General features: G+C 41.2%; 2 protein-coding genes across 2 annotated transcripts; one reads left to right on the forward strand and one right to left on the reverse strand.

The window, feature by feature from the left end:
• Positions 1-38256: 38256 nt before the first annotated feature.
• On the reverse strand, positions 38257-45001 carry CMPK2 (cytidine/uridine monophosphate kinase 2). Its single transcript, XM_067294608.1, has 5 exons — positions 44414-45001; positions 44162-44276; positions 43155-43356; positions 41252-41485; positions 38257-39592 (listed from the first exon to the last, which is right to left on the reverse strand). The coding sequence occupies exons 1-5, from the start codon at positions 44999-45001 to the stop codon at positions 39472-39474; spliced, it is 1260 nt and encodes a 419-aa protein (XP_067150709.1). The 3' UTR covers positions 38257-39471.
• A 7291-nt stretch (positions 45002-52292) lies between these two features.
• On the forward strand, positions 52293-57456 carry RSAD2 (radical S-adenosyl methionine domain containing 2). The gene is made up of 6 exons (XM_013955027.2): positions 52293-52656; positions 52794-52955; positions 53348-53577; positions 54649-54798; positions 56666-56698; positions 57282-57456. Exons 1-6 carry the CDS (start codon positions 52293-52295, stop codon positions 57444-57446), a joined length of 1104 nt encoding a protein of 367 aa, XP_013810481.2. The 3' UTR covers positions 57447-57456.
• Positions 57457-72089: the final 14633 nt, after the last annotated feature.

Raw genomic sequence — 72089 nt, forward strand, 5'->3', positions numbered from 1 at the left:
CGTATCCAAGGACACCGGTGCAGCTGGGAATGATACATCCTGAGAAAGTACAGATAAACTAGCAGAAGCCAGTGGGAACCAAGGTTAAGGGCAAGACAGCTTTTCTAAACAAGTAGCAAGGTACAAGGCATGACCGCTGCATGCGTGATCGGTGTAATGACTGGCTACCTGTGACATAATCTGCATGATGATTGGCCTAGCAAAGTGTGTCTGTGAAACCGCTGAAGCAGCTAACTTTTTAAATATGCTCAGAAATAAACAATAAATGTCTCAGGACGCAAACCCTCCTGAGTCCAAGCCATTCATCCGCCACACATCTTAGGGGCCAGAGACATACGTGTGGGCCAGGCAGATACTACAAAGCATCCACAGGGGACCCAGGCCCTTTTGCAACATTAGCTGGAGAAAAAAGCGCTAGTGTGTCTCAAATGGCATAAATACCTCTTTTCAGGCAACTGGATGAAGCCCTGAGTATCTACTATGGGGTGAGCTGCATCACTTTCTAGACCCTACTGCCCATATTAACTAGATCTCATCAGCTGTGGTAGAAATCTACAAACTTACTTTGCCCATACATATCTATGCAGATACCTCATTTATAAATATTAATCTGGAGCTGAACTCTACCCTTTATTACTCTTATAAATCCAATACCCTCTCATACTGGTGGCAGGATCCTCAAGAAACATGAATAGTGCTCAGGGTCCATGTAGGAACCTGGAGAATTAGAGCCTTCAGCTTCTCGGAGAATCCCAGATTTAGACACCAGCACCAATTCACTTCCATATTAGCATCAAAACAATTTTGATAAAACAGTCTATTTTTATTTTTAGGTTGATGTTCTCATGTGGAGTTTTCACCTCTGTTGATAAATCTCACTGATCTCATGGCCATCTTTGTGATAATTAAATATTCATCATCTCCAGTTATTTTATATGACTTAGATTCATGATGAGAAAATATCAATGTCATATCTATAGAAAGCATGACAATAAAATAGAAAAGCACTCTGTCTGTTGAAGTTCTCAGAGGGAATTTTTGTATTGCTTGTTTACAGTAATCCCTTTTTTTTTGATGATTTTTTTTCAACTTTGGCACATACATAATTTATATTGAAAATATTGCTTTTTTATACTGGGAAAAAATACAAATGTATTTTTAAAATCTCACTATATTAAAGTTAAGGTATATATTTTTAGGTGCCAGAAGTGGGAAAGGTTTGTAAAAGAAGTATGTAATGCTGAGGTATACACTTTGTACAGTTTTATACTCATGTTTCAAGTACAGATTTGACACCATAAATTTAGTCTATGAAGAAGATTTTTTTTAAAAGCCCCATAGCAATTTAACTATTTTTCATAGAAGGAACTGAAGTCCTTTTCAGATCAGATTGTACGAGTTGTCTAAAGGAGAATCAAACTGGAAAGTGTAGTTGCCTTAAAGGTGAATATAATTTTAATGAAACAGGAAGCCCTGGATAGACTGTGTGTCCATTCTGATATCTCTGAGTATAGATTATAGAGTCAGTAGAGTCTTCCCAGATACTTTCATTAGAGGATGAAGCAAGCATCTGTTTGAGCTCCATAAAATGTGATCTCTGAAAATCTCAACCTTTTTTTTCCATGTGGGTAAAAAACAAAAGTTAAACAATAAAATCTGAAAGCTTGTAATTCAATACTGAGAACTGATTATCACAATGAAATTACCAGATATTTATAAATATTCTAGGCTTAGTTAGGAAAGTAATTGAAATGTTTTAGTGAGATCCAAGCTTGCATTTCCCTGGTTAAGCTGCTCAGCCTGCTAGTTTGAAAGGGAAAATACAAAGGGCAAGATTTTCACAACTGATTATAGCACTGGGAGAGTCACTTTGCATTTCCTTAAAAGGGGCTTGATTTTCATAAAATACTCTGAAACCTTTAACTGTCTCAAGCTGAGCACCCCAAGCTAAGGCAGGTAAATTTACAAGTCATTTTTTTTAGTCTCTCACAAGCGGTATATTTAAATTCAGTTCCACAGGAAAAAAAAAATCAAAGAGAAAAATCCAATTTGATCATGAGAATCAAGTCCTAGTGACTTTAATTATTGATAAAATAGATCAAACTCAGGAAGGATGCAACTGCTGCTGACATCTTTTGCTTTCATTCCTTGTTTGGGGTACCAAGGAAATGGTCTAACCTTGCTTGTAACATTATGTTTCATTCTAAAATTGAAAACAAACAACAGCCTCTGCTCTACAAAGTCCTCACCCACAGTCAGAAAAACAATAACTAGTTGGATTAAGAAATGGATTACGACACCCAGCATAGTCTGAATTGGTTAATTGGATTAAAATAGATTGAACTGGCCATTTGGATTAAGGCATAATCAAACTTCTCCACAGACAAAAGATCTGAGTAGCATGTTAAAAAAAAAAAGTGAGCAAGAGAGTGAGAGAGAGAGATTGAGAAAGAGAAGAGAGAGAGGGGAAAAAAAGAAAAAAAAAGATAAGGGACAAGAAATGTTTGTGGGGGGGAGGGGGCCACCCTCTTCTTCCCAGCTATTTTTAATGAAGGGCACATTATCTCCTTGCCTAGCAGCTGAAATAACACTGTGTAATGGAAATGAGCTCAGCAAAAGGGCTGTAGTCATTATAAAAGATAAAAATCCCTAGAAGTCTGTTTAAATGTTAATAAATAAAAAAGGATAAAAGAAGAAAGGAAGCACTGCAATACAATGTTACTCGCTATGCAAAACTTCCCAGTCTGTATTCCCTCCCCTCCACATTATTGATTTTTAAATTACGTTGTCTTTTTATTACTTTTCTCTAAATCTGTCACTGTAAGAACTGACACAAAATCTAATCAAACTGTAAGGAAACCATCAATTCTATCTAGTTATTCAGATGGTTAGTGAATAACATCACAGCCCCCTGGTCCTGTTCACAGTAATGAAATCAAGTCCTGGCCTGTGCTTTCTGATTATAAAGGTTCTGCCTTGGAAGAACTGCACATCTGAAGATAACACGTGTTTCGGGATATTGAGGAACAGGGTGGGAAAGAAACAGAATACAGACCGTCAGAAGCTATTCACCAAAACATTTCTGTATTTCTTATTCAGAGGTCTAGATAGAGATCTGCTTTTGAATACTTTCTCATGTAGGTACCTTTTCCACCAGCAACCCTTGCAAAAATATTTATTTTCAGAAGTTCATAGAGCAATAGAATCTATTCCTATCAATGTCCTTTCATGGAGTGTCACATGGACATGCACGAAAAAGTTGGACTATGCAAAATGCTTAGGCCCTTGCCATTAGTAATGTGAGTCAAGTCAAGTGCTTCCATCCACTCCCAGTCTGGAAATGCAGAAAGTCCAGGACCCAGAGAACTTCGCTGAACAACTGTGGTCTTCCGGGAGAGCCACAGTCATGCTCGAGCCTCAATGACTGGAGGTCTGCTCTATCAGGTAACTCCCTGTTACAGTGAGGGTGGTAGATGGGGCTGGTGGGAGGAAGGGCTTGGGCAAGAAGCAAGAGAGAAGAGGGAGGAAGATGATGAGGGCTGCCACAGCAGTAGTTAGGCTCCTAAGCATCCAGTCTCTCCCTGTATTTCATGTGGCCCATACAAAAGTAGTGAAATGAATAATTATTCTTCTGGTCTATTCTTAGCTGTTCGGTTAGAGAGGACAGTATTTTTCCTTTTGGGCCTTCTTGCACAGAGCCCAATTACCCTGGCTTTGCTCAGGTAGCAGCAGATCAAGTGGGTCTCTCAGTGATCAAAAGTAGCAAGATGGTCATGAAAACAGATGATACTTGAGATCAGACCTGTATATAAGTGTCACAAAAGCTCAGGACTATTTGAGCAATTTTTCCAACTGCAGAATTTGCCAAAGAAAAGTTTGTATTCAGCAGAAATGTGATGTGTATTAACTTTGTGTGAAAATCCTGCCTCCAGCCTTGACCTTTGCAGAAGCCCTGTCGTAACCTGGATAACGCTGCTGCAAAATACACTAGTGAAATTAACAGACTAATGAAGATAAGAAATAACCATAAACCATAATTATAAACATAATCATAAGTCAGTGTGTATTGTACTTTCCAATCACAATCTCTAAATTAGTTCGGTTCTGTTCAAATTTTCTATTTCATCATCCTTCTCAAGAAATTAATACATGGAACTAGTCAACAAGAAACTAAAACAAAAGTAAGATTCTAGTTGTAATTTTGTAAATATTCATAGCACAATTTCTGACCGAAACCAAACCAAACCAAATTCAAGAAATGTGTTTTCTGAACTGTGGAAGGAAATGAGAATCCATATGGGAATGTCTATCATCCTGTCTTCAACTTTCATTCTTATATTAATAAATAACTAGGATTTTATCGTTTCTTGATGACTAATTCCATGTATTAATTTCTTGAGAAATTTCTTTCTTTTGAAAGAGAAGGCACCTGTACTAGCCTTTTAAGAATTATGGAAGAAAGCTTTTTCAGGTGTCACAGAAGTACAGAGCAATGTTGCATTCTCTGGTCTGGAGCAGTTCAGAGCATGCCTCGGAATGTAACTTCTGCATGTTACCATCTTCCTTATAATCATGCAAAGGAACACATGCCCTTTTAGTGTGTTGTGGAAGGCTTTCAGCTTCAGAACCACATGGTTTGGAGGCTTTAAGACCAACCATTAAATTAATCTACTGCTTACCAACACTTACAGGATAGTACACTTCAGGGTAGAAGTCTCATTAACTCATATATATCAACAAGTTTTGATGTGCTTAAGTGATGTGCTTAACTAGTTTGCTAGGACTCTGTAACTGGTCAAAGAAAAATTAAATCTCTGTCCTTGCTGTGCTTTGCTATATTGGTCTGGCTGGGTATATCACTGCTCTACCTCCTTGACTGAACAAAATAAGAAGAGTAAAAGATTCATCTAGCATCAGAGTAATTACCAAACCAGCACCATAAGGAGTAATTCATAAAGCAATATTGGCTTTGACCCACTCTTTCTTCCCTCCTCTACCCCTCAGCGAACCTGCCTGTCGATCTGCAGTTTCAAGGTGTCAGAAATAAGCTTCTTCGTGCTAAAGTAACCAATTAAGTTTTATTGCTTTATTGATGCTGCAGATATAAAATGACTATGTAGAGCATCTGTCATAAAATGCTTGCTTAAAAATCCATTGTTGGAGACATCAGTACTCCAGTATAAAGATGAAAGGAAGATTTAAAACGCATGATGCAGATATGTGTTAGAAGCTAATTACATGCAGTGGGAACAGATACAAGGATGGCTTGCCATCAGCTGTGGATTGCATCTAAGATGTGGTTATCAGTGCTAAAATGTTTTCATAAAACAATCTTATGTGCTGTCGAGCTAGTCATTTTTCTATCATAAATTGTTCCTTCCAGTGATTTTTTTTTCCTGAAGAAAGCTCCATATTGGATTGAATTTTTATATCGTACAGAGTGGAATTATTTTATGGGGAATTCACCAGTACACACAATATTAAATGCTGGTCCTGAACAGGGAAGCCTATTGTCAGGAGCCATCTCTGATAACAATGACATTAATTTATAAAAATATAAAGAATATAAAGAATAAATTCAATGTGAAAAATCTATGGCCATATAAATCTATGATGGATGAGTTTGAGTTCAAATGAACACTGGTGAATAGAGCTGGACTGCCAATGTATTCATGTAACAGCCTATGACAAGAAAGTTTAGAAAGGAATGAGGAAATGATAGCAAAAAAAAAAAAAAAAAAGGGAAATGTGCCTTTTTTGACCATATCTTTTCATTTTAATATATGCCCTGCTTTTGCATTTTTCATGTGAAAGCTTAAGAGTCTATTGAAATTCTTTAAAAAGAGGTGCATATTGCCTATCAGATATAGTCACGCAGGCAGTACGGTAGAGTCAGATATACAGATTAGAGAATCTTTTACGTTTGGCAGCATTGGCCTTTGCATTGTTCTGTGTAGGCTGGACCAGTATTATCTTCTTAATTTGTTATTTCATAAATACTTAAAGCACTGAAACCTTAGAAAAGGCCCAAAACGAAACAAAAAGAAGCCCAAATAGTACTGCTGTTGTCAGTTTTAAAATGGCAAACTCAGAGTCCTAGAAGGACTGTAAAGTCCTGGAAAGTCCCTGGAAAGAGCAATTGTGTATGAGGATCATGTGCATAGGGACATGTTATCAATTCTGAATGATTTTCAAGAAGTAGTCTTGCTTGCTGCTAACACATCAGAGTGCTGCAAATCAGATGTACCCTCAAGAAAGGTCAGAGGAAAGATATTTTGAATACCATAAGATTCTTCTTCTTTTTATACAAAAGGCTATGCTTTATTGAAGAGGTTAGGAAATCTTGCATTGTAAAATCCGCAGTGCAGAACATTTTTACGGCACTGAAATAGGAGGTATGTTATTCACTACATGTGTAAATATGAAAGAACTGAAAACCTGTTCTAACTTAACATTAAAACACATTTTTCAGAGATCCAGGCATGTATCTAATAAATTCACCCTCTTGTTCAGGAAAACAAGGAGCTAGAACTAAGCATTAAAACCCCCTACCAAACCCGCCCAGACAAATATTCATTGATGATTTCCATTCTGTATTCTTTTTTCTTTTTTCTTTCCCCCTCCCATTTCCTTTCTGCCTCCCCTTCTTTCTTTTTCTGGTTCTTAATTACTAATTTTTTTTTTCAGTGTCAGGAAGGATGTTTTGTGGCAAGCAGAGAAAAAGATCTCTCTTTTTCTTTTTTGCCATTTGTTTCATTTATATATCAGTAGGCAGAAATGACTAGTTTAAAAATACTCCCTAAATACTGAAATTCAAAAGAATAAGAAAATTCCAACCTATTTGCTCTGATATGTTATAACATAATCAAACCTCTCCTCAATCCTTCTGAATCATTCAGTGCTTCACTTGGTCAAGCTCATGGCTAGAAGACTGGTGAGGAAATTGTTTTTATTTTACTATTATAATAATAAAATAATAAAATATACCATTTTTATTCTTTTATTTGAACATTCACTAATACCCACTGTGAGATTAATAATTGCTTTGCATCCACTTATCAGTCCTAACACAAAATTCCTCTTATTGATGCAATGAGCTTTTTAACCATCCCATATCTTTTAACATAAGAAAGAGGAAGCCATAGGAACTGATTCTTTACAGAATTTATTTCCCTTCTTGACATGTCAAGAGGATCAAATGCACATGCTAAATATCCACAGGTAATGTGGTTTACCCCAATCCTGTCAAATAAGATCACATAAATCAAGATTTACCAGGACCAGTAAGTCTTTGCAGCAATAATGGGAAAAAATAACTCTGATTGTGGAGAATACACAAGAAGTCTTCAAAGAACACATATCTGTAACTCTGCCCCATTCCCATCTGTCCACCAAGACGGCACTAATCACCGTTATCAAACATGTACCTGTGTGTACTCTCACTGGTTACATTTTCTTGGAGAGCAAAACATAGTTATATATAAACCTCTTCTTGAACACTCTTGTCCATGCTGAAATGCCCGGTTGTCTTGAAAGTTATTAAACAAATTGCAGTTATGTTTCCATGCACAGTTGCAGCTATAGCACTGTTTTTGTACTTTGAATATTATCCAAGTTAAAGTGATTCACACAATCTTCTTTCATTAGTGCTTTGCACTCTATAAATCATAAAACTAAAGTCACAACACAGCAACAGAGTGTATATTACAAACACTGTGCAAGTGCTACAGCCTTTCTGGTCCTGGGATAGCTTCTATCCAGTCAGCACAAAACATGGATATATCTTGCCATTAGAGTGCTTTAGGCAGGTTACATTTGTGAAGGTTGAATTCCCGGCTCAAAGGAGGCACTGGGAACGTGAATTAACCTACCCTATGCCTTAGTTCCTTAGCTCTAAGATGTGAATAATGATTGCCTCTCCCAAAAGGGTATGGGAAGTATATATCTGTTAATGGTTATATAAACTTGGATACCACAGTAATGAGGGCCATAGCTTGAGTTCTTTGTATCTTAATGTTTTTTTTTTTTCCTTCTAAACTTTTTAATATATTCCTTAGTCCCACCACCCTCTTGCAGTTCCTACAAATATGTCTCTATGTCATCTTGCCTCTTTGTTTACATGATGTATGCCAGTTCATCAGGAATTATTGCACAGGGCTGGATTCAGCCACTGTGTGGGTTGGGGTCAGGCTGTAAAACTATGGAACTGGGAGCATAATCACATGGTTTTAATGGGGATCAACTACCTCCTGAACCCTTCCTGTAATGGCAGTCTATCTTAAGATATGCATTAGTGAAGAAAATCAATTAAATTACCACCATTTAATGAGTGATTGCTTGTCAGACAAGTCAGGGTACCTGGCTATGTTTACCACAATTAAAAAATAAGCCATAAAGGGGATTAAGTAGATGCATTTCATTTCTGAGTGAGGCAGGCTGGGATTTCACACATATTCAGATACCAGTAAACAGTATTGATTGTTTTTGCTTGCACTCAGTCTTCCCCTCTGGACTAGCTACAAGTCACAAACAATAATCAATAATTAAACCCCTCCTTTGACTTCTTATTGAAGTAGACTAGGCCTAACCTTATCCCATTGTTCTTTCCCTCCCTAAAATATATTCTTATTTTGGACTATAGCTTAGTAGGAAATTGTTGAAAGAACACTGAAGAAAAGGAATCAAATTATTGCACCACAATTAAACATACATTTAGTCAAATATAAATTTAGTTCCAGTTAAGCTACATTGCATATTTCTCATATTGTTAAGGATCAGCCAGTGTCTGTACTGGTGAAAGGATTAGCTTTTAGTTTGAAAACTTCTGGCCTTTTAACTTTATAGTTTCTAGTATGTCTAAGGCCTCAAGCACTAAGAATTTTGTGAACATGCAGTTGCCAGTAGTTCACATTACGAAGTCAGCAGTAAGTGTCTTGCATGGCTCTGCACAGGAAATGTCCATAAATGATCTGGACTAAATTTCCCCTTTTCCTTCAAGAGGACTTCCAAGGTCAGAGTTGAGGTCATTAACAGGACAGTGTGGGGAAACTCACACTGTAGCTCTATCTTGTGTTTGCTGCTTGTGGATAAACAACAGACTTCACTCTAAAATGTTTCAGTCCATTAATCTTCATAAACACAAATATTTATAATTCAGTAGGATTGTATTAGCTCTGTAGACAGTGCCTCCCTGGTTTGCTTCCCTTTGTGCAGTTCATTAACTGTTTTAATACAGGCTCCAATTCCAAGGTGGGTTGTGTCCAATCTTCATCTATGTCTCCTTGTAAATCATACGTGCTGTATCTAAGAATGTAGGGGTCATTCTCATGTTTGTGAATTTTCTTCTGGTATTTAGGAGAACTTACTGGTTCCAGCTCTATCCCCTCCTTCCAAGGTTGACAAGACCAGAAGATTTCTAATCGCTTTGAAAAATGTGGGAACACCCTAAACTGTGCCAAGCACTCTTAAAAAAAAAATAAAAATAAAAAAATAAAATAAAATAAAAAATAAAAAGCTGGTCCTGGAGAATAGTATTTTTCAGGTTATTTTCATTTGAACAAAAAGGCTTCACTGCAAATGTGTGTCAGTATGACAATGCGCTTATGACCATATAACTGAGACACATATTTTGCCCATTGTGCTTATGTTTCAAAAATAGGTTCAGCACTCATATCTGCAAGGAATAATTTTTCATAATATGGAGCAGTAATAAAGATGCTGTTTCACTTGTAGAGCTGGTGTAACCAACATAATATCATATCTAATGGGGCACTGTCAACAATGAACCATCCATGAAAGAGCACATTCAGTGCTGTCACTTTCTAGGCAATTAGTTTCACCGTTTAAATTATTACATTTCCAGTAACACTATGGCAGTGACATATGCACATCAAGGAAAAACTATATTCTGGCAACTCTTCACCCATGCTAATTGCTTGCAGAGCTGTGGCAGAGGTGACAGAAGGAAAAAAAGGAAGGGAGAGAAGGCAAAACAACCCTGTTAAGTTATGAGTCCCTGATGAAAATGACTTAACAACCTTCTTAGTGAGCTGTATGGATATCAGTTTATAGATAGATAGATGCTGCATGCATTGATTTAATAGATATTTGCACAGTTAAATTACTGGTTTCACATCATTGACTAATAGATCAAAATTATCTAGTGCATTTTTTTTTCTTTCAGAAGATTCCAAACATAGAAAAGTTAAATTTAGCAGTGCTGAAGGGTAGTTTTGCTTACTTGCTCAACATATTGAAATAAACCAGTCTCTTTTCTATATATAACTAAGCTTTGGGATTTTACTAAGTACTGTCACCAGTGCAGAACAACAGCACCATACAGCTTACACCTTAGTGAAGGATTTTTTTAATAAACAGCAAGAATTTTACTCCTACCAGTTCTGTGAATCAGGCAAAACAGAAGTGTACTCTGGCACCATCTAGCAAAAGCACAAAGTAACTCTCATTCTTCTTGTTTCTGAGCTTAGACTAAAACAAGGATATGAAATAACTAAACTGGGAGAGAATTCAGAATATTGGTGTATATTTAAACACACTGTGCATCTTTTTGACACTGGTGAGAAGAATGCTTTAAGGATCCATTTATAAATATGTACCCACTTCTCAAATGTGTTTCTGTACTGTAATAGGAGAAAATAACTTCTTCTATTTCAGCACAATAGAATAGAATATACAACATAGAGCAAAGATTTATGCCTTTGCAGAATGAGGTTACAAAGCAAACTATAGTTTAAGTATACACTTCTGCTTTAATCTTACCTGAGATCACCAGTGAAGGAATATATTGATCCTCTCTTAGGAAAGGGCAATTCTGACAGTGATCTGTTCACTGGCCATGAAAAAGTCACCTGACTTTAATTTTCAGTACATCCATATGTACAATGGGAAAACAAGATACATTTTACAGAACTGTAGTGACAATACATTCTTGTACAATTACTAATTGTTCTAGAAGCATAAATTACATCATCAGATCTCAAGCAACTGTTTTTTTTCCTATTAATATTCTAATCTACAGCCAGCTTTCATGCAAAAGCTCAAACTTTTAAAGGCAAATGAGCAGCCAAAACCAAAGGACGAGAAAGAAAACCATTTTACCTTATTAAAGAGAGAAGCACGGCTGTTCTTGCTTTACCTTAGATACAGAGGGTAAGCTCCTCAGCTGGTGTAAATTGTGCTCCTTCCAGCTGGCTTCAACTGATACCAGTTTACATTGACTGAAGGTCTGGCCTGTGTTTTCTAGCAACTCTGACCTTAGAAATCCCTTTGTTTGAAGACGTTTTATGGAAACCTTACCTTCCAAACATTTATTTTTGAAAAACAGAGACAGTCACAGAATCACAGAATAGTTGGGGTTGGAAGGGACCACTGAAGATTGTGTGGTCCAGACCTCCTTACTCAGGTCAGGGAAGGTTATTTCATCAAATAACAAATAATTACTAACTTCACTAAATAGGGCTTTAGAAAAGTTAAACAGAATTAATCTGACTTTATACATCCTATGGTTTGGGCTCATGTTTTAATTTTGTAATTGCCAAATGACTTGTTCCATAAATACCTACTTTTCTTTAATTTCCCCCAATGCCACTTTATTTGCAATTTCTGATATTTGTTTGGGATGGTGTCTAAAGAGGTGGGATTCCTGAGCACTGGCAACTTACCCAGATATTTTAAAGCACCTGCTAACATTGGGAAAATCAGGAGAAAAATTTCTTAGCAAGAGGTTTCATTTTGAAAATATAAAGCTGTGTAAGTCATTTCAGACATAAATCAGTGACTAAAATACCCAGTATTTGTAAGCATGAAGTTTATTTTACCTGTTTATCTGTGGACTTTTTCTTGGACTTTTCTCCATTTACTCCAAAGGAGGGATATATTTAAAATTGTTTAAGGCTCATTCCATTTATTTTCCTATTCCTATTCTTATTTCTTATTCCTTTTTCTTTCCATAGCATCCTCTACAAAAACCTAACTTTTAGAAGATCTACTATAGAACTTAAATGCATTCAAATTCTCTTTAATATTTTCTTAATTAATTCTAATGCCATTGTATAATATCTATGAAACACTAACAGGAAAGAGGACATTTCTAATTTTCTTGCCTCTCTAAAGGGACAAAGGCAGTTTCTAGGTCTGAGGTATTTTCTTTTCCTGGCTTCTCTTAGTCCCTGTAGTACATACTGAGGCTACAAAGAACTAACTGCTTCCATCTGCAGGGTGTAACCTTCAAGATATGTTACAGATCTCTCAGCTATTTTCTAGGCCAACACATAAGTTGACAGAGACATATGTGAGCACATTGTGTTTTCAGTGAGGAATACACATCCATATATTGGCTCACGTGGAATACATAAACATATTCATCCATGACAAAGTGGACTCTTAGCAGTGCTCCTTTCAACATGAGGCTCTTCTCGAGGGCGGGATGTCCATGGCCTCCCCCAGGGATGCCAAGTGCCAAGCACAGCCTAATTCCAGATCACGCTGCAGCACTGAACATGGCTCATGGAGACAGCAGTACCCTGATGCAAATGACCATGCTATAAATTGCAGAGACCAGTATGACTCACATGCCTGGTCTGTGTTCCTGCCACCATTTTGTGGAGTCATGGGAAGACTCAGCCTAGGATCTCACAGAGATACCTAGTCACAACATCAGGTGATTATAGGTGCATAGCTTTTACCCAAACACATCTTTAAAAATAACACTTGGAAACATTTTTAAATCTGATTGCATTTGTTATTTAGCCACCTGCACTGGCTGTTCCATACAAAGAGAGAAATTTTGTTGGCTTCTTGACATGAGTTTAAAATATGTTTGTGAATGTAGCTATATGGGAAATGATTTGAAACTGGACCTTCTTCCATTCTGCTGGAACAAACCTTATAGCTTCAGGGTAAACCAAATGGAAGACATTTTATTTAAGCTCTGGCAAGTCTCCATGCTGCAATTTTTCACAACACAAAGTCATGATACACATATGCTGAAAAAGTTTACATATCCGAGGTCTTTATGCAGCACAAATGTCATAGTAATAATAAAATACATGGGCTATGGTTTAGGGCTGGGGTTTTTGCACCATGCCAAATTCCTCTGTAGGATGAACACCAGAGAAATTATATCTGGAAAAACAGTTTGATTATATTTAGTTGCATTAATAAGCTGTTGGTGTTTTCTTCTGAAACACCCACATGCAAATATTTGCCTTCATGTATTTAGATTTTTCTCTATCACCCCAAGCCTGTCCTAGCTCACTGCAGCTGTGTCCCCTCCAAGCTGTCAGACTCACATGTTAACTGGTATTTCATCAATTGGGCCTGAGCTGCATTTGTAACTGAGCCCCAAGGGGAAAAGCTAATGCATTAAACACAGAACATTAGCCTCCTGGAAGTCATATTTCCTTCAGAACTAAAGAAACATTCCTCAGTCAAGCTATACAAACCAGAAGCACCAAGATGGCATGGTGAAACTCATATTGTTCCTTGTGAATTTTTCATGAGTGTGTCTGCCTATGCATCTCTAACATCCAGCCAAAGTTTACTGACCTTTATTAATCCATATCCCTATAGTAAGGATGGAAAAAATAAAAATGATCTGGCCCTCCTCACCATTTGACTGAGGATATTTGATGTCAGGGTGCTTGTTTTCAGTTTAAAATGAATGGAGGATATTAGGGAAGAGTATTCGGAGCTGGGGGTGGGAATCAGGATGGATGGATGTTATTCTGCAAGTCCATAGCCCAATGTCTACAGAATCATGCAGTGCCGGAGGTAGTTAGTTTGTAGCTGCACAGATGGTCATGGATGATAAGATTTGCCTCAGGCAGGAGAGCTGTTCTTGCTTATTCTACTGAAATGCAGCCTTCAATATCTGTAGCTAAATTGCTTTGATTTTTTTTTTTATTGTAAACTCCTCAAGTTAAAAGGGTAAAGCTCAATTTACGAACAAGATGTCAGAAGGTGAAATATAAAATGCAAGCATCCCTTAACCTAGCTTAAATACAAATTTCAGAAACAATTTCATTTCAAATACATTTAACTTGCAAGCTTACCAATCGCATCATTTCCCATACAGTTCAAATCAAGACTCGGCAGAACTTTCTCATTAATGCATCAAATAATGCAGATGTCCTTTTTTTGCCCCCTTTGAAGTGACATATGCTTCAATTTATTTTTAATCTTCTAAGTGATGTTGTAAGTAAAGCCGCCCTGTGTGACATATGAAGTTACTATTTTCTTCATTGCTATGGATCTGGAGAACTCAGGCAGTAGTGGCTAAATCCAGATTGAATCAGGCTGTTTAACCTAAAAGCCAGTGAATGAAAGCCAGCATTTAATTGTAGGGACATATACAAAGGCAAATGCAATGAATTTGCTCCTTGCACTAAGACACAGAATACCCTAAACACTTAAAACCCCCACATCTGCACTTTTCTTTTACAAGTCATATTTTCACTGCCAGATGAAATCTGTCAGCTGTAGCTGTGTGGAACAACAGTGTCATCCAGTGGTTAGTTGGCTAACCACATACTTTTATTCCCTCTAGATTTTCCAAAGTGTGCATCCCAAGCCTGCTTGAGAGATGACAGCCTGAAAATGAGCTGGCATGAACAACTTGCCCTCTTCATCACATCTTAAGCAATATTTCACATAAGAGAATTGCTTTCTACAAATTCAGTGCTGGGAGAACTGGAAAGGATTCCCCTAGGAACGTGTTGGTCGTTTGCCTTTCAGGCATAAGGTATGCTGCACAACCATTTTGCTTCTGGTTAATACAAAGAAGGAAAATTTTCAGCTCTCACAAAGTTGTTTCTCAAAGGTTCAGAGGTCAAGACCATTTCAACTGATATATTTTTAGGATTCAACTCTAGAAAGCACCTGGGTTGGACTTTAAGAAGAATGCCCAGGGCTACCCCGAAGCATCCAAAACTAACATCCGTTCCTGCTCTTCTTGCAGCAGATTAGGGACATGAGGAACTGCAATCTGCCACTTCCCAGGGGGAAGGGAGGGATGGCAGGGGGGTGGGGGGCCTGAAGAGGCATGAAGACGTAAGGTGCTTTATTCTTTGCTTATGCAGACAGTAAGACCAGCATAGGACAGCTCAGGTACTATCCAAACACAAGTCCCAGCTCAGCTACAAGCACACTGTTAGATGCGACCGCAAGGCAATTACTATCTATCTGGCTTGTCTGGGCTAGCATTTAAATTTGCTGCTGAACCAGAAGCCATAGCGGACTCCCAGAAAAGCTTGTGCCTTATAACACAAGCATACAGCAGCCATGCGGGGTCATAACAGCAATCCAGCTAGCCAGAGGGAAGAACAGATGGGCAAGGTGTCATGCTGTTACACAGAGACACTTTGCTAACCTCACCCCGTTATCCAGCAATCTGCAGCTCGGGGGCTTCCTGAACCAGAGGCAATATTTTTGTGTGCAACAGCCTGTTCAGAGATTTTTGCCCTTTAGTTTGTCCAGTTGTTCGTTAAATCTAGGTAAAACTTCTAGATCACATGCATCCTATAGGAAGGAGCTCTGTAGCTTAAATATGTGTGTGAAGAGAACCAACTCTTTTTTTTTCTTTTTGACTCTATCACTGGTCCTTCATACTTCTTACACTGAAAGAGGAAATGAATAATCTCTCTCTATTCACTTTTTCTAGGCCATCATGGTGCCAGATCTCCACTCATTTGCAGCCTCCAGACTTGTATTTGATCCCAGCAGCTATTCCCCACCTTTGAGTTTTGCGGACCTTCTTTGTACCTTTACCAGCTCTATGACATCCTTTAAGAGACAGAGAGGCAGAAGTGCAGATAATATTCATGATTAAAGACTGCATTTTTGGCAATGTTGAAACTTCTTTCATTTTCAATAAAAGAAATTTAACATTAATCGTACAGCTTTGTTTTTTCTTTTTTTTATAACATAAAGATCTTTGCTAGTATTAAAATAAATTGGTTTGGCTTTATTATTTTCATGCATTTTCCCCTGGCCTAAGGATTAAATATTTATGTTATTCCCTAAATATATAGTATTTAATATTTTATACTGTGATTTGCCATTCTCTAAATGAAATCTTTTAATTTTACTGAATTGATATGTTTTGACATTCTCAAAATAAAATATAATACAATTTTCTGTTGTTTCCAAATTTAAGGACTTAATGAAAAAAAATCCAGTCTGTCATAAATTTCAAAATTTCCATTTTTTATTATAGGTTGGCATAAGATGTTTTTAAAAAATTTTCCATGGGAAAACAGCTTTATCTTCTCAAGGCTAGTTACAAGAGTTATCCAAATGGAAAATGATGCAGCTTCTCATGGGAATATAATGTTTTCTATATATTTTGTTAAAGGAATGTATATGTTTTGTTAAAGGAGTGTATATGATCACTTTTGACAAGATATCTTAATCTCAAGATTTATACTATGTTTGCAAGAAAAAGATGCTGTCAGGGAAAAAAAATAAAAAATAAAGGAAAGCCTGTGAGAGGCCAGCCTTATGACTAAAGGTTTTTTTTGCGTTTTTTTTGTTGTTTTTTTTTTTACTTTGTGACAGAAACCATCCTTTTTCAAGGCTTAATTTCCCTTTCCTTTGGATGAAACCTTTAAAAGAAACTCAACAGTATCATGATCTAAGACCCTTCTTTTTCCTTTTGTCCATGTGGCCTCCCTGTTTTACTTCAGTAGGACTTGAGGTAAGGAATTTTATAGAAGAACATAAGCAATTTAGGCACAATTAAATATGTGCTCTTAAATCTGCAAGGTGCTTTTAAAAGTCTCCCTAGACAGGTTATGACCATTTATATCCTCATTTATATGGCCTGCCATGACTACTTCTTTAAATTAGCTTGAAGCAGGCCAGATAAACCTAGAAGGAAGTCAGTTGTCTTTTCTTTTGGCATATAGATAGCCATTGCTTCTGTTTTCAAGGTTAACAACAAACAAGATGAGAGTAGAGATAAAGAGGACAAAGACTAAACTATCTTTTTCCTTAAGAGCTCACCATGCAAGCAGCAAAATGTCAAGACGAATTGGATGAAAGAGTAGTGTAAACTCCAATAAGAACAATACATCTTTTGAAAAGAAAGGCTGCCAGATAGCTTGAAAATGTTCCTTGGCTAGATTACCTCTTCCCCAGCAAAGCTCATGAAATCATCACGCTAAGCAATCACAGATAAAATGATGGGGGTAATTATGAAGGTTTTAGCCATAATACTTGAACTTGGCAAAAAAAGCAAGATAAAAGCTCTCTGTTCATTAGTGTTATTAGGTTTCAGTTTGTGCTGAAAATCTATGATATTTTAAGGAGCCTTGAAGCATAACTCAGCTTGAAGAGCAATTTCTGCAAGAGCACACAATGAAACAAGAGGAGAGCATGTGTGATAGCATCGCTGCCAATCTAACTGGAACTGGCTGCTGCAGGGGGTGGGAGGAGGCAGGAAGAGGTATTACAATGCTCCTCAAAACGTAATTTTGCTAGGAAAGTTTCAGAGAAAGTGTGCTGAGAATCTGGAGAAAAAGGTAGGTTTTATATGAAGGTGACCTTGAGATATATGTAAACAGAATAATATCACTGACCTCTACACACAACAGGAAGAGAAAGCTATGTTCCTGCGGAAAGGGAATGGGCTCACAGTTACAGACTCAGGTGCTGCCCATATGTCATTGTATTCTAATTTTAATGAAACTATATAACACTGATGTTTTGTTTTGTTTTGTTTTGTTTTAACTCAGTGTGTTTTGTTTGGGAGGGGAGCAGTTGTTGTTTTTTGTTATTGTTGTTAGAGCCTTTACAGGTGTGTATAGCTGCAGCTGTCACATGGCAAAGCAAATATATACACACATAAATTCTGGTGTCATATGAAATAAGTTTTCCAGCCTCTAAGGAGAAAGAAGTAGGAGAAGGGTCCTGGTGACGTGATGGAGCAAAGTCATCAGTCTTCCAAACAATAATGCACAGAAAACTTCATGTTAGGAGGTGGGGAGAGAAAAATTAATTGCTTTTGCTGGGAGAGAGGCTGAAACAGGTAAAAAACAACCTCAGCTGCAAGAAGTGTTAAAAATATGGGCAGTAATGGACAATATAAATGTCACTGCATATATAGGGTTAAACGTAACACCAAAGGCAATATAACATATTTGCCCTTCCATTCCTGAAGTAAAGGGCCTCTAAACATTACTGTTTTTGCAGTTCTGGGAAGCCAACCCCGCTCAGCAGAGCAAGCCCTTGCCATGGCTGCAGGCTGGTGGAGCGGAGATTCCCTCGTTCGCTCTGGCTAACCAAACTCTAGGAGCCACCTCCACTGATGCTGGGGGGTAACAAACATATCTCCTCCCTCATCTCTCCACATTGCTTAAGGACAATTCAATAAAACTGTGCTCCAGAGAGCAGCAGTGGCAGGCAGAATGATAATATTCTTACCCCGTATTGCAGCAAGTGAGATACTCCAGACCCTCACAATTGAGGCTGTAATTCCATTGAGGGTTTCTGGTGACATTAGCCAACCCCTCAAATCTTGCCCTTGATGGAATTACAGCCCCGCTAGGTTCTGGGGGATAGACATCAAGGCTGACATCATTAGCATCAGCGCTGGTTCTGTCTGAAAAGGCTGAAGCGCTGTAAAATAGCTTCTAAAATGAAGAGCTATTGGAAATAATATTTTAACGGGAAGCCAAAGAACACAAGTAGCATAGTTCAGTCATAGCTTTCAAGACAACAGTATTTGAAAGACACAACAATATCCTGAGCAAACCGATGTGATGTTTGCATTATTTGCTACAACCTGGCACCTCCACTGTGGAAAATCCATATCTATAAATTTTCTCTTGCTTGCACGAGTCTCAACTAAAATAGCTTCACTGAAGCCAGTGGAATCATTTTGTGTAAATCCATCTGATATGATGTCAGGGTCAAGATTTAAATATAAATATATTACTAATTCTAGGGCAGCTACTGGACAATGGGGGAAATCATCATTACATAAGGGGCAGTTCTGTGTTTGGAGTGCTATTCAGACACAGTTTGGCTTTCCATAGAAGGCTGCCTAACTGGTTTCTGCACTTTATCATCTTAAGTGGCCTAAAAATACGCTGACAATAAAAGCTTTTTTTGACAGTTGCGTAGAGGCCTCTAGTGGGGAGATAAACAGAGGGTGGAGGGTTTTATCCTTCTCCCTCCCCCAGCCAGTGTAACACTCCACCCAAGCCAGCAGAGCCAAAAATGTGTCCTCTGCAGAAGCTTTCTTTTATTTCAGAAAGTTAATCTCCTCCAGAACTGGATTACCACTGGCTAATCCCTTTAACCACAGGCACATAATGTTGGAAGTGGATAACTTGCTTAGAAACCTGCTCAGAGCACACACATTTAACACACATACATGACCCTTTGGCTGCTCAGCATCATGCCTATTAGAGCAAAACAGTGCCCACTACTATTTGCTGGCTTCTGCATTGCAGAAGAGGCCTGTCATACCATTCATATATATATTATAGGGGGTTGTGTGCTACCCTCCACATTATACTAGAGCTCTGCTATTCCACCTCCTGCGTTCTTGGAATGTGTTTTATATTTTAGTTGGAGTGCAGTACTAAAGCTTTTAAATGAGTGGTTTCTGTTCATTACACAGGCCTGCAGCCCTATTAAGCAGTTAGATGTTGCATTTTGCATTGTGCAGGAGTTTTCTACAGTGGTTTGTGTACTGTGTCCTACACTACACTGCTTTTTATTTACATTTTGAAACACCTGTCTAGTGCTGTGAGTGCTGCACAAAAATTAAATTTACGGCTTAGCACCTGAGATATGCTAAATATTTCTACCTTCTTGATGCTGCACTAGAATGTGAGTGAGAGAAGAGGGAAGGAAAAGAGTGTTATTTGATTTAGAAAACATATGAAAAATCAGAGCTTTTTGATTAGTAATGTGAATCACAAAGGTGACTTATGGTACAAGAGTTATAATACATCCTAGTTGCTAAGTCAGCACTGAGCAGGAGGCTTAAACATGGTTTTTAACTCTGAGCATCACTGGTGTTTGTTCTACAATCAAACAGTATCTGGGATAATGATTAAGCATAGATAGCAATACTAGTTATAGTCTAATCATTTAACCGGAAGACAGCTCCTGAACATATAATTACTTATACAGAAAATCATCCATGCTCCTTGCTGAATTATCATATAAAACAGAATATTACTAATATTCTGTGATGGTGGAGAGGGGAAGGTGATGATGATACAGTGTATTCTGAGTCTTACATTAAAAGACTAATCCCAGGCTACATTGTGATTCAGGGTGTGGAGCTAAAAGTAAACAAATGCAGTCCTACCTACCTCATAGCTTTGGATGTTGATACCTGCTTAGTGTAGGGTGGAGGGGAACTTTGAATCTTTTAGCATAGCTAAACTTCAAATTTACAGATTCTTCTTATGAAATGGTTATTGCATTTGCCTACAGATCCCCTGCAGTACCAGTTTCTAACCAGGGATGTATTCTGAGTACATATAATGACTTGAAAGTTGTTCTGAGTTTTATAAAATGAATAGAAAGTTTTAAGCTTTGTATAAAGAGACACTATCACAGTATGAAATCAGGCCCTGTATAAAAAATCACTAATGATGTAGAGCAAAAGCACATCTCTTTTTGTCATTTTTATATTGACCAGCATTAGCTTGACCAATTAGGAAGAGCTGTTAGATTCACAGCTTTGTACCACACTGGAAACACAGAAGTGACAGTATGCCAGTATGCCATATGTGCATCACTTCTGTCTCCTAGGCATAACAGAGAAACAATTTGTCACTGTAGTGCACCCAGCATGTCCCCTTCTATCAGCCAGCCCCTTTATCATATGTTTGTGCCTCCATTTCAGCAGCAGGTACCAAATGTCACACTTTTATTTACTACTGTATGGTTCTGCTGAGACAGCTCCACAAAAGCCTACGTACACTACAAAACCCACCATTTCATTAGATTGGACTTAAAAAAATGCACAGAGACTGTACCAAAGTAGGTATCTGCCTAGGATCTGCTGCTGCTGGCAGAAATCCAAGGACTAGGTAAACTGTTCTGGAAGTGGTTCAGATCAGGCAATGTCTAGTCTACAGCCAGCATGTGATCTTCACCTGCTGCCACAAGATTTCCAAAGAGACAGCTGGCAAGTGAGGAACTCCTAGGGTCCATCAGAGGCTGAGGGATGTTGATGCTCAGTTCTGCATGCATCAACAAAAGCACCCTGAGGCTGATCTTTGTCTCAGAGGGGCAACTGCATGCAGTGAAGTTGTTTCAGTCCTGTCAAACTGAGAAGTATTTTCCATATGCTGAAGATTTGTTGTTTTATTTATGATGCTGTAATGGCTTAGTGTAATGAAATGGTGTAGTATGGGCTGCTCTCACTTGAACAGAGAGAAGAAGTTATCTTCACTTATTAAGATAAAGATTTAAAGTGTTTCTGACTTTTTAAAATAACTGTTAAAGGAGGTTACTGCATCTACAAAAGACATTCACTTCTAGTCTGTGGAATGGAGTGTTGGCTCTCAATGCTGTAATGACTAGAAAGTGGTCAGATATCTCTGATGACAGAAACTGCATAGACATTTCAGTTTAATTGCGTGCAGAATTTTTTTTACAGGTTTTAATTCTGAGCCCACTCCATTTCCTGTGTATTCAAGGATGCTTTCATAAATTCAAAGTCCTGGCAGTGATGTTAGATTTATAAATCTGGATTTTAAAACTAATTTAGATTACCTGGGATAATCCAAAACACATTATTAGTTTGACTGGCACAGGCTGTTTGAATACCCTCTTTGTGTCTGAGTCCCAGAATGCTGACTTCATGCCTTTTTCATGGACCTTTCTGGGAGACATCTAGCACAGAGAATGCTACCATGAAATAGGCTACAGACCTCAGATGTGCCTGCACTGTTCAGCTGGGTCCTGGGACACGGTCACTTACTCTATTAAATCATTAGCACAGTTCCAGAAAGGCTTAATGAGCTAGTATAGATGTCTCAGAGTCTAGCTGCCTTCAGTTTCTAGGACAAGAGTGGGTGACTCATGTAGACGTCCCACCTTCTGGGCATTCTCATTAACAGTTTACTACTCCAGAAACCAATAGCTGATATGTGAAATCAGTAGCACACTGGCTTTGCAAAGGTTCCTAGACTATTACTGTTTGCTTGAAAGAGTACAAGCTGCAGACAGATCTTATTTAAATCATTGCAACACCTGGCTACTAATGTCTGCCTCAGTTTCTTCAGTAGTTGTGCGTATTCTGTGGGAGCTGCTCTGAATCAGCTAGGAGAGCAAGAATCCTCACTTACAGAGTTTCTCCTGGCAAAGTGCTGCTGAATCTCCTGCCTGTCTAAGAACAATCTATTTTTTTTTCTATTTTACCACAAATCTTAGCACTTTATGGCCCCATAAGACCTATCTGAATGTTGCTAGTCTATGCACTGAACCCAAGCATGATGGCATCATGCTCTTACCTTCATTATACAAGAAAAATGAAGCAAGAGGTTCATCACAAGTGTTTAATGCAATGAGTTCATAATTTTAAATTCATGAGTTGCAAAAACACAGACCTATGAGAGATGAGAAGTTGGAACATAAGCACCAAGGAATTTCTATGTTGATTTTTATTTTTAATGTTAAAATTCTCACCTTAACAAATCAGACTGATTGAAAATTACTTTGGTGGCACAATAAGGACCCTTTGACTGTGGAAGGGAAGGTACCACTGCTCAAGAAACAGTATTTGCCTCACAGTAGTAGAAGAAAACTGTCTCCTTCACTCATTTTGTTCATCAGTTGTTTCTGTGATGGAGCAATGGAGAATGTACGAAGGGGAAAGGGGTGATTCCTTTTTATTTGCATCTTCTATTTTGAGAGTCTGATAATGCTGCCAGAGAATTCATTAATGGGAGCATGCCTGTGAAACACCTGGATGAAGTCTGCCTGGCTGGCTTTTTTGAAATTAGACAATTAAAAGCCTCTACAAGTAAATGCAAAAGCAGCAGGATGATAATTCACACTTTTTCTACCTCACTGCTTGCAGAATAGACATGCACCAGAGAGTACAGGGACCTTGGTGATTAGTAGTGTATTGACAGATCAGACTTGCTTGTTTCAGTGGATTTGTAACAAAGAGACTGTTCAGTTCTGAAGTGACTCCAGTGATTTGTTACTCAAAATATGGGAATTTCCTTAGGGCCAAATTGTGGTGTAACTTCCATAGTCACATGAGGGAACAACAGGACTCAGACACCCCATAAAAATTACACTGTGAGTAGTTGCTACAGTAGGGCATTTGGTGACTCAGCTTGCCTTACAGTCTGCTCCGGGGGCAATGTAATATTATCCAGCCCTTTGCATGGGTCTCATAGCAAAGCCACAGTTTGGCCTTTAAAGAATAAATCTTCATCCTTAATATTGTGCCTGAATTGTCCGCATTAACATGCCAATGGTTAGTGTTAGAAGTTACATGGTGTTGCTGGTTAACATAATGGCCAAGCATGTGTAAAGTGGGAATTCTGAATATTGTGGCAGGATATTTGTGCCTTAACACCGTCTCTCAAAGGTTCTCAGCTGTGTAGGCAAACTTCAATATTGGTGTCAGAGTGGTGGTAGAGGGTGCAGAGGAGGAGGAGGAGGAGGGAATGAAGTGGAAAAGGGGACAGACAGGGAGGCTGAAGGAGGCAGTTAGGTTTCAATGAAGAGAGCTTAGGTAAGAGGGTGTTGAAGGAAAAGAGTGGCAGAAAGGAAAGGCAGCAGACAGCTAGAGACAGAAATGCTCTCTTTTCCCCTGCTGCTGGGATGGGAAGAGGTGCAACAATTTTATCTGTGGGGAGCAGTGCACACCTTGAAGTAGTAACCATCCCATACACTGGCCCTGCGAGGGCTGGAGCTGGAGACTCTGTCTGGGCTGGAATAGCCTGCCTCAGGGCAGCAGCCTGCTCTGCCCCTGCCTTGAGCAATTATAAGATGTCCTGCCTCAGATTTCGGGTGTTACAAACAGCTGGAGCTCCACTGACTTCAGAGAGCCCACATCCTCCACTGCTTCTGACAACCTCTGCAGCAAGAGGGTCAAAGACACATTACACATGTAACATGGTGCCAAAGAGAATGGCCACCGTTTTTAAATTGCGTGTACACTGCAAAACTCGCATCTTGTTTAATGACCATGTTCACCTTGGCATAGCTTTTGCATTGTATTTGAGCCTGTGTAGCTGTGCTGCATTCACACACAAGCAGAAAGGGGTTAACAGGCTGATGGAAAAGTATGTTGCAGTTGCCAGCTCAAATGAACACTTGCAGAGATTGTATTTCACTATATGTACAGGGTTCATTTTCTACTACACTCCAGCACACTCACATACCCCTACTCGCACATGCACGGGCACACATATATACCCACAAGTACTCCTTTAAGGAGATTACAGTAACCAGCAGTTATAATTTTACTTAAGCCTTTATGATGTTTTTAATTAAAAAGTCTTTAGTGCTTTTCTAGAATGACATTTGATTGCACTCTAGATAATGCACCCTTGCCGATTCTGGCAGCAGTAAGCATTTAGAAAATATATGAAATATTTTTATAAGGAATTTTGCCTGATCTGTCTTCAGTGAAAGACATAATGATTTCAAACCATTTGTATTCTTTTGAATAAAACAACAACATATGCTAGAGTAAGATAGCTGAAGAAAATCACCCTATCCAAGTTGCTCTACATTCTAAACTATATTTTCTCACATACTGCCTAGATTCAGCCTTATGTTTCATTTAAGAATTTACTGAAATTTGTTGCACAATTTTAAATTACTGACTGAAATGAAAATCTGCTGCAAGTTGCTTCTTGCCTATTTGGAAAAACCTGAGTCTGATGCCTTTGTCATCTGCACCATTTTAATTTCTTTGGCTTTATCCTGATTTTCATCTCAAGTAGAATCACAGCTACTTATTCCTAAGGGGCTGTCAGCACTATGGTTTATTATTATTTTGATCAATATTAATATTTATTTTCCTTTGATTCATTCACATGCATTCTCTTATCCAGTTTGGTCAGCAACAATAACACTTTGCTTAAACATGGTACCTTGTTAATCTGTCACACTGAGCTCTATTGCTATGTGCTTTCCTGGATTTGAGCAAATCTGAAAGCAGAAATGCTGTTACTAAGGCCTACCCACACTTTCACAGAGTCACAGAATGGTTGAGGTTGGAAGGGACCTCTGGAGATCATCTAGTCCAACCCCCTTGCTCAAGCAGAGTCACCTAGAGCACATTGCACAGGATTGCATCCAGGAGGGTTTTGAATATCTCCAGAGAAGGAGACTCCACCACCTCTCTGGGCAACCTGTTCCAGTGCTCTGTCACCCTCACAGTGAAGAAGTTTTTCCTCATGTTAAGATGGAAGTGTCTGTGTTTCAGTTTGTGCCCATTGCCTTGCGTCCTGTTGCTTGGCACCACTGAAAAGAGTCTGGTCCCATCCTCTTGACACCTTCCCTGAAGATATTTGTATACATTGATAAGATCTCCTCTCAGCCTTCTCTTCTCCAGGCTAAACAGGCCCAGCTCTCTCAGCCTTTCCTCATAAGAGAGATGCTCCAGTCCCCTAATCATCTTTGTAGCCCTTCGCTGGACTTGCTCCAGTAGTGCCACATCCCTCTTGTACTGGGGAGCCCAGAACTGGACGCAGTACTCCAGATGTGATATCATGGATGCATTTTGAAGATGAAAGAACAAAATTCTAGCCCTGCTGAAGTCATTTGGAGGTAGCCATTAGCAACAACAGCTTCTAGACCTTACTCAAATAGTAGATATCTTAGAGAATTGTTACTTTTTTTTCAGTTAAGCAGTTTCTAATATTTCATACTCTGTTTCCACACCAATCGAAGAAAAAATTTTTTTAGAAATTTTTCTGAACCCTAAGTTTGAGGAAAAGAACCACGTTAGATCAAGCCAAATTCCCCCTTTTGAACAAATTTAAATCATTTTTTCGTTTTGTAGCAAAAATTTGGTATATATCCTGCTGAAGATGTTGAGAAAGTTTTACTTATATTGTTTTTTTCCAAAATAAAACGTAACAAAACATTCCTGAAGAAAGTTTCAGTCCTGGGAAAGTCATTCCATGGTGGATTTGTCTATGGCTCCATGATGATAGTATGTAAATGCTTCCTAAATGGATTTCTCCTCATAACATCCTTATGCCTTGTATAGTTCTCACCCGTCCCTTGTATGGATGAGGAAAAAGGCACAAATTTTCACATCAAAAACATCTCCTCATCTGTTATTTCCCAATTTGAAATGCCTGTCTCCAGATTTTTTAGACAATGTTGTTTTACGGTGCTTTATTTATTGTATGGCACTTTATTTACTCCAAGTATAATTCTCACTGACTTCAGTTGTCATTCTGAAAGCTCATCATTTCTGCAAGCCAGACACCAGATGTCTCCTGGTAGGCACTACAATGAGGAACACACACACTTAGTTGCCACCTGTGAAAAAAGTGATTTATGCAACTTGCACAGGGATGTAGGGTGAACTGACCCTGTGAGAGCCCTGGGGCTCATCTGGGCTTGTATCAGTCTTGTCCCATCTGCCCATATAAATGAAATGATGAAGAGGACTGCCTAAAACTTTGGCCTATAGCAGATATAAGAGCACTCTGCAATAAGAAAAAAACAGAGTCAGGGGACACCACAGGAACTGCGAGTAAGTGTTTCACAAAGAGTAGATGGCTTTTCAGAGGACAGCTCTGGGAACTGAGTATTGTCCAGGCAGATTGTTCTGAATTTGGTAGCTACTTGAAAAAACAGACCCTATGTTGAATCTGCTCTAGGACTGTTTCTTTGGAAGGACTGGGGAGAAAAATATTATCCCCCATCCAGAAGTATACAGGACTTCTCAGTCCAGAGTCAGAGATTGAACATCTATCCCTGGGCAGCCTTAATCTGCTTTAACAACCAAGACAGCCTTCCTGTTGTTGCAAGTCCTTCACTGCTTTCAATTTTTATAGCGAGACAAAGGTTCATTCTAACGAGGCTTTTTAAAATCCCCATCTTGATCTGTGTCCTGAATCGCATCTATCTTCTGTAGTGTATGAGGTGGAGATACAGAAACAAAAGTTTCCTCAGGCTGAACCTGGTGAGTCCTATCTCGTTCATCAGCAGGTTGAACCTTAAGTGACAATGATTTCTGCCCCTTCACTCCGTAAGGAGACCAACAGCACCAGAAAGTGGTCCTCTCTTGTGGACGTCCACCACAAGGAGACAACAGCACCTGCAGATCGCCTGAACTCTTGCCGTCACATCTGAACACACAGCTCCTGACCTTTGCTTTGTCCCAGTTCTTTAGATTTTTACACTGGAATCAGGGGGCACTTCTTGCCTCTGCTGGCAACCAGGAGGCGAGTTTGGAGTGAGCAGGAGGCAGGTCCTGTGCCCGGGGCAGCCTCTGACAGGCAGGTGGTGCAGTCACAGGGAGAGCCCTGCTCAGTTTGGGCTGGACCCTGCTCATCAACAGGGCCATCAGGGCATTTTAACAGGCCTCTTCTGAGGTTAAGTGAATTTTTCAGTTCCAAAGGCTTATAACTTGGCCAGATTTTGATAACTTTTTGTTGGTGAAAGCTAAAGGTTCATTTCTGACCTGCAGGCAGGAGCAGCCAGTGACTCAAATTTCAGATGTGTTGAAAATTGTGGAGATGATCAAGTCTTTCAACAAAATGGTGGTTGAACCTAAAATGGATGAAGTAGCTTGTCTTTCCTTCATGCCAGTCTGAGGAATCAGTGTACCATTTTTGAATTTTTTTTTCCTGAATGTTTTGTTAACACTTTTTCAGAATCATTCACCCTGAGGCAAGCACTCTGCAGGGCATATTTCAACTCAGAAAGGCTGGCAAAGTTATGAGAAACTAAAAATGGAGTCTTAAAACAACGTATTTCAGGCAACTTTCACTATAAATACCACTAGTTGCACTGTTTAGAAGAGGCATAGACATACACAGTATGTGTTCATACTCAAAATTCAATAATAATTTTCCAGCCACAATCAATGTCTCAACAGTAAATTTTTCCCCTGCTTTAAAATCAAATCTCAATGTAAGCTTAAATATGGAGCTAACATGTTACCTCCACAGTGAAATTTTGTAATATCTTTAACACCATTAATTCATGTGACTCCTACCATTATCTGTGGCCCAAAAGATACCGGAAGAGGAAGGGGGAGTAATTCCTACTAACTTGAAAGAGATTTTTAGAACCAACACTTTATGATATGCAGTCCCCCTTTTCTTAATGGCCCAATTTGGTTCAAAGAATGCTTCAAGGCATTCAAAAATGCTTTAAAAGCAGCAGGTTCTCAACTACATATGCCAAGTTGCAGCCGAGGGTGAAATTTTATAGCCCATTGAAAAATAACATCATATTACGGAAAATCTGACACTCCCTTAATTATTATAGCCTGAATGAGCCCCTTACAATAAAGCACACTGATAAAAGCCTGGAGACACAAAAGACAGTCCTGTAATAGGAAGCAGGATCAGTGCAGTGAGCACACTGCTTCAGAGCTCTAGGAATCGTGACTTTTTAATCAGGATACCTGGACTGTAACCTCAGCAGCATCAGTTCTATGTGGCTACATAGAAAACCAGCCTAGGAGGCACTTGAACAAAAAATAGCATCATTAAAAAAAACTCAAGTTATTTTATGCTAGTTATAGCAATCAAAGATACTGAGCCCCGGGTTAGTGCAACATATAAGCTTCTTATATTCTTTAGTGTATTGAGCATGTTGTTTCTCTGCGAAGGAAAGGGATTATAATACATCTATTTGAGACATGCAGAGGGAATATGGCATAGGGAAAAAAGTGCCACAGAATTGTTTAGGTACTTAAGTTCTGCAATTTTGGTGAGTATTAGTTGCCTAGTTATCTTTGAGGATCTAGGCTTGGGTGATTTGCTCACAGCCACACGGGAGATCAATGACAGAAAAATCAACCCTTGCTTCAGCTGTGCTGTTGTAAAGATAAAATAATGTGTTTAAATTCTGTGTAACTGAGGGTCATACTAATCACCATTTTTAATGTACCCCTTCTCCCTTTTTCTTAGAGGGGCAGTGGAATAGTACATCTAGAAGCTACATCTTTATGCCATTTGGCATCTTAGGAAGATTAGCCAGCGTTCTTTATAAAAAGAAATCCACAATTAAAAAAAAATCTACCACATGAATTTGAACGGCTTTAAACCCTCTTTTTGTTTTCCACATTTTAATAAAACCACATACCTTCTGAGCTAAATCCCCCTGTTATTCCAGCTCTCTTTATTTTTATGGTATATCATTCTAAAGCTGACTGTGCTCATCTTGAGGTATAGCTCCCTCTTAAATGCCAAGATGTTTTATTTAGTCCTTTCGCTCCCTCTAGTGGCTACAGCTGCGTACACTGAATGGAAAGAATGGTTTGCAGAACAATTGCAAGCAAGTAACATCAGAGGAGACAGCGTTAATCTAACGTGCTGCAGATCTCCCTTCATACATGCGTGTGTCTGATACATTGGATTAATAAAAGAAATCAGGAAGACTTAAAAGAAAAAGAACTGGCATCTCAACAGATTTTAGCACGCAAATAGAACAAAACACGCGGGTCGGAGCCTGCCATCTGATACGCAGCACTTCTGCCTTTGATGGAATTTATGGCACCGTGCATTTTGAAATCAGATTGCTTGCATCATGTGTGCCAGATCATTTCCCTATGTGGGAAAATCTGGGCAAGAGTCAGGAAATTCTGTGAGGTTCCCTTAACATGGATTCCAGCAGATTGTTTTGTCAGATGTTGGCCACCCTGCAGATAAGACCCCAGGGTCTACAGATCTCGAAGGGAGTCTGCCAAAAACCGGAGTCACCTCCCCTGAGCCTCCGGACCTCTGTTCTCCCTTCCAGCCTCCCGCCTCTCTCAGCCTGCTTTTAGGGGAACTTGCTTCCTGAGTTTCCCTTCGGGCCTCAGAGTTTCAGAGTTCCCCTAAGGGGAGGATTTCACAACACAGGAGGCTGCCTCAGGCAAAATTAACTCCATAGCACTAAAAATACTCTTTTTCAGAGGTCAAGATCTTAATGACAAGAGGCAGCCCTCCTTTCTGTGTGAGTCTCTGCACAGACCATCAGGGACATCAAAAGGTCATGTATACACGCAGGCAACCATTGATAGAAAAAAACATGCAATCTGAGATCCCTGCTTCTGTCTGGGAAGGGCAGACAGTCACTGCAAAAGAAAATGTTTGATGAAAGAAATAAGAGGTATTTGTCTAAAGGAAATGCTGCTCCTCCCATACTCTTTTATGCTGTAACACAGATTATGAGGTTAGGGAGGTCTTTGTTTTGAATATTTCACATACGGCTCAGTTGCTTCAAATATTTGGTTCTTCTTATTGAAGCCCATGAAAATAATTATATCTTGAGGCTGTAAACCTCCTTCACTGTCTGAAACGGGGTGGGATGCTTTCTCATCTGTGACCAACAAACAGGATCTGCTCGTCTGTTCATCAGTGTGTGCACAGCTCCTATTAATGTCTAGGGAATTAGTGCACAAGGACCTCCACCTCCGAATATTAGGTTCCAGATCCACCATGTGGATCCTGTTAATCCAACAGTGAGAAAGTATATCAGAATTCAAAGTGAGAATCTGCAGTGGGTCTAAACCAACATCCCAAACTGAAACAGCCTTGCATTTTGAGGGAGTTCAGATCCAGATCCGGACTCCTGTGAGTTACACCAGCTCAAGAGACTATGCATGCAACATTAGTATAACCTGAATCCCAGGAGACAAAAGCAAACCACAAACTTGTTAATGCCTCAGCTGAGCCTGATTTACTGAAACTAGACTCAGGGCCTTCCCTGTCACATTCGACCATGACAATGGCATAGAAGGAAGGAAAGGATATTATTTAGTTTTCTTACACAGTGTACTAGTATGCTACTGCCCATTTTCTTCCCAGTACTATATGAGCAGGAAACAAACCAAAGCAAAGCAAGGTCTGATATTACTAAGAAACTGTTTCTCTGTGGGGTGGGAACTAGAACAAAGAACTTGATTACAGAAATTCTTCAACTCCTTTTTCATCCTGGTCATCTCTTTACTCTTTCTTATGTCAATACCTCCAGTCCTGCTGGTGTTTTCTGCTCCTTAACCTGGCAATGGAAATGCTAAAATCACTCACCTCTCCATTTTTTTCCCGCAGGATATGGACAAATGCCATCTGCAATATATTCTGTTTCTCTCTCAGTAATACAGCTGCTGAGGAAGAGAACAAAACAAAAACAAACCCTCAAACAGAGAGGTGAAACAATGGTGAGAACAAGCCTCCCATAAAGCTTTCAAGCCTGCTGTGGCTTTATTGATAGAGAATCCCTCTGAGAGCAGAATTTCTCATCGCTGCAGCATTTCTAGTCCTGGGTGAAGAAAGGGAGACGTATATGTACGGGAGAATTCCAGCTTCAGAAGCTTCTTGGACAGTTTCTTGGGCTGCTAGAGGGTTTGGTTTAAGAGTTTCATCATGTTCCAGTAGTTTTAATCTTGTCCAAAACACTCCTCCCATTCCTACTTCTGATGTTTTCTTTTATTCTGTCCCAGAGAGTATCAGACGTGTATGTACTCCTATGGCAACTGCGAGGCACTGTCTTAACTCTCTGTGTTCTGATGTTAACCTATCTGTGAACATCTGCTAGGAAGTTAAATGTGCTTGGGAACATACGACTGGATTTTTGTGAGGTTCAAGCATTTAAAAACTGGTCAATGCATCCTTTTTTTCTATCTGGTTGTGAAAGATGAAATCAAAACTCTGAATGAGGTACCTGTGTTTTGCATACGCAGCGTACAGCCAAGCAGTCAGCTTTGATCAAGGAGCTTGTTAGAGCAATTGTGCACAGCTTGGGGATCTTCAAAGATACCACGATGGAAAGATTGAACACAAGCTCCATATTAATTCCTACTCCCTACCAGCTACATTACTCAGATCTGCCCAGAAGTGCAACCTTATCTTGGCAGTACCCTGCCGGTGAAAGGACTGACCGAGGCTAGCTCACTCACCTTGAAAGCACAGGGACAGAAATGCCTTTCCTTTATGCAACAGATAGACAAAATATATTCTGGGAATGGACTTAATCAGGTCAGATCCTTACTCTATCTTAAGAGGTTCAACCACATTTTTGTTTTCCCAGGCCAGAGTTGGGCTAAAATTGCTTTGGGAATGAAAGTATTCTTGTTCTTGTACCCCTGTGGGGAAAAGATTTCTGTCTAGAACAGTTAGAAAATCACCACGCTTTTCTTTCTTGTGTGAGAGAAGTCACACTCTACTAAGGCATTATACTGCAAATCAAATACTTTTTTTTTCCGGTGGTTTTGGAAGTGCATTGAATAGCAGTTGGATCTAGGGAAGTAAAACCAATGTGGAACACTATACCTACTGCAGCTTCCCTCGTGGGGAACAGGTTAGGCTTTCTCCCTGCCAGAGAGCCAGACAGGCAGCTGGGGGCAACTTAAGGGATCTGCTGACCTACAGAGGCCTTTCCATAGGGATGCACATGAAATTCCCATGTGGAAGGCATTTGAAAAAATTCCTGTCATTTCACTAAGCTATGTATTCACAGATTTAACTCCCTATCCATCCCGTCCCCAGCACATTTGCATACACACGCACATGCTGACACCATTCAGGGTGGCACGCATCCAATCCTGCATCCTTGCATTCTCTCAATCTTGCGTCCATGTGACTCCATCACAGACGGTTGGCCGTATGGTTCTTAAAACAGGAATGCCTCTACCCTTTGCATTTTCTGCATTTTTTTTCATAGTTGATTTGTATTTAGAGTGGGTTTTTTTGTGCTTTTGGTGGTATGGCCTTTTCAGGATGGAAACATTTGTTTCTATGGGTCTGTCTTTTGTTTGAAGATCCCTCATTTTTACTGCCTCATTCTTTATTATACCATGGGCTGAGCATAGCAGCCCTCGCTGCTTGCTCTCTGACTCAGACCTCCTCTTGGCATGATGGGCTTCTACCTGGGGACACTTCTCAGGTTGGTCTGTTTGTGCTGGAGGACTTTCCCAGTTTTCCCTTCCTCTCCCTGAGAGGCTTTTGCAGCCTCCTGGATTTTTGTTTGATCAGGTTTCTGAGGCATGTGCAGTGTCCCAGGACACTGCGCTCAGGGTGAATGTCGGGGACAGTTTTAGCCAGTGAATTTGCGTATATAAGTGGCTGCAGATCATTCTGCTCCCCTTCTCCAGGACAGTGCTTCAACTGCTCTATTTTGCCCTGAAAAGAACTGCCATGAAGGACTTCTTTGCAAAAGAAGATGAGGGTAACAACCCCCGTCCCCCACATAGTCCTTTCTGAATATTGTGAAATCATCCTGAAAACCTACCTTGTAGATCAAATGTCTCTAGGGACTTATGCCAGCAACAGGTTTTTGCCCAATAGATTCAGATTTTTTTGGAAAACCTTTGTGATATACCTAACAATTCCTATTTAAGATCAAACACTTTGGGGAAGAGAATCTATTTTCGGTGATTGCTGGCAATGCAACATATAGGTGCTTCCTCTGAATTGCAGCTGCAGATAAACAAGTTTTAATTTCCTGTTCAAATACCACATTCAGATCGTTTCCTAGCTGTCTGCTCAGTGAAACTCCCACACATATAAAAGAGAGGCTTTTTACAGTACCTTGAGAGCAGTTTGTTGCACAGATGATAAATCCTCTGAGGGAGTCAGATGTAATTTAAAAGTAGATGAACTCTACAACTGAACTCTGCTATGTTACAATAGTCATATGGGAACACTGCTGGTAACTCAGAAGCTGGTGAAGCCAAGTCAGACCCAGTTTAAAGATCTCTGATCCCAAATGCCAAAATTAAATCCAACAGCAGTTCAGAAACTGAAAACTGATAAATAAAAGCTAACTTCAAGTGCTTTCACTTCACTAAAATAGCCTGTTTTCCACTTACCACACAAATCTCATATGGAAAATACAAAAGCAGAGCAAAAACCAGAGTGTTTGGGCAATGCATATATGTAATACACAAAAAAATGCATGAACTACTTTACTAAGAAATATCAATATTGGTCTTATGAGAACAGACACAGTTATGAGATCAGCTCCTGTAAAAAATATTGCTGTAGTCTGAGAAAGCTTGAATAAAAATATTAGCACAGAGACTTTTTTTCCCCCAATTTGACACACAATCCTTTCAACCCATTCTGGAGTGAATACTAAAAAAAGACTTAAATTGTTTGGGCTTTTTTCTGGAGGAGGAGGAGGAGCGGGATGGGTGTTCAGGGGTGTCGGAAGTCCGTGCTGTGTCTCCTGCCAGCCCTTTGGACTGTAGGTGGGAAAGGAAGGCCCCCTGGGAGCTGCGGTTGGCAACCAGAACCGCAGGGGCATTCTCTGCTGGGGTTGTTCACCCCGAAAGCTCATACATAGCCTGGGAATGAGATAGATGGAACTGGATCCAGGCAGACAGACTGCAGTTACAGCAGCAACGCAGTATCTGCTCTGTGCCAATACACCAAGATCTCCTTGCATCAAAGGGTGAGACTTGTTAGCATGGTACATCTAGAGATTCCCATCTGTAGCATGGTACATCATACTCTTCCCATCGAATGTAAGTGTGGCTGATACCCACTAGAGCCAAGGAACACTCTCATTTGCATCTGGACCTTTATAAGTTTATTGATGTCGCTGCCAAAAGCCTCGGGGTCCCTGGCCCAGGAGACTTGCAGCTGTGGGATCTGGTCTTGATTCTGCAGTTCTGTCTTTCATTGTTTCAAGGAAAGATATGCACACTTGATCACAGAATATTTCATGAAAGGAAAACTCAAAGCCACAGTAAATATGCAGATTGTATTAACCTTTCACCTGTACAGCGGGCCCCAGGGAGAAGGACTGCAGCAGAAAGAGTAAATTACCCCACTGGAGTTCATTTTGTACCTGCCCGGTACTTAAACTGGGGCTTTATTTGGCTGGCTCTTTTCATAAGCAATGAGTTTGCAGACACAGGGACATTTTCCATCATATTTCACTGGCTTTGGAGTACATGACATGCACTGTCTGTATGGCTGAATAAAAGGTCATGACTGACCAGCTGGTAACACAAAATGCATTTTTACACTAACGACAGGGTATTCTAGCTTTTGTTTCACATTACAATGACTGCATATTTACATAAACCCTACATCTGTTTAGCTTAATTAAGCCAGAGGGTGATGATCTTTGTCTTTACAAAAGAGCTCATTTAATTTTATTGAACATAGTTTTCCATTTAAAAGATCAAAGTCAGCGCAGCCCCCTGCAGCAACAATTCAGTCTTATGCATTTCTTCAAATATTCAAATTAAGAAAATAGAGGAACTAAGACTGAAAAAGCTAATGAATTTTAACAGACAACTAGCAATTATTCATTTCTTAAAAAGAAAAGAAAAGAAAAGAAAATAAAAGAAAAGAAAAGAAAAGAGAAAAATCTTTGGGGCCCTTTATTTACTATGGGCTTGAACAAAAACATTTTTCCTTCCATCAAAGTTCCATGGAGTGTCCTGATTCTCCTACCTCCAAAACTGTCAGGCATTGATAGTGGATGCAGCATGCACATTTTTAGGCAAATATCGGGAAGCTGGTAATGTTATGGAGGGACTATGTAAAATATGGATCAGCGAGAAAAACCTAATGAATCACTGGATCTCCAAATATTATGTTAGTTTTAGGAATTCAGCACAGTGACTTCTACTTCATGAAACATCAGTTTATATATAAAGTTGCTTGATATCCCTATGGGAAATAATGATAAAAATCCTCTGAAATTGCATCTCAGATGGAAATAGATACATCATGTCTTCTGAAAGAGCCTGTTTGTCATGTCCTCGCCTCTGACTCCTGGGGAATTAGTCTTTGTCTTCTAAACTTTTACTTTTGTTGGGGGGCAATGGCTGAATACCAGCCTTACATTTCACTGCTAAAGCTTGATATTTGCTTAGGATTGTTAGGTATCGTTAGTTAGGACAGATAGGATAGAGGTTTAGACGCCTCTCAACCTGACAGCAACATTTATTGCTCGCAGGACAGGGTGAGCAGCTGGGCTACCCCCCATTCTGTGGCAGGATGGGACACAGCAAGCACCACAATCCACTCTTCCCCCTGCCCCATCTCTCTGAGAAAAGCCTGGGATCACGGACCAAAAGGAGTTGTGGCATGTTCCAGACTAGCCCTCAATCTGGACACTGGGGAAACGGGACTCCAAGTCATGCTTTAGTGTTCGCCTGCCCTGAGTTGATAAGCCCGTGACTTATTTCTTCAGATTCTCTTCCTGTCCCATTAGTATAATGGATTAAAGAACCAAATTCTGATTTGGCTCCAAGCAAACCTTTCCACTCCATCTGTAACATACAAAAGATTAGGGGTGCATCCACATTAGCATTTCAGTTTGGATCAGGGATGCGCTCCTTGAAGTGGTTTTTGAGATCATCCTGCCTTTCCACGCTTTGTTTTGCATCATGGAACAGTTCTGGTGTGTGTGAACTGGACTCTGTCCGGACGAAACTAAACCAAAAGATATGGTCTAAGGAGCGTACTTAGTGTACTACAGCTGCTGGTGTGAGATCAGTCCATGTGACCAGACTAAAGTTAGTCTAAAGTAAATCTCTGAAATACATGTAGGGCACACATTGGGTCCTCGGCACCAGCTCTTCTGCTCTACCGATCTGCCCTACTTGTTCCACACCATCTGCTAACATTGGCATAGCCCAAACAGGCTGCGTGTTTGTTTTTCTAACTCTCTCACTGCTTAAATGGGCGACTAGCGCCATTTTAGGCACCATATGGTAACCCTGCAGGCCACCAGCTGGCACTGTATGGATGAACAGGTCACCCAAATGTCTTGTGTCATATCTGGCAGCCCTATGCAGACATCTCAGATACCGTAGGGAGATACTAAAATCCTTAGGGAGGACTAAACTGGCCCAGGATGTCTGTGTTTGGGCAACTAATACCATCTTATATAAGTATCTATTGCTCCCTAGACCGAAAAAAAAAAAAAGGAAGTAAATAAGGTTAAAGACAGAAAAAAAGTGATTAAAATACTATGGTGAGTTCTGTAAAGTAAAATATAATGTCCTGTAAAATTCTCTGATATAAAAGGATGGAGAGGTTTTTCTTTTTTTTTCTAATAACTAAAAAGTACAAAAAGTTTTACCTTAGACCAATGAAAGTATTGTTTTATACTTCCAAGAAACACCTCCATGTTATAAATATTTTTCTTTGCTCAGTAAGGGTTGGATTCACTGACTTTAATAGATCTACTGAGAAGTTTGAATTCAAATTTATGCCTATGTTGCTTTGCCCGTCTCAGGCCTCCGAATGCTCTTAGGACTGTAGTATCAGGATCTTTGCAGGATCGAATCCTAAAGCCATCTTTGTGCTAGTAATTAGAAAAATAGCAAATTAGTAAATTTACCAGAATAGTAATAAATTAAGCACACCCTGGAGTGATCTATGCTTTGAGGACAACTGACAAAGAGCAGCCTCCACTGTGCTAGTTGACTCCTGGCCTCCGACGTAGCTTGGCCGCAGTAAGGGGACAAAATGGGAGCGCTCCAGCTGCTGCCCCGACCACGGGACCGTGCTGGGGAGCCCAGCGCTCAAGGGCCAGCGCTGGCTCACACGCTCTGCTCCCCGCTTAACCGAACGCTCCTGCTCCAAAGCTGCGGAAAAATAGTTCCATTTACTAAGACATAGCCAAAATTCCTGAATCTGCGTGGAGTTATTTGGAGCCTCAGATATTTCAGCAATGAAACCAAAATCCTGACCTCTTGTGGCCGTTAAACTTCCCAGCAAAATAATTTATAACACAAGGCACATTAAGCAGGTGAACTTCTTGCTCAGTGTAACACGCACTGCACTCCTCCCCTGTCCGGAGGGCGCTTCAGTTGGCTATAGTTCTTTCAACAGTAAATTGCTGTGTATTCATGCTGCTTCTTCCCCACATGTGGCTGCATATCAGGAGCCAGAACAAACCTCTTAATTTGTTATACACTTTCCGAGAGCATTGGTAAAGTTAAATATTAGTAAAGTCTTTTTAGACACTGTGGACAAAAATGTGGCAGAAACGTGAAGCGGATCACCTGCAGCTATGTACTTCTACTCACACTGCATGTGTGGTGAATCCCAGCAATACTGCTATACAGATAGTAAGCCAAATATAACAGCACACTTTAACAGTAAGTACAAATTTATTACATTAACAGCATATAATCAAAAATATTAATCAATACATTAATAAAACATATTTAAATTAACAATATGATTTTTGGAAGTTTTTCTTTCTACCATCTTCCCCCCTTGCATATACAGATTGGATACAGGAACCATAATTCTGAGTACATTTTTACTGACAGGATAGAGTTATTTATAACTGTACTTAACATACGAAAGCATAAGCAGTGTTTTAAATAAAATGTCATTTTATTTAGGTTCTTTCTTGAACTGCTGTTCATGTCTGACCTCAAAAAGACTTACGCATATGTTTTGTTTCATACTTAAGAATAATGACAATAAAACCAACATACATAAAAATAAGCCTTTGCAGAACTGAGGTCTTGACAGTTGCCTGCTTTCACATTCAGCACATGGGGGAAAAAAAAAAAACAAGAAAGCAAAGGTACAATCATTTCCATTGCTCAAATTTTCTATGATTTTTCATTTCACATTCTCTAAAAGGAACAAAAATTCACATTAACAAGCTTATTAATCAGATAGAGAAAATGCTGTGCAGAGAAATATTTCAGTAATTATTTACCAAATATTTTTAATTTCAGATTCCTCTCAGGTCTCTGTTTCTAATATGTCAGCATTCTCCCATTTCCCTCTGAAATTAATTGATATTTCATTTGCATATGTCAACAGGCTTGTCAACGGGCTTAGAGGCCTAAATGCTTACTGGCCCTTATTTACTACATATTTTTTAGAGGATACCCATCATAGCAGTGACTGCTCATCCTCTATACCAGCAAACACTTGGCCACCAGCTTCTTTGTTCCTAAATGTTATGATCGTTTTATTGGCTTTCTGCTGGATTAAATTCCAGCATCTCCTTCTGCATCTAATATTCTTGCTGTAATCTACTGAATTTTGGTACATAGCAAGAGCAGGAGCAGGTTGTCCCTGTGATGATGCAACATGATGACATCTTGAAATGTCAGCGCTGCCCTCATGTACCTAATACAACACGTTTGCGGCTTTGCTAGGAATGCTGAACAACACAGGAGCTGCATTTTGCCCTATACAGAAAAGTATACTAGGCAACAGTGAAACAGACAACCTGCCACGATTACTGTAGACAGAAGAAAGAAAAGATTCATCCATGGAGGAAACACACTGCAGTGTGTTTTCAGGTAGCAGAAACAGTGCTGTTACACAGAAGTTGTTTTCACAGAGCACAGTGTTTTTTAATTACTTTTAACACTGTCTTGAGAACCTCTTCCTTGGAGGGGCTGGCATCAACCTCTTGGCATGCGGGATTCACCATCCTTCTGTATGATTCTTCAACTCTAAAAACGAAACAAGAGAAATGAAACCACAGATTGCAGGGATGTGAAATGGCATAATTAGTTATGTGTCCCAGAAGAAAGTATTGGCACTGTGGAGACACATAAAAAATGTAATATGAAGCTAAGAACGAAATCTGCTGCAAAGAGCAACAAGTCATTAGTAACTATTGTGATGAGAACCTCAAAGTGCATAGATTCCATGACACTGAGTCACAGAGCCCTATCAATATTCTCATGTCATGATATTAAAGTTTGTGCTTTTGTTTTTTTTTTTTATAGCTTGGGCACTGGAAACGGTACAGTTTAGCAGCACACTGGACAGCCTGCTTCTAATGCAGCCTGAGCTGCATGTATTCAGAGCCAGCTATGGTGTCTGTACATTATATGGCATGGCATTGTGTAGCTGTGCTCACTGATCTAAGCTTGGAGTCACTGGAGAATTGCAGAAATGTTGCATCATTTAACCCTTTCCTGTAATCAACTTTGCTAACCCTCCATTTACCAAATTCTAATTCTTCACTTACAACCAGCTGCTTAAACTGAAAATAGTATGAAAACCTCCTTGCTTAGAGTAGAAACTTTCTCATAACACAGAGCTCTCCCATAGTTAGCTTCTGAGGATATGAATGAGCAACGAATATCATTTTCTCTGTTCCCACAAGAATTAATAATGTCAAACATTCAGGCCTCAAGTCATAAAAGCAGTCGAGCAAGACTCTGAATGTTCTCATGTCCAGGTTGACATGATTAAAAGACAGAAATAACCAAAGGTTTTTGTAGAGGCAATAAGAAGTAGCAGAATTAAAAAAAAAAAAAAAAAAAAGATTCTGAAATGTCATCATGTTCCCTTAGCTCACCCGTCCTTCTGCAGGTTCAATTGTATGTGTCTGCACAGAGCTTATGTCAAAATTAAGCAATAGATATTCTTAACGTATGTCATCTCTGGAAATGTTAAATCCTAGAAGTGGGTTTCAGCTTTGAGATTTGTAGGTGCAGGCACCTATATTTAAGCATCTGCCTGGAAAGGTCTGCATGTGCACTATACAGATGGTGTCTCAGCTTCCACTGGAGACAATGACGATATAATCAATATAGTCAGGGAAGCCTAGACAGCAATTCAGCTCATCCCGAAGTGGGATACCTAGCATGCAATTCAGTTGCCTCAACACATTTATCTACTAATGCTTGAGATGCCCTAGAGTATCTCATTTAGCTTCTAGCTGCTAGTCCAGAAAGGGTCCATAGGGTGTGTCATATCTGCCAGCCTCATGCAAATGTCTCATAACCCCAGAGTATATGTTTACTCAAAACACCCCTGTGATATTCATGACTCATCAGGTGTCACATAACGCCAAGCATGTCACACGGACACCAAAAAGGAATCTGAGGAGGAGAAGCAGCAATGCCAAAGACAGTATTTTGATTCTGAACTCCTCCGCAAGAGAATGAAATTCTCCACCTGCAGCTTTCAAACATCTTTAGTGAGAAATGACAGAATTTACTCTCCTTGTCAGCCACGAATTCTTACTGAAAAAAAAACAAAAACAAAGCCTAAACATATGGAAACCATTCTCAATAATGTGAGCAGAAGGACATTTTGCTACTGAGTCCGAAGGAGCTGAGATTGCCCCCACCCTCTTATTCCTCATTAAAGCATACTTTTGGCGAAACAAGCTGTTAGCCTCCAGTTCAGCTTCCTCCTTTGTTTTCTCCAGCCCTCGGCCCTGCAGCCGCCGGATCCTCTCTTCAGGGCTGAGAGTCAGGAGAAGAACAAGATCAGGCTTAAGCAGATCCTTAGGCCACTGGTACACCTCATGGTGAGCTGGTGGAAGATCCTCAACTTTCCCATTTATTTCAGTGGCAATTGCATAGGCAGCTGTGCTGTGCCAGTATCTGACAGGAAAATACAAAACGGAGAGAGAAAATTTAAAAAGGACACTAATACTTCAGTAATACAGAAGGCAGGTCTCAGTATGACCATAAGTGCAATAATGACTAGGTAGGTGATCCTGTGATTTTGAAGGGAACTGTAAAGAATGATTCTGTGCCATCAGTTATTTCTTAAAATAGCAATAATACTCAATAAAATATTTAGAATTACTGTGAATTATTAATTAAAACATATGCCAGAAACTATGTATTAGGCAAACAGTGTTCCAAATACTGCTGTCAAACACTTTCTTCTCATGTAATGAGACCAAAATGAGAAAGAGTTACATTATATGTCCAAATCCAAACATCAAGCCCATTTTTTGTGGTTCCAATCATGCCACTTTACGCAACATATTTGGCAGAGAATATACAGTTTTCAACCATGAAAGACAGAACTTTATTAATGATTGTGCATTTCACCAGTTTATCATTGCAACCACCACAAGGTACTGTATCTTATGTAATTTAGTGGTTTTGATGATGATTAAAAATAGCACCCACACACCTACAAACAGCTTCTGTGTATGTTTGTAGGGGAGAGGTTACAGTATATCTACTGAAGTAAGTAAGGAGTTTCAAATTGCATCAAGACTTTCTTTATTAAGAATAATACTGAAAGCTGTGTATGCAGTGAAAATAAGAAAAGCCATAAATAAAACAAAACCCACAGCAGAAGCCTCAGTAACAACAACTCTCACTAAGTTCAAATATATGTACTTAGTAAGTCCAAAAAGGGCTTTTCATCCAGGTATACTGCTGGAGTCTGATGTCAAAAGAATTCAGTTCCATTTAAAGCCACTAAAATGAGAGACAGTTTTTTTAAAACATGCTCAGTACCAATTTCTTCCAATTTACCAATTTACTTACCAACTGTAAAATTAATATCTAGATGTTCAGAAGGGACTGATAGGTTAAAATGAGAAAAAGATTGCTTTGAAAATGAAGGCTATCTGCTCTTGGGTAAATCTGATCTTTCAGATGTAATGAAAGGGAAAAAAAAACAGAAGCAGAAAAAAAATTAAAATAATATAGAAAAGAAATTGTAACATAGGATGATTTACGAAAGACTTGTGAAATGAAAAATGGAGGCAAAAGTCAAAAGTAAAAGAATCAGAAAAAAATTATAATAATGTTAACAAGTGAGTCAAGGAAATAAATTGCAGTAATCATACTTCTGAACAAATAAAATGGGCAAATTAAGTGGCTCTGTGTACAAAATGAGAAATAGACTTACAGCTTTACATCCTGAAAGAGTGAGTCTACCTAAAATTCAGTCACTCTGATCCAGAGATATCTCAAAGCCTTCTCAGAGGTAGCCACGCTCAGCCGTCTGCACTCCGGGCCCTGCTTTGGGTCGACCTGCACGGTATGTGCCTCCACTGCTTCTGACTGAAGACGCAACACTTTGCAAGTGTGCTAAAACCAGTTACGAGCAGTATGGCAACAAAAACCCCACACTTGACTCTTACCATAGGTATTATTCTTCAGAAGACTTGCATTTATCAGACTACATGCAAAGTGGCGCTCCCAAAGAGAAGAACCCCAGAGAGTATCACTGACAGGTTTTGCTTGCAACACTGAATGATTGGGTGATGGCACTGATATAAGAGGATTTCTTAAATTTACAAACCTGTCTACAATCACAGGTGATTGACTGGATGCTTTTGCTATTTCTGAAGCAAGAATGTAGTTGCCCGCAGCATAAAATGTCCTTCTAATGAGTGTTGGTTCGTTATCAAATGTTGTCCTCCACTGGCTGATGCAAGCTGGTGGTGACCTCAACAGAACGGCATTCAGAGCATCCTTAACAGACTCGGTTACAGTGGTTTTGCCTGCATTTCATTTACAAAAGGAAATATTTGTCATATTGCATATCAGATACAACTGACTTTTAAAAACTGGAAAATGCTCTTTTCATTTGGAGCACATGTTCTGACACCTGACTATGTATCTTCAGAATATTGTGACACAGTTTTCAGCAGAAAATGATTATGAGTCTGATTCAAGGACTTATTACTCCACTTCCTACACTAAGGGCCTTCTCTCCTCCCTCTTGCCAGCTGTCTGTCTTCCCTCCTTTAAATGCATTATACATGCCAATTTCTCTACATAACCTTTCCAGTGTTTTCCTAGCTGACAGTCTACGTGGATGTTGCCACACTGGTTAATTTTTATCATCACACTGTTTACCCAATGCATTTTTTTAGCGGGGATTTTCAGTTCTTTTTAACTGAAAATACAGAAAGCAAAGTTATTCAGAAGGAAACTTTTTTTTTAATGAAAAACTGCTACCAGTTTCTCAGACTATCACTGTTTCACTTCACTTATTTGAAAGTTTTATGAGAAAATCATGTTTCCTAATCTGCACAAGCAATTTAATTTCCAGTACTCCACCTTTTGTATTCTTTCATTTATATAGATAAGGAATTCATCCACTGAATGAAAATTAGCATAGATTGTTTGATATGCTCAAATAAGGGAAGACAGACTGATATTTATAATCACTAATTCATCCAGGTATGCCACAGGTTTTCATTTTTTTTGAATTCTTAAGCCTTACTCACGGATGAAAGTCTGGGCAATCATGATTTTCAGCTATTTATCACCTGCGATTCTTCATTCCCATCGCGCTCTTACCTGTTGCATCCAGCCCCTCAACGACTATGACGGGAAACTCCCCCTTCTCTGGGTGCCGGGGACACTTCTCCAGTATCTCGAGCACAGCGCTGGCCTCGGGGATTACGGATGCGCACTGCAAGGACAGATTCAATCCTTTACTCCCCCCGCCTGCTAACTAGACGGCTTCCAAGTGGCGGGGCTGGGAACGGCACCGGGAACGCCGCGCCCGCGCCAGCCCCGCAGCGCGGCTCCCCGCAGCGCGGCGCTCACCTGCCGCAGGCGGGCGCGGGCGGCGGGCGCGGAGGGCGGCAGGGCGCCGCCGCGGAGCGCGGCCGCCGCGGGGTGCAGCGGCGGCGCCGCGGCCGCCACGACCCGCGCCCGCCGCAGCAGCCGCCGCCCGCCGCCCGCCGCCAGCGCCCAGAGCCGCTGCCGCAGCGCGCCCCGCGCGTCCGCCTCGTAGACGGCCAGCGGCGGCCGCGGCGCCGCCTGCGCCCGCAGCAGCTCGGCCAGGCGCCGCCCGGTGCCGGGCGCGCCCCGCGGGTCCTGCAGCAGGAAGCCCCTGCGCGGCCGCCTCCGCGGCCCGTAGCAGAGCAGCGGCAGCACCCGGCACCCCGCCCAGCCGCCTTCCCCCAGGCGCTGCTGCAAGCGCCGCAGCAGCCGCGCCGCCCGCACGCCGCCGCCGCGGGCCGGCGGGACGCACAGCGAGTAGCAGCGCGCCGGCGGCGGCGGGAAGCAGCCCGGGGCGGCGGCGGCGGCGGCGGCGGCGCCCGGCGGCGCCAGCGCGAAGTGGAGCAGCTGCGCGCCCGGCAGCTCCACGGCGTAGCGCGGCGGCTCGCGGCGGCCCCGCGGCGGAGGCATCGCGCTGCGGCTCTGCGGGGCCCGGCGAGCAGCGCGCCCGGCAGCGCCACCGGGAAACGAAAGTGCGGCGAGGGGCGGCGGCGGCGGCGGCGGCGGCTGGGCAGCGCAGCGGGAAACGAAACTCGTGCCGGCAAGGGCCCGCAGCACAGAGCCCTTTTCTGCTGCCTCCCCCCCTCCCCCCCCCCCCCCCCCGCGGTTTTAGGGACACCGAGGGGAGCGTGTTTGGTGCAGAGCGGGGGATCACGCTGAGCAGCGTGAGCAGCACGCAGAGCCCTGAGGGTAAAATGAATGGTCTTTTACAAGCCTACAGTGTTTTCATAGCTTTATGATGGCTTTGAGTCCAGACTAATGTCTTTTGGCCAATTTCAGCTTTCATCGATTTGGAGGCAGGAACCAGAAGCATTGCAAATAGCTGTAATAGTTATTTAGTTTCATGACAGCTGCTGTGAGTGATATTGTCCAAAATGTGGATTTCGAGTTTTTAAAGTATATAACCCGAAGCAAAAGAGAACGTGCACCTCTGTAGAAGTCTACTTTGCTCTTTCAATTGTTAGAAAGCTACCACTTAGAGATACATATGTGTAAGCTTCTGATGCATCTTCTGAAAGAGTATATTCTACAAGAGAACATATTTTCTGACAAGAGATTCTGCAGAAACTTGATATCCTCCTCTGGTCAGCTTCAAGCATGTTGCACAAATATCTTTTGTTTGGCAGGTCTGCAGGGAGAATGGAACAGCTGGTAGGCAGTGACAGCCTAGCTAGAGATCAGCTATATCAGTTGGAAACTGTCAATGCTAAGGACACCGGTGAAAGGCTGGGCCAGGGCAGGAACTGGGAATACAGCCATGAAGGCTTTTCAAATACAGCAGGTACTAAAACTGGCTTTTTCAAGGCAAAACATTCCCTTTCTCGTATCTGAGAACTCTTGCACTGTTTCACATCACTCATAAGCACATGGCGACGGATTCTGGGTATGGATGGCAGAAGACGTGGTGAGACATGGTTGGTTATGTAATAAGCCAATAGATACTAATTTTAACAACATAAGAAAATGCACTACTGAGTCAGATTAATGGTCCGTCTAGCCCAATATTTTGTCTCCAACACTGATAGAAGGACATGCTGCACATGAGCTGACTTATTTGTGGTCTCTTCCCCCAGTCCTTGTGCTTCTTCAGCATCCACAGTCATTGGATTAGGAATGTTCACCTGTTCCTTTTAGCACCTATTAATGAATCTGTTGTCCATAAGTCTGTCTAAATCCATATTTGACTCTGTGACACAGTCTACCTCCACAAATCCCTGTGGCCCCAAATTCCAGCAGTGCAGACCTGTTGTGTAGAAAGATTTTTTTTTAATCCATTTCAAACTCATATCCTACTGGTTTCAATAAATACCCACTTCTAATTGTATTGCAGGCTTGGTGAATAACAGTTCCACGTTCAGCTTATTTATCACCTTCATGATTTTGTAAACAGTGCTCAGATGTCCCCCTCAGCTTCGTCATGTCCGAAATGAAGAGCCCCTATCCCTTGTAAGGCAGCTGCTCCATTCACTTCATAGTTTAGTTACAGGGATAACTTTAACACCACGAGGTCCTGCTGAGATGTGGAGACCAGAACTGTACACACTCCTCAACATACGACTATGTATACCAAGGTATTACAGAGCAGCAAAATAATACCTTCTGCCTTGTTCTCAGTGCCTCTCCAGATGGTACCCAACTTTTTGATGACTTTTTTTGATTGCTGCTTCTATTAAGCCAATGATTTCAGTGGCTCAGTAGAGCCACTACTGAGCTCAGCATTATGTAAATGTGGTTTGGATTTTTTTCTTACATGCATTAGCTTACACTGAATCTCATCTGCCACTTACTTGTTTATTCAGTTTTGTGAGGTCCAATAGTTCTGTAGCCAAGTTTCACTTGAGAAAATTGGTTCTGTCCTTCACTGAGCTATCTAGGTCATTGCTCCACTGTTTTTCCAGCTTCCTGATGCCACAGTTGCCTTTCCCCTTCCTGCTGAATAAATGGAAAGATTTTACTTTCATTTTGCCTTTTCCACGCCCTCAACAAACCCCGTGTCAATGTTTTGATCTGACCCTCCATGCAAGCATACTTAAGCTAAGTTGCTGATGCTTCATTCCTCCTCATATGCTTGTGACGTCATTTATAAGATGCCTGTGATATCTACCGTACTGGCTAATTTCCTAAAAGTGTCTTGCAAGATTTTAGGCCCTTCCCATCACATTATATACAAACAGTTCAGGTAAAAATATGGGAAACCACAGTTGCTTTCTGTCTCCAAGATGGATCTTTGTCTATATTTAAAGTCAGTATAGAGAGTATGAATCTGTTTTAAAATAAATATATGCTAAGCACTTCTCAGTTTCTTCACAAGGACCATTATCATTTTACATTCTGTAGAATGTGAAAGGATGTTTTGAAGAGCAGATGTGCTAGTTATGTAAAAACCACTATTCTGCTGTAACCTCTTCATATCTTTGAGGACCTGTTTTGCTTATATGTAGCCACAGGGAAGAAATACAGTCACAACAAGAGGCAGTATGACCATTCAGCCACGCTGTGATCCACACAAAGTGGAAAAGAAAAAAAATAATGTGAAAATAAGTCAGCCTATAGCTTTACAAATATATCTAAGTGTAGTCTTGTAGTGTAGATAAACAGCTGTCTGAGACACACAGCGGGAAATTAGAGAAATTACTTAAGTTGAAGGCCTGTACGATTACATAAAATACACAAGAATGGGAAATGGCTGTTTTCATGCAGAATAAACTTTAAAGATAGTAAAGATAATGATATGGGGATAAGATCATAAGACCATAAAAGTTACAATGTCAGGTGAAAGACCTACCTATCCCATCTGTGCTGATGACTGCTGCCAGATATTTGGGGAACAGTACAGGAAGAACACAGCGGAGAGATTGTCTCCTGGCACATTGTCCCAGATTCTAGGAGGCATCTCTTTAAATACTTCCTGAGCTGGAGCTCATGTATACATCATCGTGTATTAGGGGCCCGTGGTGGACTTCTTTCATACGTGCCTAATCTGTGAGTTCATATTTAAATTGCAACGTCCTGTGGCAATGTGTTCCATAGCTTCACTTCATGTCTGATTTAACTTTCTGGTTAGCAGTTTCGGTGGGAACTCCTTGGGCTCTCGTATCACAAAGAGGAGTGAGTCATTGCAGTGCAAGGTCCCTGGACACAATTCTGTTTATAGTGCTGCAGATGCAGTGGGAGAGGGAGAATTTCCAGCTGGGAGTGGAACAATAAGGAAAACATTTATCAAGTGCTAACAACCATGGCTGCCATGGCATGACATGCCTGGTTGTCCTTGGATCATTTCAGGGAATGGTTCTCAAATTGTACTCTGCTGATGGTCCACAGGACTGGCATGAGAATGGCTCCTCCTTATATCAGGAAGTAAAAAACATTACTTATGTTATTGGTTCATGTCAGTAATTTTTTTCCTGTCAGGATACTGTCTGATTGGAACTGAAACTAGCCACACTGAAGAAAGTAATCTCTTTATTTAAATAAATACAAATAATTTATTTAGATAAATAATATATTCTTGTTTTAAATTTTTGCCTCTCTAGCAATTAGAGAGCAAAGCAGCATTATCTGTGGATACTATTTTTCCAGTTGGATGCTTCCATGCTAGTTGTGTACCTTTCTATCATCAAGTACACCATTATTTGAATAACTATATTTACTTTTAAAAGATTCTTTTAGTACATATTTACAAAACTGAAACATTCTGAGTACTGTGACCCTGTCCTCCCACTGCAGGATAACTTCCATAGGAATCAAAGGGAAGGAATCAGATCTGCTACCACTTTCAAAGAATATCATGCTATTTTTGAGCCTCCTCTAGAAGGTTACGGGCCAGAAAATCTGATTACAGTTCTTTCTTGAAAAAAATTATTGTAGATTCAAAGCCGTTGTACAAAAATGCACATCTGTGTTTTCTCATAGGTCTCACCAGAGAGTACATGAGCTAGAAGAACAGTTTGGAAAGTAAAATGCAAATGCCTTTCTTGGTGCTGCTAGGACTTGTACATCTGTAGGGGGAACATGTCCTGGTCTGTAGTTACTTTGTGGTGACAATTACACATGGCCTTTACAGGTAACACAGAGAGTGTTGTCTGAAAACATACTCAGGAGATAAGTTGAGGCAAAAAGATGAAGAAAGCTTTTATAATTGCCATTTTGTAAGGTAGCATAGAGAAAATTATGGAGAACAAGAAGTCTCAAGTAAGCTTGAGTATCAGGTTCTCTGCACTTTCTGTTCCCTGAGATCCTTTCATATAAAAGCATCTGAAGAATAGCAGTGTTCTGGTCTACTGGTTCTTCGAACAGCAGTCTTCTGCCTTACTCTTGGCATCTTTGTATATCAGATGCAAGTCTTGTGCTGAGAGAAATTGGTAATCATTTAGGATTTTTTGATACTTTTGGAAATTACACATTTTGGACCTTATTTTCCTATCCAGCACTTTGCCTCAGCGCTAGGCAAAGAGCTCAGGGGCAAGGCTACAATAGATTTAAGTCACTTTGCCAACTTCATGGCTATTCAGTGGATCTTCTGTAAAGCCCAAACTTGCAGAAGGTCAGGAAAGTTACTTGACAAGGTGAGCTAAGTGATAAGTTTGTCACCTGCAAGAACAAGATCTCTATGCATGTGACCGCAAGGCGGGCAAGAGCGGGTCGGATACCAGCGGAGAGGGATACTCAGGGGGTTAAACAGGATAGATTTAATAAAGGATTTACACTACAGACTGCACAGGGAGCCCTGGGAACTGCGAGGAGGGGTTGCCGATGGGAGGCTGCTGGAGGTACGGGTCAGATGCACAGGCTGGACGCACAGACAAGACTTCCCCCATTGTTCATAAGGGCCCCTTAAATCTCCTCGAACTGTTTCCTTATCTCAGCTGTGCTAACCTTGGGTAGCTACTGCCCGGGAAGCAGCTAGACGTTGTTGACAAAATGGAGTATGCATGCCTGGCCCTGATGGGAATTTGGTCAGTGTGTAGTTTCACATGCTGGGCCGGCTACCACTTACTCTGCCAGTCACTGACTCCTCGCCAGATCTCCCACAGGTGTTCTCACTACAATGCAAAACTAATTGCATGTCAGAGGCTGTGGCTTTGATGGCATATGTATATGCATGCACACATACAAACACAGATGCACGCAAACGCACTGAGTATTTCTTGTGATGCATGACTTGAAAAGTGTTGTAACTGTCTTTAAGATGTTGTATCTACCAGGAGTTTTCTCAGTAAAAGATTTTAAACTCAAAGGAAGGGAAAAGGTTATACTGACTGCATCTGCATTTGCTCAACTTGACATGAACAAAAGTTAAGAATGAGGTGAGAAAGAAATTTGAACTGGGGCCAGAGAAGGTATGAAGCTAGAGAGAGTTCCTAACATGAAGCAGAAAGGATGTGTGAGCACTAGGGGGCAACAGAGGGTACTAGACTTCTCCAGACTAACTGAAACGCTGAAATAACCAAGGAGCAAATTCAATGTCAGGTCAGTCTAAACTTGCATTGCATTGCTTTTCTCCTTATGCAATTCTGTTCTCAAGCTTGTGATCAACAAACCCTTTCTCTTATTACAAAATCCTGCTTTCATCCTATGCTTGTATCTTATGTAACCTCAAAGAAACCGGAAGGACCCACAGATCCATGGTTGCATGTCCAAATAGTCTCTACTGACAAGCTATGGACAATTTTGGAAGCCTTGGGAACTGAAATGTTTCCCATCATGCTGCAACAGTACGTTTGTGAAGCAGTAGTAGCAGGGCTAGATACAGGAAAAAGTCTCCCTTCCTGCCTTACTGGCATGAATCAGTTCCAACAGGAGAGCTGATAGAGAAACCAAATATTACCTGAGTGGGAAAACCTGGATTAGTTTTTCACTAATCCAGCCATTAGTGGGCCAGTAGACCAGATCTAGGAAAGTGAAAGAAATGTGATGGGAAATTAAAGATAGCAAATAACAGTACTATTCAACCTACCTTTTTATGCAGAAGCAAGTATTGTTTCACATTAAAAGTGGCAAATAGGATTAAGCTAATTCTCCTACTGCTTTTTTCTAAGGGGGAAGAAGAATCCAACCTGAGGCCAAGTCTGTGCTGCTGCATTAGCAGTTCTGGCAGGTAAATGGAAGTGAGTGAAGCTCAAATATAAACCTGCTAGCCATCCCACAGCTTGTAGATGTTCAGATTTGAGTGTTTGTGATGTATTCAGAAAGAGTTGGCTCAGGATCTCAGCAGTATAGCAATGCTGACATTGGCCAAGCAAGAATGAGGACAAACCACCCAAAGGAGAAAGGCAGCATGCGAGGCTGGCAGGCTGTGGAGGGCATCCTGGGACTGAAGACAGCAACTGTTGCTGTAACATAAGCCTCGTGAGTCCTCTCTCATGATAGCTGTTGTATCATGAAGGACTCAAGGACTACAGGAATTGGTGCTTGGTCTCTCTTGGCACTGCCAAGATAGGTGTTCACCTGCCCCCGGCAATTTGGCACCTCAGGCAGCTGCCACCTTTGCTCACACTATATTCAACATTGTGCCGTAGCTTTGCTTGAAGTGCTTTAGGCAGCATTTGAGACCAAGAATTAAATATACGTCAAGCACTTTTTTTCCCCATTAACCTGCAGCAATCTGCCTCCCTGACCTGGAGTGCTGTGCAGACCTGTTTAAACTCAAAGAGCTCACGGCTGTCCCTGAGAAGGGTCCCTTTCACCAGTCATACCCTCTTTAACTGGGAGAACTGGAGCCACCGAGATCACACAGATGCAAAGGGGGCCTCTGGTGTGAACAGCCTCGGTTTGCCCCACAGCAGGTGCCCGCAGCCCTGCAGGTGACATCCACCAGCGCCGGGGGTGCACGGTTTCAGGACCGCGGGCGCTGCTCCACGCTGCGCGGCGGGCCGCGGCCGAGGAGCAGGGCGCAAGGGGGACGGAGCAGGTCGCAGCCGCGCTGGGGGGGCCGCGGGGCCCGGAGCCAAGTTTCCTTTCTGCGGGAAAGGAAAGCGAAACCGAGAGTTTCCCCGCGCCGCGGCACCGCGGGGCGGGCCACCGTCGCCGCGCTCTTAAGTACGGGGGGCTGCGCGCCTTGCTGCAAGGGGCGAGCCGAGCCGAGCCGAGCCGAGCCGAGCCGAGCCGAGCCGAACCGAACCGAACCGAGCCGAGCCGAACCGAACCGAACCGAGCCGAGCCGAGCCGAGCCGAGCCGCGCCCGGCCAAGCCGAGGCAAACGATGCAGCTGGGCGCGCTGAGCCGGCTGGCGCTGGCGCTGGCGCGGGCGGTGTCGGCGCTGCGCGGGCGGCTGGACGCGCTGTGCTGGAGCCTGGCGCCCTTGTCCCTGTCCCTGCTGCTGTCGCTGCCCCTGCCCGGCTGGCGGCGGGTCTCGGCCCCCGGCCCCAGCGCCGCAGCGGGGCACCGGCGGCAGCGGGAGCAGGAGCAGGAGCGGGACGGGGCGGCCCCGACGCCCACCAGCGTCAACTACCACTTCACCCGCCAGTGCAACTACAAGTGCGGCTTCTGCTTCCACACGGCCAAGACCTCCTTCGTGCTGCCCCTGGAGGAGGCCAAGCGGGGGCTGGCGATGCTCAAGGCGGCGGGTGAGTCCGGCCGGACCTAGCGGCGTTACACAGAGGTTTTAGCGCTGCCGCCGCCGGGCACGGGCGCCGCCCGAAAGGGGAAGGCTCACAGGCAGGGAGAGGTTCACGGCATCCTCCTGTCTCTGGTCCTCTCCTAGGAATGCAGAAAATAAACTTCTCGGGAGGAGAACCATTTCTTCAGGACAGAGGCGAGTTCGTGGGCAAACTGGTCCAGTTTTGCAAGAGGGATTTGAAGCTACCAAGTGTCAGCATCGTGAGCAATGGCAGCATGATTAGAGAGTGGTGGTTCAAGAAGTACGGTAAGGAAAAACCGACATGCACAGAAGCACTGACTTGGTTTGGGAGCTTTCGCAGTGCAGCCTTACAGCAAGATTTTTTTTTTTTAGTGCAAGTGGGAGATGGTTTGTTAGTGGGTCGCTTACAATAAATGCAAAACGAAAGTAAATATCAGTGAAATATTGTTAATTATATGTTGTGAACATGTGCAGTTTGTAATATTGCCTCGTTGGTATAATAGTCTGATAAAATCAGAGTATGTCCATCATGCTGGGGGAGGGTGTGGTGAAGATGCTGCTGCTGTGGCGTTTGTGGTTCGTTTGTGACAGATCATGAGGAACTGAAAGTGGGCAGACGCTTGACAACCTTTAACTGAAGCTATGAATGTTAATTAATTTTTAAAACTTGTTTTCAGGTGAATATTTAGACATATTGGCGATTTCTTGTGATAGTTTTGATGAGGAAGTCAATGTTTTAATTGGCCGTGGTCAAGGAAAGAAGAACCATGTGGAAAATCTGCATAAACTGAGACAGTGGTGCCGAGATTATGCTGTTGCTTTCAAAATAAATTCAGTCATCAACAGATTTAATGTTGAGGAAGATATGAATGAACAGATCAAGGCACTCAACCCTGTGCGCTGGAAGGTAAAGTAGTATATATCATAGGTTATCTTCTGCTCAGAGAAAACTAATGGGGAAGTGAAATTCTGGAATTGTCTGAACATCTAACTACCTAAGTTAGCCCTCCAGCTCCAACTGGGGGTGGTATAAGCAGAATTGTTATTAATGTTACATGGTGCTGAGGCAAGTTCTGTCTCTTTTTATACTTAAATGGATCCCAGTATGCCAAGAATCTTTTCTGTTGTGATATTTCCAGGGAATTACTATTTCAGGCTATATAGGTCTAGTTGCTTATGACAGTAAAGATAAGATAGAAGGTCTTTAATGAAAATATGCCATAGTTTAGAAAGAATGAAGAAAAGTTAGTGTACAATGATACATTAGAGTTAATATTAGCATTATATTAGTGTACACTGTACATTAATATTCTATTATAGAAAATATCATAACTATAAAATATACTAACCACTAATACTCTATTAGAAATGTATTAATTATGTTATGTTATTGGCTTGAGAGCAGGTAAAGATCATGTGCCTTATAAACATGGGAGGACCTGTGGAATAATTTTTCAGCTGTTAGGACCCACTGGGGTGATAGAACCCATATAATTCCTGTATGCTAATTGTACACTATTATAATTTAATAGAAACAGCTTTGAATTGATATACAAGCAATATTTTCCAACTAGGAAAAAAAATCCCTATAGGTGAGATCTTGGTCCCACTAAAGGAGCATAAGGAAGAAATGACATGCATTTTAATTTATCAACTTTCCTGCCCTACTTTCTGGGATTGCAGACCACGTTGGTGGCAAGGGCACCTTTTCCCCCAATTCTGTTCTGACTGTGTTTGAGGACTTTGTCCTTAGAAGGAAGCTGTTAAGTAGAGAAACTATTCCAGTTAATTTATGAAAAGTAACTCTACACTGTGCCCTTTGTGTACTATTCACTTATCACAGTTTGTGTCAGTATGGCTCCACTGACAGGAAAAATTAAAGACAGGTACTGTCACTGAAGGCTTTAATAATCATGGCAGTCTCATCCTCAAGGCAAGTAAAAACGTAAACTCTTCCTCAGGTGCTTTTTGTCTTCAGGTATTCCAGTGCCTTCTCATCGAAGGGGAGAACTGTGGTGAGGATGGTCTGAGAGATGCAGAAAAGTTTCTTATCAGTGATGATGACTTTGAACGATTCCTGGATCGCCACAAAGATGTCTCCTGCTTGGTACCAGAGTCTAATCAGAAGGTAAAATTGAAACTGGCTTTTCATAGCTTTATTCTAGCAAATTGGCTTAAGAACTAGATACTTTCATGATTATTAACACTTTTCCTATTAATATTGGCTAAAAGTACTACAGTACCACTCTCGGCAGCTGGCTTTGTTTTGGTGGCAGTGTTTGTACTTTTCTGTAAGGCTTCCTGTTGAGCACAAAGGCATTGATCCCAATTCTGTGGAAACCAGTGGGAATTCTGTCAGAGTGTGGTGTGGTGAGATGCTTGGTTACCTGGGTGTTCAAAGTATCAGCACAGAAACTGTAGAAAATGGATTTTCTACATTTGAGCTCTAAACAGTTAACCCCGCAGGAATTGAAGAGCTCTGCCCTACCAGGTCACAAGAGTCTGATAAGGCTGACTGTTAACACAAACACGGTTTATACTCTAAGCACAGTCTCCTAATAGAGATTCACCGTGCCATCACACTATGGCAGTGTCACTTACCTATGCCAAGTAAGGATATCATCCCAGTCAGCGTTATTTTGGGCATCAAATGTATTTTCTTTCAGAGGAGCAGGAACTAGTATTTGTGCCTGACGCATCTTGCTAGTAACTCCCCTCACAGTAAAGTGAGGGGCATTTTTAGCATTGTTGATCTGACTGCCTTTGGAGTGCATTTTCAAGCTCTGTGTTCATGAGGAGACTTCTTGAGTGACTGCAAAACCTAGCTGGTTCATATGCTGAGCTGCCATCTAGCTTAGGTTATCTCCAATAAAGGATTTTAGTACCTGATGGTAGAACCTGGAACTTTCTGTTAGATGCCTACAAACTCTCTATGTGGCATGAGTGGAGTTAGAAGGCTCACTGTTTAGAAAGCTTATGAACTGAGTGAGGAGATACTAAGTTTAGCCAGTTAAGTCTAGTCTTAAATCTGTCCTCTTTCCTTCCTTTTCCTCTCCAGAGATTAAGGCCCTCCATTTACAGTTTACTTGTTTTAAGTAAAGTGAGCTCAAGTGAGCAGACTGGCTTGTCTTATTAGGTAACATCTGAGTGGGTAACACACTCACCTCAGAGGAAAGAGATTTCTGCTTACCTTAGCCTAGGCAAATATCTCAACTACTAGGAAAGTGTCTAAACTGCCAGGCTTTAGACTATGATGACTCCAATCTTCCTGCTGAAGTTGTACCACTCTGCAGCAAAGTGTTCCAGATTAGCTGTGCCAAAGGAAGGAAGAGCACACGGAAGTGGGACTGTGTAGTCCAGTGGAAGGCATTTGGTGGGTGGCAGGACTCATCAGAGAAGGGATTTAGAGGAGAAGCCAGAACTATTCCTGCATTTTTGTATTCAAGAAGTCCTACCAAAAAAAACAAAATAGTATGTTTGGTTCTTCCTTCCCATAGTGGAAGAGATGTTGTTTCTAATTTCTGTCAAGATTGTGTGGAAGATGGACCCCAAATAGATCAAACAGACTTCCAGGCCTACACAGCAGCAAACTCCAGATACCCAGAAAATTATAGGGGTCAGGTAGGAGGTGCCTAGTTAGCTGGGCGAACATATCTTATTTCAACCGTTGGCCTATTTCCTGGTGCAGGAAAACCTGAGAGCTTTTTGAGCTGGGAGATTGCCACTAACATATTTGTTTACTAGGGTCGCAATGAAACACCCCAGCATGAATGGCCACATCATTTGTTTGGAAAATGACCTAATCATTCCAGTATGTTAAAAAAAAAAAAAAAAGGTTTGATCCAAGCTCACTGAAATCAGAGGGAAGACATCAACTGGTTCAAAGATTTGGATTACACTTTGAAAGAATAATTATTTGTCTTGGCCTTGATTTTTCACTTGAATGGAGTTTTAGTTTGTCTATTAACTTAAGCTTTTCTTTTGATCTGTTACAGATGAGAGACTCATACCTCATTTTGGATGAATACGTAAGTCTTTATTTGATCCGTTATATTCGTCTGTTAATATATACCTATGTATACAACAGTGATAACCACTTCAGTTTACTATGTGTTCTATAAAAGAATTTTGACCATGTGGTATAAGGAATAGATATAATTTCTTTCCTTTAAGCATATTCAGAACTGGAATATAAGTATGGCCTAAGGAGGGGTCCCCAAATGCATCAGGTTGTATGTGTGATCATTGCATTGTGAGTGTAGAAGTGTATCTTACACATCTTTTTAGACAAGCCATTGCTGTTTTTTTTTTATTATTATTATCTAAATGTTTGCTCTTCAGTTACATGCAAACTAAGTAGGTTCTTTGAAACTTAACTTTGAGGACAAGTTCTAAATTTTTAACCTTCAGCATTTTTGGTATGACTTTGTTCTTGCAAGGTTGTATGAGTATGAGCCTTTGAGTCTTTCTCAGGGCAGTGAACAGTGAAACTGTTCATAGGCAGGTAACTTAAACACACATTTGTGGGATTGCAGTGCAAATTATTTAATTCTGTACAAAAACTAAGCTTTACAAATTGAATTTCGAAGGTCTTACCTATGAATTTTCTAGATGCGTTTTCTAAACTGTACAAATGGGCGAAAAGAGCCTTCCAAATCTATCCTGGATGTTGGAGTAGAAGCAGCTATACAATTCAGTGGATTTGATGAGAAGATGTTCCTAAAAAGAGGAGGAAAGTATGTGTGGAGTAAAACGGACATGAAACTGGACTGGTAACTCAATTAAATGAGTTACAGCAAGTGCATTTTGTGAAGAAAATGTGTATATGTCTGTGTATATATATATATATGTATATATGTATATAAAATGTTTTTAACTACACATGGTATATTATACAGATTGATGTTCAGTAACTCTGTAGGTGAATATTTTAATGTTTTTAGAATGTAGATTATGTTATTATATATTGTTTGGTTGAACATTACCAAGTACCAATACAATTTTCATATAAATAGACCCCTGAAATCTAGTTACTAGTTTATTGTATGAAGGACTGTAAGGGCAAACTGTTAAGATAACTTATCACAGTTTGTGTCAGTATGGCTCCACTGACAGGAAAAATTAAAGACAGGTACTGAGACAACTGAAGGCTTTAATAATCATCTATAGCCATCTTCAATAAATCTGTTTGCAATAAATCCAGAGTTAATAATACCAATAACCTCCCCCCCCCCCACAACAATAATGCCACTCGGGAAATAGTTTTAAGATAATAGATAAGTGTGCATGCAAGAAACAAAACAAAACAAAAAAAATCCCAATCTCTAACTCACTGTAAACAACTGTAATGACTGATAAGTGGAAACTCTTATCAGGAAACATTTTCTGTATAGTTCATATGGAAAGGTATATTGCAATTCCTTACAAGATCACAAGAGGGCCAATTTTGAAAGCAGCCCTGACTTTTTCAGGATTAATGAGGGTCAGAATCTAGTTATCATTATCTCTAATAAAGAATACATCAAAAGGGAAATCAAGATTAAAAATTGGCAATTTTAATTCCTAAACTCGTAATTGTAGAAATGTTGTTCTTCTCCCTCTCCTGCATATACTCACACAATATTTGCAAAAATGTTGGGGGATGTAATTTTCTGTAAAAACAATGCTGTGGTCATGATATTGCTCCTCAAAACATAAGAAATGCATTTATCCAATGGTGAGCAACTTCTTATTTCACATTGGCAATGACCTTTACTCTAACAAATATTTACAGTGAAAACAATGTTTGCTTTTTTTTCATAACTTCCTCCATTTCCCTTTTCTCCACCAATCTTTTTTTGTTTGTTTGTTTGTTTTTCTCTCCTCATATGTACAATTCTGTTGAAGATTCCTTATCGAATGAATGAATAATATGGAACACACTTATCACTACCTTCTGTTGATTGCTAGGTCTGTTATTCCCATGCTTTTTATTTCGCTAAACCATGGAATTACAAATGAAAAAGTTCATATATCATGTAACCTTGTTTTAAAAGTTGCTTGGCTCTGTAATCACTCTTACTTGCTAGTTACCAGCATGCAGGTCCTCAGTGAAACTAATTAGGTTTTGTGATGGCTGCCTTTGATTCAAAGAGCTAGCAGCATCAACCTAAAATAGAAAAAAGTTAAAAACCCCGCAAAGGCAATAGTTTAATATGTTGCCCTATTTCTTGTTTTTTTTTCCTGGTAATTTTTATGGCTTTATAATTACAGCTTTTCAAATTTAATAAGCCCCCCTCGATGTATAGCTCTGTGTGAAGGCAATGGGGATAAGCATTGCACAAAACAGAAGTGAGCTAGCATGCCTGGACTTTCTCACATGTTTAAATATTGCAGCAGCTGGGACCCAGCATGCACTAAATACACCATGTAAAGAAAATTACACTTTCTTTCCTTCTTCTGGTAATGTTAGTTGATTTTTTTTTTAGAGTTTTCAGAATTCTCTTTTCATTTTTACTGTCCTAACTCTAAATGTACAGTCTTAATGGTGCTGTCTTGTCTTTTAGAATTCTGCAATCACTGTACTTTCTATACACTTACATTTCAGTATTTTTTTTCTTCTATCGGTATTAAGGACACTTAAAATGTGGCCCACACACATTAACCCCAGAGCCTTTTGGCAGCTATTTTACTGACCTCAGCTGGAGTTCTGCCTGAGGAGAAACTATGGGCAAAGCAAATCTAAGTAATTGTGGTGTTTGACTTTCTTGTTGTTCCCATTGCTTAAATGCTGAATCTAGCATCTTCCTCAGCATATATACTGCACGGTAGAAAAAAGGCGTTTTTCTTTGCTGCTGGCTCAGTCGCAGCATGAGCAAAGATTAGTGCATCAATGTAGCACTAAATCTACCAGCTTGCTGCTTCTGCTGAAAATGCCAGCTGTATCACAGCACACAGACGTGAGGGGCACAAACTCCTGTTCAGCTCCAAAAGTGCTGCCATTCTTTGCTGTGGCATTTCTGTCTGTAAATGGTTGTTCTTTTGCTGCAAGAGATCCTCTCTGCCTGAGGTTGAAGCTGCAAGGTAAATAAAAGGGAGCTGAAAAAGTGAAATTGTTTGAATAGCCTACAGACATTGAAGATTGCTTTCATCAGATGGTTGAGTTCTTATTTTTCCATGTTGGCTTTCAAAAGATTTTACATTGCCTCTTATTACCATACCTAATTTAGGAAAAGTCTCTGTTCTGTGTGATACTTTTTTTCCAAAGGAAATACCAGTTGTGTACATTGGAAATGAAGACTTTGGCTTAATTTTCAACACAGCTACAGCTTGCTTAACCTAGAAAGATTTTTTTTTTTTTTGTAGTTTATAAGCACAGTTTTTACTGGAAGAAAATGGATTTTAGGCTTTCATTCTGCAGCTGTGTCTAACTTTCACATGGGTCTAGAAACATAATATTAAACTCAATAGGGCTACTCCCAGGCTGAGAGATTACATGCACATTGTGACTGTGAAGAGTCAGGATTTAAACTTAAGTCCTGTAAACACAGATATGCTTAATTGTATTTTCATATGTAATCTCATAGTACTGCAGCTAAGCACTTGCTAAAAATGCTGGATCAGGCAGTAACTTAAACTGTAGTTTACTGGTATTATGCAGCTGTTCATATTTGTAAAATTTGTAGAGAATGAGAATTTGAGAGAGAGAATTAATGAAGTTAAATCATTAAGAATATATCTTGAGTAAGGAATAAAGCTGTCATACTGTAGCATTTTCAAATGTTCTCTTTTTCAGTGTGAAGGATACCTGATGTATATGAATGTTATAAATAATGAACTTTTAAATGATACTGTCATAGAATTCATGCTATTTTACACATTAGTATGTTGCACATTGCAATAAATGTTTCTATTTTCTTAAGTTTATCTCTAGTTTCTTTTTTAAAAATATAATCCAGGCCCATAATAACAAAATCTGAGTGCATTCACAAGACAGTGGTAATTCTGGATGAAGTCTGTATTCAGCACGGGGGTCTGCTTGTGCAGCGCCAATGGCAACATCTAGGCTGAAACACAGAACAATAGCGTTGATTCTCCTTGTGCTGAAAAGCATTTGTTACATGCTTGAGTGGCCTGGGCTGTGCTGGGAGAAGACAGTTAAAATACGGTGTGCTGTTTCAATGACAGCCATTACGAAAGACACAACTGTCCACAAATATCTGAGGAGAAAACAATTACCTTCTGCTGTGGTAAATAAGAGAGAAAAACTAGTCAATTTAGAGATGGACAAAAGCGAGGCGGTTTCTCTCCAGGCTCATGCCCCCATCTTTAGGGTGCAGAATAAACTCTTGCACTGGAGGGTCTGAAATGGAGCTTTTTGCAGTAATTGGTTGGGGAGGGGGTATGCTTAGCTTTTTTTTTTTTTTACTCCTCTCTCTTTGCCATTTTTTTCTTCCGCCTATGTGGATGTTTCTCACCATGGGACTCCCCGGCTGGGTCCCCGCTGGGCCAGCAGCAGCTCAGTGGGGCTGGGGCCTTTCCGCCGAGGCAACGGTTTCTGCCTTGCGAGTTGCCTCCCGCGGGCAGCTGCATTGCCTCGCACTCGCTACGGCTCTGGCAGGGACGAACGCTGCATTTGAGTAAATCACCCAGACAGCGCCCATTGCTCTCTCCAGCGCGTTCTGCTCCTTTGTGTCTCCCTGCCTTATAAAAGAAGACTGCTTGTTGCTTGATGCGTAAACCAACAAGAGGAAAGCAGCTGCTTTTGCAAAACAGGTCTTGCAAAACAGCTGTGCAACCATCATGGTTTCCTTCAGTTTCCCTTTTTCCTTTTCTTGCAAGGAAGTCTAACCCTTCTGCCTTCCTTTTTAACCCCCCCGCCCCCCCCCCTTGTTTCTCTTCTGCTGCTGAACGACCCGCTGGGCCAGAGAGAGAAAGAGGCCGAGACCAGGTGTCCACGCGTCTCAGGTTGTCAGATCAGGACTACCTTGCTTGCTTGAAAAGAAGAACAGGACCCGCGCGGAGCAGCACCCGCGGGCCGCCGGCCGGCGCCGGGGAAGCCCGTCGGGGCCGCCCGAGGCGGTGCCGGGCGTCCCGCGGCCGGCGGGGGGCCGCTGCGCAGCTCGGAGCGGCGCCTCCTGCGGCCGCCAGGGGGCGCCGCCGTGCGGGCGCTGCGGGCACGGCGGGGCGCTGCAGCCCGGCGGTCGCTTCGAAGCGCGCGCGGGGCGGTGCGGTGCGGCGCGGCGCGGCGCGGCGGGACCGCGGCGGCTGCACGGCGCCCGCGCGGCCGGCTGAGCGGCGGCGCCCCCGCCCCCGCCCGCCCCCGCCCCACCTTCCTCCGCCGGCGGGGAAAAGCCGCGGCAGCGGCGCCGCCGCGTGCACTCGGGCTCCGCCGTGGACGGCGCCGCGGGGGAGGGGGGACCATGCCCGGGGCGGCGGCGCCCTGCCGCGGCCGCGCGGGGTAGCGCGGGGAGCCGCGGCCGCCCCCTTGGCAGCAGACGCGGCGGCGGCGGCGGCGGCAGGGTAAGGCGCGGCGCAGACGCGTCCCGGGCAACGGCGGCCGGGGCCGGGGCTCGCCGCTGCGGGCCGGGCCGCCGCCGCCGCCGCCGCCGCAGCAGCGCGGGGCGCCGCGGCGGGTTCCGCGGTCGCGCCGGGGCCGGGGGCGCTGCGTCGCGGCTGGTCCCCGCGCGGCCCCTGGCGCTGGGGGGGGGCGGCGCGCGGGGGGGGGTGTCCCCGCGTGTGTCCCCGCGCTTCGCTGCCCGCCGGCCCTGGCGACAGGAGCTCGCCGCGGACAAAGCGGCGCGGCCCCGCCGGAGCGGCCTGCCCGTGTCCCCCCCCAGGGCCCCGTGTCCCCCGAGGGCCCCGCGCTCGGGCGGCGGCAGCGCCGGGCGCTGTGCTGGGCCTCTTCCTCGGGGCGATCGGAAAGGGCGAAAACAGCGTGTTTCTGCTGCTGGTGGTTCCCCGCAGCCCGAGGGCCGCCCTGGTGCCGGGTGTCACGAGCTCGCGCGGGCGCCCCTTTGTCACGCGGCGTTAGTGCTGTTCTAGCAAAGGCGCTTCTCGGTCGCGGAAGCAGGAGCTGGCCATACATAATGTAGTTATCGCAAATGACAGGCTACGCTGGCGAAAAAGCGGTTGCCAGTGGTATAGCTCTGAGTGAGTATTATAGGGTGTGTGATGAAAACAGTTACTTAGACTAACATATTTTCTGTTCTGTGATTTACAAAAATGAGCCAGAAACCTTCTTGAAACATATCAGTAACTTGAAATACAATAAACACTCTTTGAAGGGAAAAAATAAAGCAGCATGTGGATTGATGTCCTGGTTGCAGGAACATTTAAAGCATGCAATTTGGGGAGAAAGTAATTTGTTTGGGCTGCAGGGATGAAAAAAATAGAAGTTGGAGAGTTTTGTTGTTGCTTGTAATTTTTACTTCCGTCACTGAAGTTAAGAGATGCTGTCATTGACTGTTTTTGAAGTATTGGAAGAAATCATATGGTACGAGGTTGCCCTCCCTTCCTCCTTCCATGCACCCTGGATCTCAACATTCGTTAAAATCAAGGGTGTCTCATTTTTGAAAAATCAGGCCTTATATTCTGTTTTCATTGCTCCTGAAGAAGTGGAACAGGGCATATCAATGAGGTAGGATGGTGGAAGAAGATAGGAGCTATTTGAATTTCCACTGTATTCTTGGAAGCCTTGTCACTTCTGTCCTGGAACAAATTATTTTGTGTTTTGCAATAAAAACAAATGATGACTTTTAAATATAGACCTGTTTTTTTCATTTGCTTAAATTGTTCACAGTGTAGCCAGACAACTTTACCTTGTGAAATGAATTGTTTCATTTCACACTCGCTTATCAGTTCTGTTCTAGCAGTGGCTACAACTGAAGTTAAAATCTTTCCGTGCAGAATGCTACTGCAGATTACATCAGCCTCTGTGTTTTGGAGTTATGCTGATTGTTGCTGGCCTTCCGGTTTGCTTGTGTGTTTGTGTTTGACTTTTAGACATGAGATCTTTAAATAGCTCAGGGTGGAGGGGACCAGGGTGTGTGGGGATGTGGTGTCCTCAAAGGCAGATTGTGACTTTAAAGAAACTTCTCTGTTGATATTTATAAGAGTCTTTACAGCATGGGAGAATTTGAATGACTGCCTCATAGTAGTTTTAGGGAGTCAGCCAGCTGGCCTTATGAGAAGCTTGTTAGATATCCAACAGAAATAAGATGAAATGAGTAGAGTGGAAAAAATTTTTTTTCACTTTCACTTAGAAGTTACTTGAAAAAGACAGGATTCCCCCCCCCCCCCCCCCCCCAGGCAGAGGCTTTATTCCTTTACCCCTCCCTTCCCTGGTCGTAGTATTTAATTATACTGTTGCGCAATCTGTATGTTGTTCATAAAGTGGAGAAACAGTCTCCGTGGTTGAAATAAGAGTATAATGACAGCTGTTTCAATTTGATATGACTGTTTTGAATGAGACCTCTTTTAGGTGAAACAAAGGGTTGATTCTGCCCTTTCTAATCACCCCAGTTCAATTCTAGTAGCTGCTGGACCAAATCATGTGTTTATGATGTACAAACTCTTATTGTACACAGTCTAGTATTGCTAGTTATCTTCACTTAAAATACTGAAATATGCAAAGTCTAGATTGTAAGGCAGTAATTTGGGGAAAAAGGAAGTTATATTTTCTTAAGTGCTCCTGTTTCTATCATCTTTTCCAGTATTGTGTTCTAAGTCTTTGTCACATTTTGAATATGTTTTTCTATAAATTTTGTCAGTTTTCTTTTCAGTTAAGCCAAAGGACAAGGCTTCTGTCTTAACCGTGAGTTTTGGCTGCACTGCCATAGTGGGGGTATGAATGGCTTCAGTGTATTGGCTGTATTTACAGGAATGCTCTCATAGGCTGGCAGAAAACTATTCTTGTTTGCCCTCCCAGTGCTGATTCAGGGAAAAACACAACTCTGATCATCCTGCAGCTTGATCTGCACAAGTAAACCCTTTCTTTCCTAGAGACCTGATTATAGAACGGGTTAAAACATGTGTGTCTTTTCTCATCATGTTTCCCATGGAGTTGTATTAATAATTAGGCAGTTGCATTAATAGTTTGTGGTTTGATTAGGACATCTGTTTTTAACTACGTTGCTTTCCACTTCTTATTTGTAACTCAAGCCACAACAACAACAACAACAAAATTGCAAGCCAACCCATCAATTTGAATGGTTTAGTAATTCTGCTGTATATAACTTAGACTGTAGTCAACTGTTGTTTTTATAAGACAGGATCCCTTTCTATTCTGCTTTGCAGAAATAAGCTCATAATGTTTATCTTTTCCTGACGTTTTGAAGGAGATCAGACAAAAAGATCATAATGGTAATTTCTAATTTTAAGTTCTGATGGCTGGATAGAGCTGTTGAAAATACATTTGTTCTTCTGCCTGCATGCTGCAGCGTAATGGGAGTGATTTTCTATTTCATAATCTGTGTACCTTAAATCATATCAGAGATGCTTACAGTTTTTTCTGCGTGTACGGTCAGTGAATACTGGAGCTGACAGTGCTAGTACAAAACTGGTTTTCAAGTAGCTTCATTGTTTGCTGATGGTGACATTTATGGTGACACCATAGTGTTCTTTCCCAGTAAAGCTGGAGAAAATGAGCAGAAAAAGTGAATCATTGAGACATGGTGGTACTTATTTATTGGGAGAAGGAAAAGTCTGATCAGATGGTTCTAGTCTCGACAAGACAACTATTCCCTTTATATAGCTCATTTCAGTCTTTTCATTCAAAGAACAGCAAGGGAGTAGTAGCTTGTTACATTAAAATCCCTTGCTATGCTATGTTCCAGGTAGCACTATGGCAGTTTAATGTTTGTATTGAATGGAAACAACTGATGGCATAAGATGTGAACTAATACTTGTCATACTGTGGACAAGTTATATTAAGTATCCAAAGCATTATCTGAAATAATTAGGAGTGAAGAAGGGCCTTGAAAGGCTGTCTGGAAGATGACAGATTCTGACCTTGGGGTTCAGGCATAATCTTTTATTTATTTATTTTTCTCCACTGTTATGCAAGTACTCAAGTTTGTTTCTCTTGACCACAGTCTTGCAACAGGCTTATGAGCAGCTAGATTCCAAGTTTTGGGAGGTCTTTATACTTACTTTCAGCTTTCAATTGGAAATTTAACTAACAGTTCTGTTTCTGGAGTACTGGGCTTATTTCTTGTTATCATAAAACTCCAAATGAAAACTCCAACAATCGATTCTGCAAAGCTCAGCCTGTGAAAACTGTCACTGTTGTACTTGGAGAAAGCTTTCTCTAACCTACCTTCATCCCAGCTCCAGCCTTTAGCAAGTAGGTCATCTGCATCATTAGAATTAGATAATACCTGAAAATTGTTGTATACATCCAGCCCTTGTGGAGGCCTCTTGTACTTAGCTAGCGAGGAATGTGAAGATGAATTTAGAAAAATACAATAAGGCAGCAATCCACCATCAGTTCACCATAATCTGTTACATCATCAGTTTGTTCCTATGCTTATTATTTCTGCTATTAGTGATTACCAGACAGTCTATTTCGTGTTTCGTTGCTGGTAAGGATTGATAGAAAGAGGGAGAACCATGAGTGTCTTCATCTCTCGGGTACTAACCTCCTTACAAATATTCCCATGCACACATTGCGTTTGAATCTCTAAACAGATCTTTTAGGGGACAGATCTGGCGTTATTGTAGACAGCAGCAGAGTACTGTTCCACCCACACTGCCTTGCCTGAAACACTTACTGTCATGATTTTTGGTGTCTTTCTTTTTCTCAGCATATGGTCCTTGAGGTAGACCCCCTCTAGATTTGGATATGCTGATAACGAAGTTCTGCTTCTGTTGAACATCATAGACCAAGGGTAGCCTCCTCCTATTTGTTGTTTGTATGTGCAAACTGTGAAAGATCTGTGCAGCGTGTTCCCTGTGGGGCTAGCTGGGGTAGCGATGAAAGGAGGCTATTGCTGATCCTGGAGCTACTTCTCTTACTCTTTTGTGGTATTTAAAAGTGACTTTGTGACAAGTCAGTTTTTCTATTCTTGCCATAAATGAGCTCCCTAAATAGCTGCTGAAGCTGCTTAGGCCATGATACGTGCCTTGCTGGGGGTGGTGGTGGTTCTGCTGTGGGCCTGAGTCTGCAGCTCGGTCAGATGCTGGTGCTTGAGAGACTCTTGGGAAATGCCCAGCTGCCATCAGGTATGCTCTCTGTGGGGTGTGGTATGGTATTAGACCCTCACAGGAAAAATTCCCATCTTTTCTGCCTCGAGGAAGCCTGACCCTCCCCCTGCAGAGAGAGCCCAGGTTGCCTGTGCTAATGTGGGTGCGCAGAGCCCCCTCCCTGCCCAAGTGCCCCTCGCTGGGGAGGCAGAAGCTTCGCAAGGACTGACTGCAACAGAAACTGTCAGAGGTGGCCAGGATCTAACCCTGTCTTCCACAGCTACCCTGTCTACATACACTGCAAGGGCTGAAAACTAAACTCTGTACCAAGCCAGTGTACCTTAGAGCTTGTATGTATGTAGTTTTTAGGAACTGATGAAATTAATGCAATACAGTCCTCTGGTGTGAACTCAGTTATGCTGTTATGAAGGTGTTTATTTCAATATTGCCTAAAGCAATCTTATTTTCCAGGCCTGATGCTGTAGACAATGTTTATGTATGCTTAGGGAAAAAATAAATTTGGTAAGGTACTTATTTCTGTTTTTCCTTCTATTGCTACTTAAGGAAACAATTTTCCCTTCATTTTTACCTATATTAAGAATTACATTCATTCAGACAGAATTAGAATGGTGCCCTGTGATTTGTGTGGCCAGCCTTACATCTCCCAGGTGATCTTACAACAGCAATTAAAAATTCAAGACCAAGTTATTTGCAATCAGTATATATATTTTACCCTGTTTTTTCTAAGAAAGCAAAGATTACATGCAACTCAATGTTTGTCTTTCACTCTCCCTCTTAAAAACTTCTAAGACAACTACATTTCTGAGAGGGGTAGATTTTTTTGGAGATACTAAAATTGTCCAAGGTGTGTTTTGTTTTTTTTTGTTGTTGTTTTTTTGGACAATAGGCAGCCTAGGCAGATGCAAAAGATCCTTTACTGAAGGGAAAAGATTGCAGTCTGAACTTCCTACAGCTTTGAGACTCATGTTCCAGGGAAACTGGATTTTACTGACTCAGGTGGTTATGAAAAGACTTACGCTGTGCTGCTATGTTTTTGACCTCTCAAATTAAACTGTTACTTCATTTTTTGGATATTCTTCTGACCATTCTGAATCTGGAGCAACTAAGTGTTTAATTTTAGGCTCAACATTGATTTGAACACAGTTTAGTCTCATCTTTAGCCCAAGATCACTTTGTAATACTGCAAGAAGTGCATGATGAAGAGAAAGGAAAGTGTGTGCTGTTTGTGTGGGGTTTTTTTTGTTTTTTTGTTTGTTTTCTTTTTTTCATATAGTATACTATAAATAGTATGCTTCTCTCCATATATTAAATTCCCTTTTGTTAAAATAATTTTAACTCTTACTCCTTTTGCTCATGTAGAGTGTTGTAATAGTGGTTCTTCAGAGGCCTGGATATTTGTATGATCCTTATAGTTGTCTTGCATGAAGATTGTACCCTTAATGGTGCATGTTACTTGATAGAATGCAAGGAAAAACTGAAACAGTTCAGTTAGTATTTATGCAAATAAGAGCAGAAATAAAACAATCTATGTGATCCTGTCAATTATGCTGGTCGCTTTTGCACATCGGTATCTGTTGAGCATGGCTTTCTTCAGTTTGTTTCTTCATACTGACTTGATTAATGATGTATCATCATCTTCCTTGGTGTATAACATATTTCTTGTCATACGTTTGGAGCGTAAAGGAGAAAACGCCTACACCAACTTTTTTTAGATTACGTCTTCATTACCTTTGATGTATACTGTCATTTCTTATCTTTGTGAAAAAGTGCTGACCTAAAGGACATGCTGAGGATAGGTATAAGATGTGTCCGATTGGAAAGAGGCAGATCCATATTTAACTGCTTCAAAAAAAAAATCTCTTAACAAAGGCTTTCTTTTTTTTTTTTCCCTGCTGCTCTTTGTACTTTCTGATATTTGTTAACATTTTAGATTTTGAGAAATTTCATCTGCATGCAGCTCTCTATTTGAAAGTATTAGGTTATGCTCGTGTCAGCCACTGCTCTGTAGTGCTAGCAGCTTTCTGACAAAGGCGTAGCGGGTGCATCCGCTAGGCTTCAATGTCTGCGGTTTGGGACCTGGGAGAGGCGGGAGAGCCGAGCTCGCTGCCGCAGGGTCGCAGAGTCGGCTCAGGTGAGGCGTGGCACTCGCTGCGTCTCGAGGACCACGCTGAGCCGATCCTGGCAGCCAGACGTGCAGGATGCAGAAATGCAGATCAGAGTGATGCTGAGCAGATTAGCCCCGTGTGCCCGGGCGAGCGGGTCAGGCGCCCGCCGTGCTCTGGCTTGCTCCTAAGGCTGCTACTGCTGCCATGGCCTGCGTGCCTCGGGTAGCCACGGGTAAAATGGACCAGACCGCCCTTCCTCTTAACGGTGGAGAGATGAAATCCGTGCAGGCTGTTAGCACAACACAGCGATGACCTTTGTAGTTGCTAGCGATGTTGACAACCACCCCTTCCTGCATGCGTTATCTACGCTCTGATAGTAAGCAGGTAAAGGCCTAGAAGTTCATGGCTTCTCCCCATTCATATTCATCTACAGGGTGTAAATTTATCTCAGCGCTCCAAACTAGCTTGTTTCTCTTTATCTTGTGACATGACAATCCTCTGCCTTGGGAAACTTAATGCTAGACCCATTTGTGCTGTATGTGACTCTAGTACTCAACAGTGCTGCTGATGCTGGCAGCTCTCCCTGCTGCTGTTGGCTCTGGTACATCTATTCAGCTCTGCCCTGTTCTTTGGAACCGCAGGAAGCGGAGGGAGCAGTTATCCACAGCATGATTTCATCCCCCTCTGCACTGCCGTTTCTCACCTCTGCTGCTTGCCTGAGCAAGGGCAGCCAGGACTTGGCTCACGTCACACTGCTACTGTTACTGGATATTGTCCTTAACAGTATTTAGAATAAGTAATGTCCAACAGTTATCCCCTTGCTTTCATGATGTGATGTACCACTGGAGCAGCAGTACAGGGGACACACTTGGTATGGATTTGTGTCTGAAAACCCATTCTAAAATATTCCACCAATGACTACTGTTTAGGGTAAAACTTACAGTTCTGGTTGTTTTCCTGTCCTCTTTACATCTGTGAAGAGACACACCAGTAGAATAATAACCCACTTCTCCTGCATCTTTTGTTTGAGGATAACATTCCCTTTGAAATATTGAACTTCATAGGGATCAGCTATGTCGTTTTAGCTTCAGTTCACATTAGATGTTTAGCTTAAAATCAAGTTATGACAAATGCTTAGACAATTTGTAAATTTGAAGAGTGAGGTAGTCTTTTTAGCAAACTGTCAGTTAGTGCTAAATATTTTCATCAGTCATTTCACATTTCCATTAGCTCCTTAAACAGCTGAAGTTCACAGACTTGAATGAAATCTAATGTTTATGGCTGTGTTCCCTGACTTTCAATTTAGACTACTGCTATGAAACTTGGTTATATTTAATGGTAAATGAGTTTTTAGGTGATGGTCCTTCTTTTTCAGGAAGATCACTGTTTTGTTTTCTCGTGTCCGAAAGGTCTCAGTTTCTAAGGGTTCTGCTGTACTGGTCTCCGGACCAGCACAGGCCTGCTTTCCTTACCTCTTATTGCTGGGAGCTGTTGCTTTTTCATGGGACAATTCAACATAGTTATTGATATGAAGAAGAGTCAAACCTTCATGTCTTCTCGTTGCACTAATAATAGCAGTGCAGCATGTTGCTGACGGGCCAAGCTGCTGCTAGTGGCAACTGCAGAGGGATCAGTGGAAGGGCAAGAAGGGTCACCCTTGAGCTGTGCTTTTTCTCTCGCCTTAGGATCTTTCCTAGTACTGCTCTGTTTCAGCCCTTCCTTCTCACCCCTTGAGGCTGACCCTTTCTTTTAATTGAGAGAAGTGAGTATTTCTCACTGCAATATCAACTAATTTTAATCTTAACTGCGAAAAGGGCAAGAACAGTGCTTAACAGTATTAACTAAAATTATAACTAGGAGAGGGCCAAGGTAAAACAGGATATGGACGTGTGCATGTGGATATCCTATCAAAGCCACTTCAACTAACATGACAATCCCCTTACCTTCTAAATATCAAGGAAGTTTTCATATGATTCCTATAAGATGAGAATCATCCAGTCCTACTGTTTATGGAGGCTTTGAAGAATTCAGAGTGTAAGAGTTTGATGTGATGAGCTCGATTCATGTTCTGTGTCTCTCTTGCAATCGAAGTAACTTTAGGGAAGTAGACTTAAAGGCTCGTTCATTAGAAATCTGTCAGGTCACAGTGAGGTCTACATCTCTTCTAGTTTAAAGATTTCTGATAAAAAATTTCTGGACTTATTTTGTGTGTGTGTGTGTTCCTTTAATGTTTGCTTATTATGCTAAAAAGTCAATCTGCTGCTGCTGCTGTAAAGCAAACCAAGGAAATAACATATTTAAGTAACTGCAACGTAATTGCTTTAGAAACAATAGACCTAAATTCTCCCTGTGTAGCTGTCTGCATTACTTCAAGGCCTGTGTAAAACTGCTAGCTAGTCAAAATGGCCTATTCATTCACTCAGTAGGCTGCTTGCACTTCCTTTGGAGGGAAGGGGGGAAAATTAACACGTACAGAATAGGGCTGTTAGGTCAGTGTTTGTCTGATGGGAAAGAAAGCAGCTTAAAGGGTATATTGAGAACTATGGGAAACAAAAAATGCCTGCTTATAAAGAGGCTTTTGGGAGTGGTGAAGATACTATTCCTATCTGTTGTTGTCTTGAATACAGACATCAGATACATGTACATTATATGCATGTATAAATGTTAAAGAGGACTTCATGATAACTGTATCTTCTGAAGTTGCATCTATCTATGTGAAGGAATTCTAAGTGGAAAATTGACTTTCACTCTTAAGTGGCAGGAGCCATCTCAGTTAACATACGCGTGCAATGTTGGGAACTTTGCAGGGATCAAAAATGTTTTCTGAATTGCCCAAGAACTCTTATCTAAATAGAGTGTTCACATATTTCTCAAAAATAAGTTACCTTAAAAAAACAAAAACAAAAAAGTCTCCACGTCTTTTCTTCTTTCTCAGCAGTCATTCAATACAATGAAACAGGGAAATAAGAATATTTACAATAGGGACAATTTGCATAAGTTATTTCCAAAAAATACTTGCTACTTCTGAATTTCTATGTCCTCATTTCCTGTGGATGCTAACAGTTAACTAACATATCTTGTTTTCTTTGACAATACCATTATGAGCTCCTTGACAAAGAATAATGTAAAT

The sequence above is a fragment of the Apteryx mantelli genome, chromosome 3 (genome assembly GCF_036417845.1).
Source record: "Apteryx mantelli isolate bAptMan1 chromosome 3, bAptMan1.hap1, whole genome shotgun sequence".
Classification (NCBI taxonomy): Eukaryota; Metazoa; Chordata; class Aves; order Apterygiformes; family Apterygidae; genus Apteryx; species Apteryx mantelli.

Excerpts from the sequence above, each read along its gene's own strand:
- RSAD2 (XM_013955027.2), top strand. The coding sequence starts at position 52,293 with ATGCAGCTGGGCGCGCTGAGCCGGCTGGCGCTGGCGCTGGCGCGGGCG. Across the intron at positions 52,657-52,793 it reads GGCGATGCTCAAGGCGGCGG|GAATGCAGAAAATAAACTTC; the intron begins GTGAGTCCGGCC and ends GTCCTCTCCTAG. Across the intron at positions 54,799-56,665 it reads TACCAGAGTCTAATCAGAAG|ATGAGAGACTCATACCTCAT; the intron begins GTAAAATTGAAA and ends GATCTGTTACAG.
- CMPK2 (XM_067294608.1), bottom strand. The coding sequence starts at position 45,001 with ATGCCTCCGCCGCGGGGCCGCCGCGAGCCGCCGCGCTACGCCGTGGAG. Across the intron at positions 43,357-44,161 it reads TGAGGGGCTGGATGCAACAG|GCAAAACCACTGTAACCGAG; the intron begins GTAAGAGCGCGA and ends AATGAAATGCAG. Across the intron at positions 39,593-41,251 it reads AACAGCTTGTTTCGCCAAAA|AGTTGAAGAATCATACAGAA; the intron begins GTATGCTTTAAT and ends TTTCGTTTTTAG.